Source organism: Sphaeramia orbicularis, chromosome 21, assembly GCF_902148855.1.
Source record: "Sphaeramia orbicularis chromosome 21, fSphaOr1.1, whole genome shotgun sequence".
NCBI lineage: Eukaryota > Metazoa > Chordata > Actinopteri > Kurtiformes > Apogonidae > Sphaeramia > Sphaeramia orbicularis.
In genome coordinates, this window is record NC_043977.1 from 11,912 (window position 1) to 84,000 (window position 72,089).

Here is a 72,089-nt window from a genome sequence, read left to right on the forward strand (position 1 = left end):
AATTCTTTTGGCTCTTGTGCTAAAGAAGACAGACAATAGAGCAAAGGCTGTTCAGTCACCGGCCGACAAGCCAAAAAAGATCCTTTTGGAATTTTTTGTGTTCCACAAAAAGCTGCCTGTGTATCAGCATGACATGCAGCGTGATACATAAAACTAAGGTCGTCCACCTCTGAGCTAATTTGAGACAACGGTAACCTCAGTGCCATGATTTCACTTCTGCCATCTGTACAGTGAAGCCTGTCAGTCAAAAACCTGGCATAATAATGTCCTTCTATGGAGCCTATTCTTTACACTATCAACCACTCTTAGAAAATGTCTCATCACTGCTGATTATTTAAGATAGATAAGATAGATAAGATAAGATAAGAGAAAGATAAGATAAGATAAGATAAGATAAGATTGATCCCACTGTGGGGTAATTGCAATATTAACAGCCGCCAAAATACAAAAAACAAAGTGCAAAAAGACAGGCAGAAACATTAAGAGTAAACAGGAAATATAAAAAGACTCTTCTATTATTATTTATTCTATTCTATATTTAATTTATAAATAACTCTTATCTATCTATCTATCTATCTATCTATCTATCTATATATCTATCTATCTATCTATATCTATCTATCTATCTATCTATATATATATTATTTATTTATTTATTTATTTAGACCTTTATTTGCCCAGGCAAGCAATTAAGAACAGATTCTTATTTACAAATGCAGCCTGATCAAAGAGCAATGGCTCCTTGAGGGGTAGGGGGGTCGGGTGTGTGTGTGTGGGGGGGGGGAGGGGGGGGGGGGGGGGCACAAGCAAAAACAAGGTATACAATTACAGAAACAGACAGTTAAAAAAATAAGTCCATTACAACAATAACAGTGAGACATGTGAGCAACAAACACTCAACGGGTGCAACAGTCAACTAAAATGTGTTGCAGGTTTTGCTTGAAAACAGTGTGAGATGTGAGGACAGTGAGTTTGAGGGGGTTTTCTACAGTGTTCTTATGACTTTACACTTCTGAATATAGCCTTGTTAGAAAAAAACCCTCATGTCTGACTGATACTGTATAAAATTTGCAGTTCTTTACCACGGCAGTGATCTGGAATTGATAATAGAGAGTAGAAGTTCTGCTTCCAATCATGGCCCATTGGAATTTTATTTCTGGGAAAAACAAAATAAAGTACAGTCAGTGGTAAGACACAAATGTGGATCCTGTTTGACTTATGCCATTTATCAGATAATAAGGCAAGTAAATAAAGTCACAGATTGTTTTTAAACTTTCAGTCTGTGAAAATATGCAAATATAAAAATACACAGTTAAAAGTCATGGAGGTGACATCATAACCGTCTTTGTCCATGATCTGTTTAGAGTCTGATGATGTCTTTGCAGCTTCAACATGACCAGACGTGTAGTGATTTTCATATCGCTGTTGTAGATAGAAGTTAAATATTCCAAGGAAGTGGCCATTGTGCTGTTCGTGATGTGTATAATGTGCAACAACAAATGCAGCCCATAAAGAAGTTTAACACAGGATGGTTCGTCACCACCTTTACCACAAACCATGACTTTCTTGGCTCTAAAATTATGTTTTACATGAACAAACATCATATGTGTAAAATAATAATTAAATGAATGAATGAATGAATAAATATTAATGCTGATTCAGTTTTGTAGCGGTAATAAATTCTCCATAATTCATGTAGACTACTGGTGTGTTGTTTACATGGTCTCAGTGTGGTTTATCCCCTTCCAAGACGGCGGCGTCTATTTAACAGGTCAGATTGTATCTTTGTTTCTGGAGGATTTTTTTGTTTTGTTTAAATAAATAAATAATACTGATAATTATGCTTCTATCACTGCAACCCTGTTCTGCCTTTATAGGCAACATTGTACTACTACTTATACTACACTACTACTAATAGTGATTGTGGTTAGAGCAAGAAATGGTCTTTTGCCTGCAAATTAGCAGAGATTATTTGTTTTAGTATCACAGGATGAAGAACATAGAAGGAGGTTTAATTTTAAACAGCAAAGGGTTCGGACTAATGTAAAGCAAATGTGTATTTTATGTTGTTAGTGTCAGAATGTGGAATTCTTTGGCAGTGGAAGAGAAGAGCTGTAAATATTTTTCAGTTTAAGAGGTCGTATAAGGAAAGAATAGAGAAGCTTTATAAAAGCATGTCATAAAATCATTTAACTTATGGATGTTGGATTATTTCATGTGCATTGACTATCATGTAAAGTGTTTACTGTAACAGCTGTAACGGCAACCTATCTGACGGAAGCAGATGTTTCAAGAAAGTGGCAGGTATTTAAGTTTTCTTCATCCTGCACCTTTCCAAGCATTTAGATTGGATGGAATGAATAAATAAAAATGAAATGAAAAAAAAAATGAAATAGTAAAACATTTTTAAATAAAAGAAGTCAGCAAATACATACATACATGAATAAATAAATGTCACATTGACTCAGTAGGTGTATCTGTAATACATTCTTCATAATTCTCTTTTTCCGGTGCACTCTGACTGTTGGGATTTACTTTTGTCTTAGTGAGGATTTATCCCCTTCCAAGATGGCGGCCCCTTTCTAACGCGTTCGTCTCCTCAGTGGAGAAACCCCGCCCCCTCTGACGTCACATCAGGGAGGAGCCAAGCCGCGGCTCGACTGACACGTAAGAATCCTGCGTAAATTTTTAAGGAAGAAGCACCAACTTTCCTGGAGTTGAGTGAGGACAGGAGCGGGTCCGTTCGGGCTCATGTGTCCTGTGACCGCCGCGGACTAGAGGCCCAGCTTTAGGAGGCGGAATGCGGCTGTCGGCGGTGGTTTCCGTGGTGGGCGGGGGTGGGCCCGGTGGTGATCGGGATCTCTCTGGGCTTCACGCTGAGTTTACTGAGCGTCAGCTGGACGGAGGAAGCCTGTTACCTGGGCGGCAGGGGCGGCCAGGAGGGAGCCGTGGGCCGGGAGGGGCTGCCCAAGGGAGCCCGGAAGCCCAGCTCCATCCTCACCGGCAACGATGCGGAGTCCGAGGAGGACTTCGAGCCCAGAATAGTCCCTTATAAACAGGTCAACAGAGTCCAGCCAAGAAGGTGTTCAGGTACAGAGGCTCCAATAGTTTGGGATTTTTCAGGATACTTTAGTTTTTACTTTGGACTTTTTTTCTGTCATTCAGTTCGTTTTTAGAATAGGTTTGATAGTTTATAGTTTTATTTTTTATTTTTTTTGTAGTGTAGTTCAGTTGTAGTACAGTGGTCTCTTTCTCTTCTTCTCTATCGTCGTATTCAAATAAATCCCAGACAGGACTCTGCTGCTTTCTCCCAACTTAGTCTCCATGTTTCCAGGTAGAGTGGGGATGATTTTTTTTTTTTTTTTTTAAGTGGTGCAGCATTTATTTATTTATTTACTTTATTGAAAATATTTGGGTATACAAGACATACAAATTTTGAACAAACAAACAAGAAGATGTCAAAAAGGAAGAAGCATTTGAACCAATAAGTTTAATAAAAATAATGCATAGATTTAAAGACACAAAGCAGAATAGACAAATAATAGTATAAAAATGAATAAATAAAAAATAAAACATCCAACAAAAATAAATAAATCAGAGAGTTCAGTCTATTTTAAAGAACTGTTTATAAATAGCCAGGGTGCTAGAACTTTTTTTGTTAAAGATAAATTCTAAAGATTTAATCTATTTTTCGGTAGAGTGGGGATGAGAAGACGACTGAACGACAAGTGACGAACCATTAAATGTCATATGGTGCCAGCAGCAAAAATTTCTTGAGGGAAATATATTGATTTCATATCAATCCGACGTTGACAAAGTCGAAAACGAAGGGAATTTTATCCATAATTTTTATACGTTTTAGTTTGTTTGTAAACACACAATACAGTTCCAGTTAGTTGGGTTTTTTTTCTTTTGTTTTGTTGTTGTTTTTATTTATTTCAGTTAACCAAAATTTTTAAAAGTCTAGCTTTCGTCATTTCATTAGTTTTCGTTTACGATAATAACCTTGTCAGGTAGGTGTGGACAGTGTGGGACACTGTGATCAGAAGGACACAAATAGACTGGAGTGTTTGTGTCTGTGGGTGAAAAGATGGAAAACTGTGTCAGTGTGGTATAAAGATTAAAAATAATGACAACTTCAAACTTTTAACAATATTCGGCCTGTTACTAAACAATGCAGATGAATAAATAAGTTGAGGCATAATGTTCAAATTGCACTTGTTTATCTTATTATCTATAGTAGGGATGCAATAATAGGAAAATTTCATATCAAGGTTAGTGTGACTAAAATTATCACGGTTATCATTATAATGGTATTGTTGAAATGTGCTCAAAATGTTCAAAAAGTACTGATACACAACCTGAAATAATTTAACCAAGTTGTATTTTGAAAAAAATACCCCAAACAAACAAACAAACAAACAAACAAACAAAAATAACCAAATACAATAATAGGCACAATGTACTTTCTGTTGCAGAAACATTCAAATATTAACATGTAAACATCAAACAAACAAATATGCATTAAAGATGGCACCTTATAGCCATTATTTGACCATTTTCCAGATCAAGTTTGAGTTGAAAGTGCAGTAATCAAACAACGGTTATCATGAGAATTAGAATTTAAACGGTAATACTAATCATCGGGAATTTTACCAGGGTTTATCGTTATAATCGTATCATAATCGTATATCGTAATCACTACATCCCTAATCTGTAGAATTGTCAGCTTGTCCATGTCATTCTCAAAGGATAATTTGTAATTGTAAACATTTTCCTAATGTAATTGAATGTGTTTGTGGGTGAAATTATGGAACATGAGAAAAGTTAAACCAATGTCCAAATATATTTCAGTTGAAACAGGTATAAAGAGATCATTTTGTTGGCATTTGATGACCAATATGTTTCTCCTGTTTATTTATTTTTTAGGTGTGAGCGGAAAAAAGTAATAACAAAAACAATATTGCTGTTGTTATTATTCAGGGTTTTTTTTGTTTTTTTTTTGTTTTTTTCTTTCTTTTTTTCTTCCTCTGGTGAGATGATCACCATTTTGGTCATGATTAATTATGTACTTGGATGTTACAATAACGGCAGGAGGTTGAAATATTGTAATGTATGATTTAGGGGAAAGGGGTGGGATTAAAGAAGTGTTCACTCTTCCCTCTCCACTGTATTAAGTGTGTCTTTTGTATGATAGTACAGTTTTTTTTGGGGTTATCTCATGTTGATCATTTGCTTCAGACATTTGCTTTTGTTGGTGGTTGTGTAGTGTTTTATACGTCTGAAATATAACATCCATTCATTCATAGTGGACTTAAATATAGATCAGCAGGCCACAGCTCATCCCAATAAATAATGACCTCTAATAAATCAATAGAAATCCACAGAAGATAGATGTACAGGTGTCAGCTGGTCACCGTGTGGGTATGGAAAGATGAAAACTCCAACAATTATCCACCATCATTGGCTGCCTGTAGATCTGTATTGCGTGTCATGTCTCTGCTATGTGTGTTTACATATTCTTAGAAACAGGCAAAGGCTTCCAACATTCCTTGGACAGTTCCCATGTGTGACAGTTTCTGTCTTTCATGTGGTGGCATCTCATTACTCCTCACCTCTGATGAATCACAAAACAAGTTTTTACAAGCATGTCTTTGTCAATAAGCACTTAACGCTGGCATTTTCCCGTTAGACTTGTGTCAATGTTATTTTAATGTCTATATTATTGCATATTGTCAGCAGAACAGAAGCAAAGAAATGTTGATTTTGGTTTAAACTCTGGGGTTGAATTTTCAGATGGATTCAAGTCAGTCAGCCAAACTTACAACTAAAAGCAGAATCAGGATTGGTAATAACTTTTGCCTTCTCTTCTTTTTCAGAGCAAAATACATAAGCACAGAGTTGGGAATGCGAGAGCGTCTGTTTGTTGGTGTCCTGACATCTAAAAACACCATCAGCACCCTGGGCGTGGCCGTCAATCGCACCATAAGCCATCATCTGGACACTGTGGTTTTCTTCACCGGCATGCGCAACCGCAAAGTCCCTCATGGCATGTTCGTAGTCTCTCACGGAGACGAGAGGCTGATTTGGAACATGTTTCAGACCATCCGGTACATTTTAGACCATTACATCAATGAGTATGACTGGTTTTACTTGGTCCAGGATGACGCCTACACGGAGGCCGACAGGATCAGGGCCCTGGTGGATCATCTGAGTATGGATCGAGAGCTGTACATGGGCAGCCCTGAGGAGTTCATCGGTGGAGAGATGGAAGGGAAGTACTGCTACGGTGGGTTCGGGTACCTCCTGTCCCGTACTTTACTCCTCCGACTCCAGCCTTTCCTAGAAAACTGCAGAGAAATGACATCCTGAGTGCAAGACCTGACGAGTGGCTCGGCAGATGCATCATTGATTACACCAGCGCAAACTGTGTCAGCGAGTACGAGGTAGGTTGAACTCATGAAGCAGCTCCTTTCATGTCAAAATGGATCAGGAGCCACAGTAGCCCCTTTCTACTGCACAACGGGCTCCAGGAACTTGTTGTGGTGTTTCCACTGAAATTTCTTGAGTAAAAAATCTTTCCATGAAAAAAACTTCTTAGAGCTACATAGAACTTTTCAGATTCCCCAGAATTCTTGAGGGGCGTGTGTGCCAAGGTTATTATCGTTAACGAAAACTAACAAAATGACGAAAACTAGAATTGAAAAAACATTTTCCTTAACTGAAATAAATAAAAACTATAATTAAAAGAAAAAAACCAAAAACTGAAACTGTATTGTGTGCTTACAAAACTAACTAAAACGTATAAAAATTGTGGATCAAATTCCCTTCGTTTTGTCTTTGTCAATGTCAGATTGATACAAAAGCGATTTATTTCACTCTAGCAGTTTTAGCTAGCGGCACCATACGGCACTTCACACTCCGTCACTCCTCGTCACTTGTCGTTTCGTCGTCTTCTGGTCCCCACTCTACCTGACAACATGGACACTACAGTTGGGAGAAAGCAGAGTTCTGTCTGGGATTTATTGAATATGACGGCAAAGAAGATAAAAGACATGACAAAACTAAAATTAATACTAAAACTAAACTAAACTAAAACTAAGCATTTAGAAAAAAATGAAAACAAATAAAACTATCAAATCTGCTCTAAAAACAAATTAAAACAAACTGAATTAGAGAAAAAAAAAGTCCAAACTAAATAACACTAAACTAGAATGAAAAATCCAAACTATTCGAACCTTGGTGTGTGCTGAAGGATACTGATTGGTAGAGCACACTTGCAGCGTTCCACACTTCCATTCACCCACAGTAGCCAGTGTGTGGCTGCAAAGTTCTTTATTCCATTTCTAGAAGCTTTCTTTTTGTTTTAATCATTTGCAAAATGGAGCCAAAGAAGGGAAGCTGCGAGAAGTGGACAGAAGACGACGTCCTTTTTGACAAATACACTATTTACCTAAAGCTGAGCTGAGCATAGTGCAATCGTCTGTCTGTCCGTGTGAATACATTAAACCTGCTCCAAACAGCCTGGACCTTGTGGAACACACGTTGAATAGCAGTCGGCGACTCAAAACCACTGACCTTCATTTGAATACATTTTCAGGGACTTTGAGATGTTGTGGAAACATAAAATAAAGCACGTTGATTAAGGGGAATTCTTATACCCAGGTAAAAAAGTTTCTGGAAATTTGATAGAATAGGGGCTTGTGTCATGAAAAAGCTGTGGGATGTACATTGAGGTTCCAACCATCTGTGTGATTGGCTCAGTGGGGGTTTCATTTGCGCTGCCTCTGGGACAGCGCTTTACACTGACGGACAGCTTTCTAAAACTGTAATTATGACGCTGGGACAGACATGGTATATTACAGAGCAGATTACTAATACCCCTTAGCTCTTTTATTATTTCCTTCTGCTCCTGCAGCTCGGTGGAATAGGTAAACAGGGAAGTAGAGCACAGGTTCAATGGTGTGAAAATCCCCTGTGGGTCAACATGCACCGCTCTTGTAATGTCATTAGCATTTAAGGTCAAACAAGCTCAGGCCTGATCTTTCCCAGTGCCCTCTCATGCAACAACCTTGCTGTTTGTTGCATCAGCATTCAGTTTGCTGCACACATGGTAAAGTTTATCATCTTTTTTAGCTCAGGAGATCATATAAATGCTACAAGTAGCCTTATAATACTATACTGGCTTAGATTTCTTGCTCGGCCTGCTTCAGAGCCGTCTTCTGCTTCCATTTCTCCTCTGTGGCCGTGACCCAGAGAAGGAAACCATCTTGTTATTCACTTGAGAGTGAGTTGCATGGCTAACTAAAGAGCCCTGAGCCCGAAGAGCTCCAGCAGAGAGAAGATAAGGAGGAGGCGGAGGAGGAGGAGGAGGGGAAGTTAGCAGGCCTGGTAAAGAGGAAGCAAACAGCTTGAACAACAAAGCCTGACATCAGTTTGGTTTAGGGGAGCATTGATGACAATGAGGCACAGACAATGCTTCACCAACTGTCCAAGTCTGAGCCTAAGCTGTGGGCAAACGTTGCCAAAGTGTGGCCTTAGCACAGCCTTGTTCTTTGTGTCTTTTAATAGTATGATCAGTTTTTTTAATCACTCAAGCTCCTATGTAGTTGTCTGTTTTTAGTAGAACCGTGCCAGTGTTATGCCAATTGGTACGTTAGTTTTCGTTTGACTTTTTTCCTTTTTTTTTGCTTGTCTTTTTACCTGTAGTTGTCTTTGATAGACTTTTTAAATGGATGAAATAAATGAAGGATGAAGTAACATCATGGTTGTTACCTCTGCTTGTAGAAAGCATATGTGTTCTGGTTGTTGTTTATGTCATTGTTTGACTAAAAACATTGATGAAGTTGACACAAACAAAATTTTTGCATATAACTAATGACCCCACTTTTAAAATGTTATTTGCAGACACACAGCATGTCCATATCACACCAAACTGGGTATTTTTTTTGCCCTCAAGTGGTGTAAGAGTATTTTACTGGATACACTTGATGACTTTTTTGAGCATTCAATGTCACAGGTGAATTTTCACTCTCAGAAATGAAATCATAAGTTTTGATGGGGTTCAGGCTCCCTACTGATGGATTGTTTGGGGTTGAGTGGTCATAAAACTTTGAAGTCTGCCTTCTTCCATCTTGATGTTCAGTCAAATCCAAAATGTTTGATATCTTGTAAATTTGAATCTGTGACTCATGCACACAGTGATGTGGACATATTAGGGCTCTCTCAGTTGCAAAACAAAGGGAAAATGTGATGAAAAAGTTGGATTTTTACAGCACAAGTAACAATATAATCGGTTTGAGTGGGGTTTTGTCTGTAGAAACATGAGGAGGATGAATAAACATTTACTCAGGGATGGATGTTTTTACCTCCGCCAGGAGGTATGTGATCACTTTGCTTCGTGTGTTTGCATGTTGTTTGTTAGCAAGATAACTCAAAAAGTTATGGATGGATTTTCAAGAAAACTTTCAGGAAATTTTGATACTGGCACAAGAACCAAGGATTAAATTTTAGTGGTGATCGGGGGGCACAGATCTGTCTTGGCGAAGGTCTATGCTCTCCGAGTGCTTTCTTGTTCTGAGTGTGTTTTGCTTCTGTTATGTTGTTCACCTGTCATAATACAAAGTAGTTTTAGCACCCCCTACAGGTAGGACTATTGGTCTTTAAATACCTTGGTAGGCCTCTTGTATTTTCTTTATTCTTTAATAAAAGTGGACTTAAGAATCCAAAGCTCAAATGAATATGGCACACACACGCACTGAGTTTTATTAAGAAAATCTTGGGTAGATTAAATTTTAATTACTCAAAAAACAAACATTAAGACTCATAAACGTAACTGGTAAAGAATTTAGTTGCCGTCTTGTAATTACTATCCTTACAAGATTTCTCATCCTTACAAAATCTTGCTAAAACTAACCTCCAACTTATTGTCTTATAATGTAAACTTCAGTCTTTTTACAAGTATTTACAAGACATTTCAAGGTCTTTCTGTTACGCTAGGCATTCAGCACTGTGCAAAAATACTTTGGTACTGCCACAAGTCTAATTATAGTAAGGAAAGCCCTGAATATGTTCCTAGACACAAATATGATTCCTGAAAATATCAAAACTCTGTAACAATAGAAACAAAATATATCTCAGACAGCACTTACTATGCAATTATGGTTGAAACCACAGTGTTTGCAGTGGAGATGAGCCCAGAATGCTGCTTAGATAGCGTGTAATGTTTGCTTGAATGTAAGCAACGCAGCCCTAACAACTAAGCTTGTAATAACATCAGACATGTTTCTGTCATGCTGGGTTGAAGACGTCTCATGAAAAGACCTCTTTGTGTACTCCCAGGGCCTTCAGTACCACCATTATGAGTTGGGGAAAAACTCGGATCCAAGTAAAGAACAGAGTGACGAGTTCAAGAAAGCTCTGACTGTCCATCCAGTGTCTGACCCCCGAACAGATGTACCGGCTGCACCGATACTTCACAGAGATTGAACTCCAGAAGACTTACGATGAGATCGCTAAGCTGCAGGCTAAGCTGATTCAAGAGCCACAATCACCTGTTGTTCACTCAGAAATAAAACTGGCTCCCCTTCGCATACCTCTGTTTCAGGCTCAAAATACAGCAGCTTTAGTGCAGTAGAAATGGTGTCAGCAGCAAGTTGGCACATTTATCGATTTCAACACTTTTTGTGTCTCCACAGGCAGAAATAAAGAATGTGAGTGCTGTTGCTTTTGAGGGAAACCGAAGCGCCAGTGGCCGGTTGGGATCAATCCACCTTTTGAGCCTAGATCTCGTTTTGAAGTCTGAAGTGGGAATACTTTACAGAGGAGGAGATTTACTCATGCACAGATGGCTCTCCCAAGTGTGAACTGGCGGCATTGACCGCATGGATGTGGCGGATGTTATCGATGTTGCAGTTGGAGAGCTGAACAAGAAGTACCTACCTGTCCTACACCTGAAGAATGCAGCAGCTGATTAATGGCTACAGGCGCTTTGACCCCATTAGGGGCATGGCGTACATCCTGGACTGCAGCTTGAAGTGGTCAACCAGAAAGGTCACAGTCGCTCCATCACAAAGCGGGTTCACCTGGTTGCGACCTTTGAGTCAGATAGAGATCATTCCGATGCCCTTATGTCACGAAGCTACCAGGGTTCACATCATTATACCGTTATGATGCAGGTCCGGAGCTACGTTGACCATTTCCTCGAAGTCTTTGCCGCGAATGCCTTTGAGACCCAGCGAAAAACGCAATCCTAACGTTCTTGTTCATTTACGATCCAGTCGAGGCCCAGCAGGTGAACCAGAATGATATTTGCAGGTGTGAAGGCTCAGATAAACACTTACGAACGCAAATATCCAGCAATAAAAATCCCATGGATAAGTGTAAAGACGGAAACGCCCATCCCAGATCACGTTCATGGACATTATTTCAAGAAGCATCCTGTCGACACGCTGTTCTTTCTGGCTAATGTCGACACAAGGGTCAATGCTGAATTTCTCAATCGCTGTCGCATGAATTCAATCAACAATTGGCAGGTGTTCTTCCCGATCCATTTCCAGGACTACAACCCTGACGTGGCTTATCACAACCAGCAGCGTCCCAGCTACAATTGATCTGGTCAAGGACGCAGGACATTTTGACCGCATGTCATTTGAAGAGGCATGTTTTTACAACTCTGACTACATGGCAACACGAACACGAATGGTGGCGGACGTCCAGGAGAATGAGGAGATTCTGGAGACCTGGATATCTACGAAATGTTTGTGAAGTCTTCAGGTCTTCATGTGTTCAGAGCGGTGGAGCCAGCGTTGCTCAGCAGTACCGCTACCAGATCTGCAACCCGCGACTTAGCGAAGACATCTACCACCGCTGTGTCCAAAGCAACTTGGAAGGACTGGGTTTCTCCGCTCGCAGCTCGCAATGCTACTGTTGAGCAAGAGCAAGGAAACAGCACCTGACACCGCCTAAGGGGAGTTTAATGCAATCCTGAATTTGGACTACGACCAAGAGCAACACATGTAGCACCACTGTTTGCTTGTTTTAGCTAAAATGAACCCATGAACAAGAAGTGGTTATGCACATGACTGAAACTCCATCTTCTAATGTGCATCAAAGGTTGAGGTTTTAGAAAGACGAACTCAGCACAGGCTATTTCAGAAAGTTCTCCTAAATGTTTACAGTTATTGTCCAATGTTTTTGCTACTTTGGGAAATCTGAAAGCGGCGTCAAGCAATTTTTGACCACTTGAGAGCAGAGACAGCAGCAGAGCCTTATCCAGTTTCTTGGTTAAGGCGTTCACCATACATGGGCAGCAAACACAGGACAACAAAGGAACAGGTGATCTTTCAGTCGCTTGGCCAGTGGAACAGTCACTGGGGTTTTATCCTTGTTTTGTTTCCAATTCCTGTAAAAGCGATCCTCCTTTCCACTGATACCCACATGGGGAGTTGGCATTAGACGTGTTTGTGTTGGGTTTGTTTGTTCATGGTTTTGTGTGAGGATGTTGAACCAAAACAGAAAAACAAGTGTAGGCTGAAGACGGTCGTAGCTTTTCTACAGGATCCAAAATCCTAGGATGTTATTTAATGTTAACCTATTGAATATATATTTAATACATAACATATAGAAACACCTTGGTACGTTGCTCCACAGTTTACCCTTTTATTAAGGGTGTTTCATTTTTTGATATTTACTGATGGGAGTCTTTTTATAAAAGGCATTGTTACATACGTACAGCGTGTGCCTTAAGAGTTTTCATGTGCTTCTAGTTGACCTGGTACCCGTTCACCTCAGTACGTGATGTGCAGCTGATGTTTTTCATTAGAATTTGGTCCAATTACTGTATAGTTACTGGTTTTGAGCGGCTCAGACATGTTCCACTGTGGCTAAACTCTGTTATGTTGTTGGGAGAGCTAAATGGGATGTCAGATAACCTTACGTTTTTTAAAGGTGGCATGGATTTATCATGATCCCATCCAACTACACGTACAAGTGCCTAAAAGCAGAGAATGGCAGTCCTATAGAAGTCCCACTGTTGGATTTTAGAGGTCATAGTGTAGATGATGTCTGTACCTGTGGACCTAGAGTGGATTAGTGCTGATGTTTTAAGAAATGTACATGCTGGAGGCCAAAGAGAACTGTGAGTAATGTCAGAAACACCTCTGTAAATATCTTTAATATGTGCTGGCCCATGCAGGTGTTTCAGTATTTTCAGGAGTCCTCCATGAAGTAAATGGTACTGTAAAACAGAATCTAATAACTTTAGAAATGAAATTAAGAATGTATGCAACATGTTCCTACATCACCAGTTGGTCCAGACGTTTTTATACTCAAAGATTTGTGTTTTTCCAAAGTGTTATGGACTGTATTGTTTAAGATGCTATAGTTATTGAACGGTTTCATTGTCCTCCATGTGCTGAGCTCAATGTACAAATGAAATCCAGCAGGAGTCCTTTACTACATGACTGAGTGGTGGCGGAGTTTAGCAGTACTAGACATAAGAAATGCATTAGATAAGTTACTTATGATGTGCAATATTACAGAAACACAACTGGAGATCTGTCCAGGAGAGGACAGAGCTTTTAATATGGGAGAACAGCTTCATGTACACGATAACACTGTTCAGATTTCATAATTTAAGACTCATGCTTTGTGTTTAACATTGAGTAAATACACTGTAATGTTTTTTGACAGTACTTTTTAATGTATTTTGCTGACACGAGACACTTTTCACCTATGTATTAACTTAGAAACACATGCGATTAAGGCAAATCTTTTTATTGAACTGAAATTGGACTTAAAGTGTATGTTGGAAAAGGTGATATTAACTGTGGTGGTCCTACGCAGTGTTTGCTGTACTTTGTTTTTGCCATGTAAACACGGACCTTGGAGGTCAGGTTGTCGGTGACTTTTTTGTCGTTCATTTTCTAACGCATCTCTGTCTTTACGAGATCAGTCTAATGAAAGTGCTCTATTGATATAATATGAATGTTATTATTATATATTACACTAATGATGTGTATTGCTAGAACAGAATAAACCCAAACCACTGTGAAAGATGGAGGGCGGAGGTTCCTATATGAAGGTGCTGCGGGGATCTGCATTCCCGTTGCCTCTTTAGAAACAAGAATCCAAAAAACTGAGGGCGCATGGCGGATGAATCACCCAATACTCTTAAACAAAGCCGCCGTCACTGTGCGAAGCCTCCCAAGTATTTTGTCCATGTTTTCCTGTCATTTCTCTGTGAATTATGCAGATTCCGAATACTTCCGCACTAACAGAGGCTTTCAAGACAGTTTAAGTATAAATATTTTATAGAAAGTCCATTTTTAAGCCTTTTTTAGCTTTTGAAATGTTGAGAAGTATGCTGTACCCCACTTTGTACTTTGTGTATGTTTGATCTTGAAACAATTGAAATTTATTTTCACATAGTAATGATTTTTTTTTTTTTAAACAGGTAAATGCATAGATTCACATGTAATTCTTCTAATGTTTGGACCATTTGGTTTACATTTTTATATTCTACATATGGGTATTAGTATAACCAAAGCAATGTTTGAATTATTGTCATCACATTCAATTATGTGCTGTAATTCCCAATGAACTGTGAATTGTAATTTTTAAATAAAGAGCTTTTTACAAAAACAAATAAATAAAAACAAATACTTTCTGCTTTTATTCTCTTTAATTGTAGCTTCAGATTCCATTTTGTCCTTTAGGTGTCAGCAGAAGAGCATGTTTGCCCTCATGCAGTGCAGATCCAGGAGCTGCAGCCGGTGTCGAGGTGCAGGAGCAGCGTTCCCAATTCCACAAATCACATTTCTATTAACAAACGTTGTAATGTTCACTTACTTCTTAACATAAGCTGCAGGACTGCTGCTAGGATTCCTCCTCATGTCAGACCTGAGGTATTTCTGATGTCTGGGTTGGGTAAAACAGGGAAAACGTTGCGACCTTAATTACAGCTTTAGTTATTTCAAGGGTCCGTATGCACTGCCCGGAGGCATGCTGTAAAACCACATAACTACAGAGCAGCTGGGAGTTAATTCTAAGTCATTATTTTGTACTTCATTTTACATACGATCCAGGACTTTCTCCTCCCACACAGCAACAGAGCTGTTCCATGTTGTCAAGAAAAGACTTCTAGAAACAACAACAATGTGGGTTCACCTGCCACTGAGTCTTTTAAGGAGCAGAGTAACACATTTTTCAGCCAGAAATGTCTTTATCGTCTGTGTTATGTAACAAGATAATGATACTTCTTCAATTACACTCCCACACGGTCTTCACAAAAGCCTGAGATGCTTTTAATTCTTATTATTTTGTATGAAATGTCTTTGTATTATACTGTATACGCCCAAGGGAGTGTGAAAAGGTTTGGATGTGGGTGTAGTAAGTGTAGTAAATACAACTAGGCAACACGGAGTTACAAAGGCTCTGGATTTAGGAGGCACTGGTTTTACCAATCTAAACTTTAATAGTCATTGTATTTACCATATTTAACATATATAAATGTGTTCTAACAGAGCAAATAATCACAAGATCACACTTCTGTACAAAATGTAAGCGTTCCTCGTTACTGCAGTGACGGTCCATTTCCATTCTGCCAGATGGGAGATGAAATTTGTTCATATGAAGTACTGACAGCAGCTTGCATCACCCTGCACTTACTATATTTTTCTCTTCTCAGATGACCTCTCAGACCTCAGCTAAAATATGCAGCTGAAAAAAAGGACAAAACAGTACATATTCAAAATGTAACATCAGTGGCGGTTGAGATCAATTGGATTTACATGGGTAATGTAATAAGCGCACCTAAACAGAATGTCATGGAGCTATAAAGGCGGGCCCAAAGAGCTGTGCAAGAGGGGAGCTGAGATTAGAGGCTGGAGAATCCCAGGAATGTCAGCTACATGTTGTCAAGCTGGGAAGATGTCCATCTGCTACAGAACAGACCTGCCGCTCGCCCACAGCCCCGTGACACCCTCCGACAAAGCGCACACGCCTCGAAAACCAACTGTGTTTGAGTCGCTACTGGTGGTATTACATATTTTTCTACAGAATTTCCAGGATCGATCTTTGAGTGTAGCTAAAGTACAGCATGAAGGGGATGAAAAAGCCTTGGAGCTCTGAGTAACATTCACATAAAACTCCAGGGTTAAACGTAGCCTTGTATTCATCCCAACACTCCAGTCCCCGGGTGACTTGTCTGAGGAAAGCTACAGTTATTGATGACAGAGGAGAAGATTGTTATGCATAGCCTGTCCAGGATGCCATCAGAGATTGTGATTGGGAACCTTTGAAAATGTCAAAGTGACACATGATTACGAATATTAAACAGCCATGTAAAGCCCATGATTACTTGACAAGAAGAGGGGATATGACAGATGGAAGACAGTGGAATCTCCCTGGGATGTAATACACAGTGATCAGAATGCACTGAACACACATGAAGCCCACATATGGAAACACCACATACCCTGAACAAACTTTAGGATTTAGTCGACTGTGTTTATTGCATTTATAGCGGTAGGATTATTTGTTAAAGAGGCATGTTCTGCACATTTGATCGGCCTATAACACTACAGGAACATGTAACATAAAGCTCACTCTGTACCGTTCCTCCTCAGTGAAGCTAAACTGGAACTGAATTCAGAAAAGTTGGATTGAGATCAAACAAATTAGCTCAAGTCATGCAGCATCATCCAGCTCGTCTTAGAAATTAAGGGTTATTGGACAATCTAATAAAGCCTTTCCATAGCAGGATCTTAACTAAACATAGTTTATAATTTGGGCAGACAAGGCCAGACCAAACTCAAACACGAGGCCAGGAGATTCCACAGTGACTGGAAAAAACAAAAAGCACAAAACAAGATTATAGAAAGTAAAATATCAAAATGCTTTCTGTGGAAGAAATGAAGCAACTGAAAAAAACAAAAAAAACAAAAAAACAACAGAAAAACAAAGTGGTTTAAGGAACTGGATGTGGTTTTGGGGCCCAAATCAGTTTGTGCTGGCCTCAGCAGTGCCCAGGGGCTGGTGAAAATGCAAACGGAAATCAATAGGAGCGGCACTACTTCCACTGTCTGTTCCCCAACTGCTTCTGCAAATGGAACAGCAGCATATGCAGCGGAACAACAACATACGTAGGAGTAGTTACGCCACAAAAGTGTAGTACAGTCGGTCTGATTTAAGCAGTGTAAATCCAAAACACCTTAGTATGTGCAATACAGCTGGAAAAGAGAAGAATGCGCCCTCCCCAGGTCTTTAAGGTTCAGGTTATGTGAAGGTCACAGGTTGTAAAGGATGTTCCTTCAGTGCAAAAGGTACTAGTGAGTGACCTGACCTGAAACAGTCGAGTTGAGCCCAGCGGCTCTACACCAGTCCATGTGTTTCACTTTTATTTGATAACTTGTGCTCTTAAACTGTGCTGCATTTGTCCCACCCTTTTAGCTTCAACAATATCCCGACCCTCCGGAGCAATGAGCCGAGTGCCGAGCCACAACAGCTGCACTTTTAACCGATTCTCCGACGCTTGTTTTGGTCATGGATCAGTCCAACTAAGCCGCATCAGTCTAACGTGCTCAGTCATGTGTGTAAAATGTTAAAGTGCACATGCGACACACAAACACGTTGGGTTTCCGTGTGTTTCAGACGTTACACTGACTTACATTCATTTCCCAGAGACGAACCCTAACCTTAAAATGAACGCTTACACCTTGAATTGAACAATCCGTCCCCATAATGCAGCCCAGTCCCCACAAGTGATACAGATTTATGTCCCCATAACTTAATAAATACTGTATCTCACACACATACACAGAGTCGACACTGTAAATAGCTGCAACACTTTTACAGTGGTGCTGGCTTAAAGCTGAAGAGATGACTTAGCAAAAATAAAATCCAGTCCCTTATTGCTTATGTCAGCATAAAGTCAAAATGCTAACCAAGTAAAGAGTGGTATGAGCAAACGGGAAGTCAAGAGGGATGACTACGAAGAGTCCTTTTTAGTACAACTGTAACACGACCAAGTGTGTGTGTTTATGCAGGGAGACAAAGATATGGAAATGGAAAATATAAAGTAGTCCATTTTCCTGAACTGGGACAAATGTATAGATGTTTGGCAGTCTAACATATCTGCAGATTGTAATTGTACAGTAATTGCTACAATCGTGATTGCTATTGTCATATAAAATCTCTTTTCTAAAATGTATAAATGGCTAAATTAATAATCTGTTAAGTTATATATTAACTGAATATAAACAACAAACATTAAAACAGAGCTTTCTCATTTTAAAGTTGGACTTTATGTACAATTACAATGCTACTCTCTAACACCTTAACCACAGACCAGACCAAGTGAACCAGTGGAAAGATGTCGCTAGATCTTCTAATGTCATACATTTCAGCCTAAATTATTCCCCTCTGGATGGATGGATGTGACACCAATAAGATTTGCTCACCAAAGTATTCTTGTATACAATAGAACATGTAGATAATAGCATATCTTTAAATAATTACATAATTTATGATGTGTGATGGCTTGATATGGTACAGTGTGGAGGAATAGTTGGAGAAGAGGTAAGTAAATCGGGGGATACAGATAGAAAAACTAAACAAAATCTAGCAGCTGAGATGCTAGTTGAATAAATAAATCATAGTTTTCCTTTTCTGGATCAAGGTGACATGCAGTCCTCCTCGTGTTCCCTTGTCATGATCACGTACCAAAAGCTGGTCCTGAATCACAAAGTGCCCGACTTAAAGCGGGGCGAAGTTGAGAGGGGTCCCATCCGGACAGAAGAAAAGGAAAAAGCGGTGTCCAATTTGTGCCTACGTACTGTATGTTTAAGTGGGTTTTTTTTAGCAGCACAAGTTATGTTCGACTTTGGCTGTAGCTTTTTCACTGGTGACAACAAAGGACTGACAAGAAACGCCGAGGCTCTGTTAGCGAGAACCACACACACACACTTTGATCTTTTGGTGTCACCAGGACTGGAGATGATGGTCGGCTCTAGCAGGCGAAGTCCTCAAACACTCCATGGTGCCCTGTGTGATGGTGGTGGGGGTGGGGGTGGTGGTTCATGGGCAGGATGGTGTTGGCGTACGCCCCCTCCGGATGACTCCGCGTCATGTCATTGGGCTCCTGTTGAAAACACAGCGACGATAAATCAGGTGAACAAACATCAGTACAGTTATATTATAGTAATGCTGCGTTCCAGGCCGTTTTTTGAGCCCGTAAGTCACGACTTCAAACCACGACTCACGACTTGTAACGTTCCAGGCCAGTCATGCCAAACTGCCTGAGCACAAGGAATTGTGGAAGCTAGATGTAAACAAACCAGCATGGTGGACGTGCTCATTTACAATCATTTCTATCGCAAAGGTGTTTGCTCTTTGCTTATCTGAGGGAAACAGAGGAGAAAAAACAGCGCATAAGGCAAGAGAAGCTGTTCTACCTTTGATGTTCTGTTATTTGTATATTTGAATACGTATTTGGAATTAATTTATTCTGTCACTCACTGGACTGAAAACTAGCTAACACTAGAGCAGCTGCTGATTATACAGAACATTTACAGATAAATAATATCAGAGCAATACCTTGTTTTAATAAACAATCTGCATAAACACCACATCCACGGGGGGGCACCATTGCTACATGATGTCAGAACTCAGAACTGGGAGAACATGGATCTAGTACGAGTTCACGAGTGGAAGTCCCAGGTTTGACTGAACATTCCAGAGCATTTACACTGGTAGAAGGTTGGACAAACACGAGTTACGGGTTGCCTGGAACACAGCATAATATATGGTTACAATATGACTGTTCTCTGTTTGCCCTTTTGTATTAACTCTGTATCTGTTTTTACCACGTTGTTGTGTGTTCGTCCCTTGGCTGCTTATTGTAAAGTGTCTCTGAGTACTTCGAAAAGTGCTATATAAAACCAATGTATTATTATTATCAATGCTATAATGAGACAAAGTCATTGAACAAAATATTCTGTTTTAGACCCTTGTTACAAAACAGACAGTATTCCTACTAATGGCAAATGAACATGAATATTCCACTAATATTCTGGCTTCCATTAAACAAGCTACAGCTATAAGTAGTAATTCTACTTTGAAATATTAAAAAAAATACATAAAATTATCATTAGTGTTTAGAATTTATAGTTCTGAAGTTCTGCCAAAAATGCCAATGGATTGGATTGTACATACAGGAAGTGAATATGACCACTACAGGTAGTAGTGAGTCAGTCTGCCGGTCTCCCATGGTGATGAAACAAACACCACAGGGCCTTTGAGCTAAGCATCAGAAAGTGATCCAATTGGCTGAGAACCATTAAGAAACAATCTTTACAGTCAAAGAAAGTGACAAGAATGGAGTTGGATGGAAATGTCAGTTTCTTCTACATGTGTGAGTTTGACTCTGAGGCTGATGAAGGTACACGGTAATTATGGGATGTCTTATCTTGCTAAGTTTCTGTTTGTTGATCCGTGGTTCAGACTAAACTGTGGACAGTTCTGACCCTGTTTGTTGGATTCAAACAGATCTTTAGTTCAGTATTGACAACACAAACCAACAGAAAACAGAGGATTAGTGGTTGTTTACTGTGGATGTTTGAGTCTAAAAACACAGCTAAGCTAACAGAGCTAAGCTAACAGAGCTATAATGTAACTATCAGCTGACGTAGCAGAAGATTATAAGGCTTATATAAGTGTTATTTTGACCAAATGTCAAAATATGTGACTGAGTTTACTTTGAAGAAGAACCCTGCGAACCCTGACCCTGTGAGCCCTGACCCCTGTGAACTCTGACCCTGTGACCCTGACCCTGTGAACCCTGACCTGTGAACCCTGATCCTGTGAACCCTGGCCCTGTGAGCCCTGACCCTGTGAACTCTGACCCTGTGAACCCTGACCCTGTGAACCCTGACCCTGTGAACCTCTGACCCTGTGAACCCTGACCCTGTGAACCCTGACCCTGTGAGCCCTGACCCTGTGAACTCTTACCCTGTGAACCCTGACCCTGTGAACCCTGATCCTGTGAACCCTAACCCTGTAAACCCTAACATTGTGAACCCTGACCCTAACCCTGTGACCCCTGACCCTGCGAACCCTGACCCTACCTGCGAACCCTGACCCTGCGAACCCTGGCCCTGTGAGCCCTGACCCTGTGAACTCTGACCCTGTGAACCCTGACCCTGTGAACCCTAACCCTGTGAACTCTGACCCTGTGAACCCTGACCCTGTGAACCCTAACCCTGTGAACCCTGACCCTGTGAACCCTGACCCTGTGAACCTTGACCCTAACCCTGTGAACCCTGACCCTGTGAACCCTGGCCCTGTGAGCCCTGACCCTGTGAACTCTGACCCTGTGAACCCTGACCCTGCGAACCCTAACCCTGTGAACCCTGACCCTGTGAACCCTAACCCTGTGAACCTGACCCTGTGAACCCTGACCCTGTGAACCTTGACCCTAACCCTGTGAACCCTGACCCTGCGAACCCTGGCCCTGTGAGCCCTGACCCTGTGAACTCTGACCCTGTGAACCCTGACCCTGTGAACCCTAACCCTGTGAACCCTGGCCCTGTGAACCCTGACCCTGTGAACTCTGACCTTGTGAACCCTGACCCTGTGAACCCTAACCCTGTGAACCCTGACCCTGTGAACCTTGACCCTGACCCTGTGAACCCTGATCCTGTGAACCCTAACCTTGTGAACCCTGACCCTAACCCTGTGACCCCTGACCCTGTGAACCTGACCCTAACCCTTTGAACCCTGACCCTGTGACCCCTGACCCTAACCCCTAACTCATAAAATAGGTAAGAGGCCGTACATCACAACCTGTGGAAACACCCCATTACAGCCTCCTCCATGTGGGACTGGTAGAACCTGGAAATGAACCCCGTTCTGTTGTTTCATGAGGTGAATTGGACAAGCAAGTCTGTTTTCACTTGGATGTACTGACATCATTCCCCAGTTCTGATGTCCAGGGCAGGCTCACCACTGACAGGAAACTGTTGAAAGATGGAAAAATGTTTCCTGACCGTAGCTGACGTACATGTCATCCATCTCATTATCTTTTGAGCTGTTGGTTTTTTGGAGGATTTAAGTTTGCTCTTTCAGTGAATATCCATGCTAGTTTATGACATGAACCTCCTGAATATGCACCAAAATACTTTTAAAACTTGAACTCATCATCTCCAGGACAGTCCTCATGGTTTCTGAGCAGGACATAAGTTGAATAAATGCACAGAGAATACAAAATAAATGGAATATCCCATCAAATTGCACAGATTACATAGGATTTGTGGTGGAATTTGTCCTTTACAAATTACAGACATGGACGATTTGCGTGGGATTAAGATCAAAGACAACTCCCGCAATTATTGCACATTACAAACATCTATAAGTAAAACTAGTTCTATACAAATAGGGCTTAAAATAAATAAACTGCACACATGTTGAAAGAACGTTCCTAAAACCTGAATGATATCAGCATATCCCCCATGTCTTACTGAGAAAATATTACATTTGGAACAAGCACTAATTAAATAAGTTATTTATATCAAATTCAGAATATTCTCATATTTTAAGTAATAGTTGAATATTATTGTGTAGATAAGGATAGTGAACAGGTACAGTTAAAACCCACGAGGCTTTTAACTCTCTGTTTATCTCCAAACTAAACAAACAGGATAAAACCGAATTAATGACTCAGAAAATCATATTTTCAGAAATATTAGAAGAAATCCTTGTGAGGCTCATTAATTAAAGCACATCTGGTCTTCTAAATCCATTTTGCACAATTTGCATTAACCAATATTTTTGCTATGGTTTGATTTGAAAGAGTAATCTGAAAGCCCAAATGCCTTGGGTAAATTTTCATTTTATACACTCTGGTTATTCCGCTGTTGTAGACGTATTTATACAGAGTGTGGTGTAAAAAAGCACCCACCTGGGTTTGACAGAGCACACACTTCTTTAACCCTTTTACTCAGAGTTTCCAACCGTTTTGAGCCATAGCACATATTTTACATTAGAAAAATCCCAAGGAACACCACCAAACAAAAATGTCACTAAAGGTCTATTTCTGTAAATATAATGCAAATCTGGTCTCAGTGTACTTCCTCAGTGTGAAACCTGGGCCTGTTTAGTTGAACACAAAGCTGATATTCTTGCAGGAATTGAACAAAGACACTCATGAATGTTCCTCGACAGCTCTGAGTCTGTTTTGTCTTTATATCAGTCATGTTTTTAGAGTCCACCTCACACACATACAGTAGGATGGTCAAAGGAAACACAAGCGCAGCAGCTTTGCTTTCCACAATGGGGAACTCCTTGGCAGCAGTCACTAGACACTCTCCTTGTGTGTGTGTGTGTGTGTGTGTGTGGGGGGGGGGGGGGGGGGGGGGGGGGGGCGGCACATCGGGGGTGCACACTGGGGGTGCACTGGCGTTTGGAACAAGAATGCTGATAGGGGTGCGTCTGTGACCCCTTGGACAGACCCCCAGCTTTGAGGTCCGTCGTATAATAGTATGGGAGGCATATCTCTCCCGCACCAACCCGATACCTGGGGTTTGTGAGTAACCTGCTAATCTGCGCATCACTAGTGAGGGGGGCTTTATCAACCGAACACACTGCATGGAGGTGGTTTACTTTCACTTTTATTTTTGCAAAGGGAAACAGGAGCGTGTTGTTGTGGTGGATCACTGGTGCGTGCTTGTCCTATGTACGCTGCTCTTACACCAGTCAGGTGAAATTCCACAACACACCTGATGATTTCTCATGGGCACAGTGGTTGGAAAACACTGCCTTTAACTGACGCACATTCCTTAAACATCCATCAGTTTGCATTAAGACTGGACTGTGTTTCAATGGAAAAACCTCATGTGGTCTGAGGAGTCCACGTTGACCCTGGTCCAGAGGGATGGAGAGAGGTGGATAAAGCGATTACCCATCATGCCTCTTGTCTACAGTCCAGTCTGTGGGTCAGTATTACCCATCATGCCTCTGGTCTACAGTCCAGTCTGTGGGTCAGTATTACCCATCATGCTTAGTGTCTACAGTCCAGTCTGTGGGTCAGTATTTACCCATCATGCCTCTGGTCTACAGTCCAGTCTGTGGGTCAGTATTACCCATCATGCCTCTGGTCTACAGTCCAGTCTGTGATCAGAGCCCTATAAAGAGAGTTACGACATTCTTTGATGTTCCGATGTTCCACTCCGGTGATCATGTGGTTCATGTAAGCCTGAATAGCTCCAAATGAACTGAGCACTGTCATGTTATTCAATGGAACAAACAACAGTGAGCATAGAAAATCTAAAACAAGCCCCACCCACCCATTGTGTCACTACGGTGTGTACTGTTGTGTGTGTTCTACTTCTGAGTAGTGGAGTTGACCAATGAAAGGACTGACTGTATTACTGTGAAAACTGACATTTAGGTTTAAAGGTTGGTGTTAGCTTGGATAGGCTACTTCCATGAGTGGTGCTAACCTTTATCAGTTTATTCATTCTGTAATTGGACTGGACTGGTACGGAGATAGATAATGGACCATTGGAGTTTTCCTATTGTAGGACTGTGGTCCAATCAGAAAACAGTGTTTATCTGTGAACACTGTGTGTCTGCCAAGCTCTGCTCTGAGAACACACACAATAAGGCATTAACCACAGGACAGCAGACAGGCTAACTTAGCATGTTAGTGTTAGCACACACACAATAAGGCATTTTAACCACAGGATAGCATACAGGCTAACTTCGCATGTTAGCGTTAGCACACACACAATAAGGCATTTTAACCACAGGATAGCATACAGGCTAACTTAGCATGTTAGTGTTAGCACACACACAATAAGGCATTTTAACCACAGGATAGCATACAGGCTAACTTCGCATGTTAGCGTTAGCACAGACCATGACCTCAGTAAAAACTCAACATTAACAAACTTAAAACTCAACAGAATTTTTATAGGATGAGTCAGATCTTCGAAACCCCACCATCCTCACTAAGAAACAGCTGTTAGCTCAGTGTTCAAATATCCGCACTAAAAAGTTTCTATCATAGCTATAGACTGATGAGGTACAGCGTTGGACCTCATCCACGGTACAAAGATGCTACGGCAAGGGGGACAACAAGTCAGCTTGGGGGTTGTTTCACCATAACCCCCAAATATGGAGATTGGGGACCAAGCCCTAAAGACAGACAGACTGAATACAAGGACAGCTGACCTGAGAGACGATCAGGAAGTCCTGGGGGACTCAACTAGTGCATAGTGTACAGGAACGCAACTACCTCCTGTTTGTCATGGCTAAACAACAAAGTACCAGACCTGGAGACAAGCAGGGTTTCAGCTGAAGTCCAGCATCCTGAGGCTGTACGCAAAACTGAGGACTAGTAAGTGTCAGAGCTACTGTCCAGGAGGAAACAGAAAACCTCCAGGAATATATCAAGAAAATGGCCCCCAATGACCAGACAAGACCCTCAAGTGTGTGTGTGTGTGTGTGTGTGTGTACATAATATATATTATATATATATATATATATATATATTTTTTTAATATATATATTCATTCACTGAGCAAAAATACACAAGTATAGGGACTTAGTGTGAATCCTCAGACACACACACACACACACACACACACACACTCACAGGCCACTTGGCTTTTATAATATAGATGTGTAATTCATAAATGACAGAGGTCTATTGTTGCGATATCAGCCACTTCACAATAAACTTGTGCAATAACCAAACCAGGCTCCAGGGTTGGGCTTAGGATGTTGTGTTGACAGTGGTCAGGACATTCCTTTGGAACATTACACTCGTTAATGTTTTAGAAGAGGCCAAATATTAATTTGCTTCCCTGTGAATGATGCCCTTGTGTTTCCCTGAGGCCCTCCCAGCTCTGCAGGAACATGGTGGAGTTTGTGGAAGGCGGTGCAGGTGCCGTTACTGTACCTTTGCTTTCATCTCCTCCAGACCCACTGTTGCTACAGTGCTGGTCTGCTGTTTGTTCTTCTTGTCGTCTTTCTGCGGCCTCAGCAGACGTTGTAGCCGGTGTTTGATCACCTAGTTCCATCCACCGTATGGCGGAGGGTGGGAGGGTGGGAGGAGATGAGGGTGGAGACAAGAGATGCAGCACAGTGAGGAGTTCATTGGTTATGATGTGTGCATTAGAAAACCTGCCTCTGATTGGGTTTATTCATGTGTTTTTGGCAGCAGCAGACGAGCTGCTTAGAAAGTTTAAAGTGGATGCAGCTGAGGCAGGAGATTGTTTCATGATCAGTGTTAGGAACATGTCTTGGGCTCCGTCCCCAGCGGATATTAGTTTCTCCAGCCTGGAAATCAAATAAAACCTCCTCACATGCATAATAAGTGATAACATTTGCACTGCCAGTCCTTAGATTGGCAAAAGTGTCTGTCTGAGGAAGAGCACACACAGATATCTGCCACAAATAACCTCCACGCTAAACAAAACAAAACAAAACAAAACAAAAAAACAAGGACTTTGACAAAATAAAAACAAAGACCTGATTAGGCACCAGCTGATGTGTTTGGATTGTTTGTGTGGCTTTCTGTGGTCAGAGTGAGTGACAGCGTACCTCATAGATGTAATCCAGTATTTCTAAGAATGTCAGGATACTGGCTCCAATGAACAAGCCCATCTGCCCACCGATGTCCCCTGGAATCAACACAGCATTTCAGAGCACAGTACAAGTACCTGTTGGCCCTGAAAACACACAGCATCCACCACAGCAGCACCGTTCATGTCCTACCAACACCCAGCACCCAACATCCAGCACCCAGCACCCAACACCCAGCACCCAACACCCTGCACCCAACACCCTGCACCCTGCACCCAGCACCCGACACCAGCACCCGACACCCAAAACCCAGCACCCAACACTCAGCACCCAACACCCAGCACCCAACACCCAACACTCAGCACCCAACACCCAACACCCAACACCTAGCACCCAACACCCAGCACCCAACACTCAGCACCCAACACCCAGCACCCAACACTCAGCACCCAACACCCAGCACCCAACACCCAACACTCAGCACCCAACACCCAACACCCAACACCCAGCACCCAACACTCAGCACCCAACACCCAGCATCCAACACCCAGCACCCAACACTCAGCACCCAACACCCAGCACCCAACACCCTGCACCCAGCACCCGACACCCAGCACCCAACACTCAGCACCCAACACCCAGCACCCAACGCCCAGCACCCAACATCCAACACCCAGCGCCCAGCACCCAACGCCCAGTACCCAACATCCAACACCCAGCGCCCAACACCCAGCACTCAACGCCCAGCACCCAACGCCCAGGACCCAACACCCAGCACCCAACACCCAGCACCCAACGCCCAGCACCCAGCACCCCTGTCCAAAAGGTTCAGAAAAAAGGGAGCAAAATGATCGTACCTAATAAACCGGCCACATCATAGGCTTTCTTCTGTTCGATGGTTTCATAGTTCAGAGCTTCAAAGAAGATATCCAACACCAGGAAGTTATCTCTGGAAAACACACCAAGGCACAGTGTTAAAAACTGACACACTACCACTACTATTACTACTACTAATACTAAAGGTTGACGTTAGGGTCCTTAAGGGTTAAGGGTGGACATTTGGGTCTGTAAGGGTTAAAGGTGGACGTTTGGGTCTTTATGGGTTAAAGGTGGACGTTTGGGTCTTGAAGGGTTAAAGGTGGACGTTTGGGTCTTGAAGGGTTAAAGGTGGACGTTTGGGTCTTTATGGGTTAAAGGTGGACGTTTGGGTCTTTATGGGTTAAAGGTGGACATTTGGGTCTTGAAGGGTTCAAGTTTGGGTCTTCATGGGTTAAAGGTGGACGTTTGGGTCGGTAACCTACCTGATGTAGTCCTCTGACTTGTCATATTTCCTGGAGAGGTAGCGAGCAGAGCCTTTGCTGGGGATTTTGACCATGGAGAGCTCTTTACCGTAGCGGGTGAGATTACAGGGCGTTTCGCATGGACAGGTATCCCCACTGTTCTTCTGTAGCTGAGCTGGAAGAACATGTAAACAGTGGCTGAATGGATATACACCGGCTCAGTTTCAATGCAGATCTGTTGACTATCATTTGCAGAGGAAGAGGACTAACTACCCAGGATCTGGAAGGAAAAGCAACACCGGAGCTATTCTGGATCAAAGGAATAAACACACTGTGTGCAGCATTCATTTGTTTTAGCGACTTTTTTAGGCATTGCAACAAGCTGGTGATACAACAGTGACATAACCAACTCATCAAGCTGTTAGGAAGAATGTTTTTGCAAAGGAATTGTCTATACATATGTAGAAGATACAGTGACAATTGCATTCATTAGCATTTATGTTTCTGGGTTTCTGTGCAATGTTAGCTCTGCTTTTACTGCCATTTTTGTTTCAATCATCCAGGAGGGAACAACATGGCAATAATATAAATGTGAAACAAAACAGTGGAGTTAGGTTAGACTGTAAAATCCAGTCAAGGCTACTGTGTAAACATGGTGAAAAAAAACTCCACTGTGTATTCATTATTTAATATAGTTTGCAAAAATGATACAGATACAAGATGATTTGTTTGTGTAATAATATCATTGAATTGCCAGCCACTGCAGTTATTGTATTTGCAAAGAGAATAAATGATGTACACTTGTGTAATTGTTACTTTGGGAGCAAAAAGCACCTGGATTCAGATTCAATTAACATGCAGGCATGAACTACACAATCCCAACTCCAAAAACAAGCCAACGAAGCAAACTGCAGAGTAAATAGCTTTTCCCAGTCTCTCCTTTGAAACACTAAATGCATTCAACCCAGACAAAAACAGGGAGATGGAGAACTGTAATTATAACCTGATGATTTATGTAGTTTATTACTCCAACAGTTAGGTTACTTGGATGCAGGAGCAGGACGGATGCTATTCTTTGTCTGAAGTGGCACAAAAAAACCTTTAATATCTAAATATATAAATGGTATTTTAATGTATTACTTTTGATAAAGGGAGCGGTTATTCACACAATTTGAGTCAGGAATATGACCAACCAATACGGTCCATTCTTGGTGGATATATCTAAGATTTCATTCATCCATGTTTAAATAGGGGGTGAATCCTGTGAAGAGACATAATTAAATTTCTCACTTATTTGCCAGAGAAATTGTAATTGTACTTCTATGTCGCTATGACTATAAAAGTGTCCTTTTTGACTGTGACGGCAGTAATGTGTCTGAAACCAAAGAGTCTTTGTTCAGTGGTGATGTGTGCTGGAGGTCAGAGTGGAGGCTGAAGGTGGTGGATTTAGATATGCAGGAAAAGACTTTAATAAGAACAGTTCAACAATGGAGACGGTGCAGCCACCCAACTCAAAGGACTCAATCACAATGAGGAAAAGTCATTTCAAATATCCACAGTACCTCTAGGTATTTGTATTACGAAGGGAAAAAAATCCTTATCATATTTACTGATTGTGTTTCCATTTCCCTTTGGGGGAATCTATTGTAATGAGAAAAGAAATGAAGGAAGATTGTTTCTTACCAAGTGCTTTGTCAACACAGTTGATTTTACTGGGAGGGCAGATATCTGCAGTTCCTGGAGAGGAGAACAGAAAATGAGTCTGATCAATCAGAAACAAAATGATCAGTGACCCGTGTCTGCTGCAATGAGGAACCACGGCTATGAACAACCCTCCACAGCTTATCATTCATCTCCAAATGAAGGCAGCCAGGCACACGACGGACACTTCCATCCACGGCGCCTGGGCCGTCGTGGACGTCTGTCCTTGATTGCACTGACAAATGGAGCATGTTGGCTCCACCCGTTAGGCATATTTAGAAAGTCTTTAAAAACCAATCAATGAGTCCCTTTGTGGCAGACAAACATACTGCCCAGGCCTCTGATGACAGGCATTCATCAGGGCTGCAATTAATTGGCAGAGGTGTGTTTGTCTGTCTGTGAAATGTTCGCAGGGTTAATGTTTTGTGGAAGTCGCTTTCCCAGTCACTTAGAGGTGTTAATTAACACGCAGTCAAATGAAGTTGGGAGGAGTGAATCTGTACGGATTAACAACACAAATAGACTTCTACTGCCTTCACCACAAGGCTGTGTATGCTTGGGTTTTTATTTGACTGCTTCATTTCCCTTCAGCCGTGAATCAAATGAATTTCAATCTCCATCTCAAAGTATTGATCTGACACCAGATAAATCTTGGCACATTATTTTGGGAGAAAAAGAACAGATCATACTCTCAAAATAGTTTGAGTGTGAAGTTAAAAGCTCCAACTCTGCAGTGTGTGCAACAGTCCAGACATCAAGAATAAAAATAACTTAATGTTTTTTCCAGGGATATCCAAATAGAGAAAGGGGCTGACAATGAAATATTCATACGGAAGCAAAGGATCTGGGAAAACACAGTTTTGCTTCTACAGTGTTAGAGGGTTAGGGTTAGGGATGGCCTTACCTTAACCCTCCAACACCAAGGTTAGGGTTAGGGCTAGGGCTAGGGCTAGGGCAGGGGTGGGCAATCCTGGTCCTCGAGGGCCGGTATCTTGCATGTTTGACATGTTTCCCTCTTCCAGCATACCTGAAGGTCATTATCAGGCTTCAGTAGAGCTTGAGGATAGACTTATCATGTGAACCAGGTGTGTTGGAAGAGGGAAACATCTAAAACATGCAGAATACCGGCCCTTGAGGACCATGATTGCCCACCCCTGGGCTAGGGCTAGCCTAACCCTAACCATGGGTCAGGAGTCCTGAGTGGAACACATAAAATACTTTAAAACAGACACATGGTGGCGCATTGCATATCTATGTGTCTTTGTGAGCACCAGATTTGATAGAAATCCCTCAAATACTGTCTTTTTTTGCAGTATCCTGCCAAGGGATACAGAAAGTCCATGTAATCAAAAGAGCAGGTCCATGAGAGCAGCAGGGACAAGAGTGTGATACAGTGGCTTACAAGGACAAACAACTTGGAGTCATTAGGATTAGAATTCATTCTCTCAGGACTGTCATTGTCTGTACATTCACAGGACTCCATCTAGTAAGTATTGCAATATTTTTTTCTGGAACAAAGTAGTGGACTGACCAGTGACTCACCAGCTAACTGGCATCCCAAGAGCCATGCTGCTGAGCTAGCATGCCAAAAAAAGGCAGTAGGATTGCAACAAGACTAATAAAACTAGTACAAAACACACTTATGGGATTATGTAGTCACATGCAGATAACAATAAGACTGCAAACACTATCTGGGTTAGTGTTCTGCTGCAAAAAACACACTAACATAATAAATCTGAACAACAAAAGCAGCAACAGCAAACTGCGACCCAGCTGCAGAGGCTACAGAGGACTGCTGGCAGAACAGACACATCCATTAGATACCGTACAAAGCACACTGCTGCTACTGCTCATTGATACTGGGTTGTCACATCGAGGCTGTAAAAGGATTTCCAATTCACAAGTTGGCCTCAAGCTCCCTTGGTGAGTTTTGAACCAGCTATTTTTGAAGGAATTTCATAACATTTAATATGCACCAATAAATTCTATTGATTATGGATAGGTGCAGGGAGCCAGTGGGGGCTACCCCTAGTTGACAGATGATCTCTTCTAAAGCCAAACTAGGCAACTGGCCCCGAAACGCTGCCACATTTATTATTATATCTGATGTAACGAATGTAATATCCAGTGTTATACATCATCACAAGGATCTAAGTGGTTGTGCTGCTCTCCAAGCCCCTCTCCAAGCCCTTATCGTCTATTCACATAACCCATTCACATTCTACAGGCCTGGTTCTAAGTCATTGGAGAAATTGTTGTAATAAAAATTATTCCTGAAACGGAGCAATTATCCAGACCTGATGTCCTGAACAAAGTTTGTGTAAATAACATGAAAAGTTAGATCATTAATGCACCTTTGTTTTGTGAAAAAAAAAACCAAACCTACCTTATGGTCCTGAGCTTATTCATAAAGAAAGTCATTATATCATTAGTCAGTATGTTCTTGCAACAACAGAACAGTATTTATTCCAATATTTATCAAACCATAAATGCACTATTTTTAACAGACTTGAGTTCATAAATATACATACTGTTAATATTGTTCATGAATATACATACTGTTACTGTTAGGGTTATTATCTTTGGGTATTATCTTTGGTTAGGGTTATCATCTTTGGTTTTATTATCTTTGGGTAAGGGTTATTATCTTTGGGTTTATTATCTTTGGGTTAGGGTTATTATCTTTGGGTTTATTATCTTTGGGTTAGGGTTATTATCTTTGGGTTTATTATCTTTGGGTTAGGGTTATTATCTTTGGGTTTATTATCTTTGGCTAGGGTTATTATCTTTGGGTTTATTATCTTTGGGTTAGGTCATTATCTTTGGGTTAGGTTATTATCTTTGGGTTAGGATATTATCTTTGGATTTATTATCTTTGGGTTAGGTTATTATCTTTGGGTTTATTATCTCTGGTTAGGGTTATTATCTTTGGGTTAGGTTATCATCTTTGGGTTTGTTATCTTTGGGTTTATTATCTTTGGGTTTATTATCTTTGGGTTAGGTTATTATCTTTGGCTTTACTATCTTTGGGTTAGGTTTTAATCTTTGGGTTTATTATCTTTGGGTTAGGTTATTATCTTTGGGTTTATTATCTTTGGGTTAGGTTATTATCTTCGGGTTATTATCTTTGGGTTAGGTTATTATCTTTGGGTTTATTATCTTTGGGTTAGGTTATTATTTTTGTTTTAGGTTATTATCTTCGGGTTTATTATCTTTGGGTTAGGTATAATCTTTGGTTTGTTATCTTTGGGTTAGGTTATTATCTTCGGGTTATTATCTTTGGGTTAGGTTATTATCTTTGGGTTTATTATCTTTGGGTTAGGTTATTATCTTTGGGTTAGGTTTTTATCTTTGGGTTTGGTTATTATCTTCGGGTTTATTATCTTTGGGTTCGGTTATTATCTTTGGTTTTATTATCTTTGGGTTAGGTTATAATCTTTGGGTTAGGTTATAATCTTTGGGTTAGGTTATTATCTTTGGGTTATTATCTTTTGGTTAGGTTATTATCTTTGGGTTAGGTTATCTTTGGGTTTATAATCTTTGGGTTAGGTTATTATTTTTGGGTTAGGTTTTTATCTTTGGGTTAGGTTATTATCTTCGGGTTATTATCTTTGGGTTAGGTTATTATCTTTGGGTTTATTATCTTTGGGTTAGGTTATTATCTTTGGGTTTATTATCTTTGGGTTAGGTTATAATCTTTGGGTTAGGTTATAATCTTTGGGTTTATTATCTTTGGGTTAGGTTATTATTTTTGGGTTAGGTTATTATCTTCGGGATTATTATGTTTGGGTTAGGTTATTATTTTTGGGTTAGGTTATTATCTTCGGGTTTATTATCTTTGGGTTAGGTTATTATTTTTGGGTTAGGTTATTATCTTCGGGTTTATTATATTTGGGTTAGGTTATTATTTTTGGGTTAGGTTATTATCTTCAGGTTTATTATCTTTGGGTTAGGTTATTATCTTCGGGTTTATTATCTTTGGGTTAGGTTATTGTTTTTGGGTTTATTATCTTTGGGTTAGGTTATTATCTTTGGGTTTTTTATCTTTGGGTTAGGTTATTATCTTTGGGTTTCTTATCTTTGGGTTAGATTATTATCTTTGGGTTAGGTTATTATCTTTGGGTTTCTTATCTTTGGGTTAAGTTATTATCTTTGGGTTAGGTTATTATCTTTGGGTTTATTATCTTTGGGTTAGGTTATTATCTTTGGGTGTCTTATCTTTGGGTTAGGTTATTATCTTTGGGTTCGGTTATTATCTTTGGGTTTCTTATCTTTGGGTTAGGTTATTATCTTTGGGTTTCTTATCTTTGGGTTAGGTTATTATCCTTGGGTTTCTTATCTTTGGGTTAGGTTATTATCTTTGGGTTTCTTATCTTTGGGTTAGGTTATTATCTTTGGGTTGCTTATCTTTGGGTTAGGTTATTATCTTTGGGTTTCTTATCTTTGGGTTAGGTTATTAACTTTGGGTTAGGTTATTATCTTTGGGTTGCTTATCTTTGGGTTAGGTTATTATCTTTGGGTTTATTATTTTTGGGTTAGGTTATTATCTTTGGGTTATTATCTTTTGGTTAGGTTATTATCTTTGGGTTAGGTTATTATCTTTGGGTTTATAATCTTTGGGTTAGGTTATTATCTTTGGGTTAGGTTATTATCTTCAGGTTTATTATCTTTGGGTTAGGTTATTATCTTTGGGTTTATTATCTTTGGGTTAGGTTATTATCTTTGGGTTAGGTTATTATCTTTGGGTTTATTATTTTTGGGTTAGGTTATAATCTTTGGGTTAGGTTATTATCTTTGGGTTTATTATCTTTGGGTTAGGTTATAATCTTTGGGTTAGGTTATAATCTTTGGGTTTATTATCTTTGGGTTAGGTTATTATTTTTGGGTTAGGTTATTATCTTCGGGATTATTATGTTTGGGTTAGGTTATTATTTTTGGGTTAGGTTATTATCTTCGGGTTTATTATCTTTGGGTTAGGTTATTATTTTTGGGTTAGGTTATTATCTTCGGGTTTATTATATTTGGGTTAGGTTATTATTTTTGGGTTAGGTTATTATCTTCGGGTGTATTATCTTTGGGTTAGGTTATTGTTTTTGGGTTTATTATCTTGGGTTAGGTTATTATCTTTGGGTGTCTTATCTTTGGGTTAGGTTCTATCTTTGGGTTTAGGTATTATCTTTGGGTGTCTTATCTTTGGGTTAGGTTATTATCTTTGGGTTTTCTTATCTTTGGGTTAGGTATTATCTTTGGGTTTCTTATCTTTGGGTTAGGTTATTATCCTGGTGTTTCTTATCTTTGGGTTAGGTTATTATCTTTGGGTTTCTTATCTTTGGGTTCGGTTATTATCTTTGGGTTGCTTATCTTTGGGTTAGGTTATTATCTTTGGGTTTCTCATCTTTGGGCTAGGTTATTAACTTTGGGTTAGGTTATTATCTTTGGGTTGCTTATCTTTGGGTTAGGTTATTATCTTTGGGTTTATTATTTTTGGGTTAGGTTATTATCTTTCGGGTTTATTATCTTTGGGTTAGGTTATTATCTTTGGGTTTATTATCTTTGGGTTAGGTCATTATCTTTGGGTTAGGTTATTATCTTTGGGTTTATTATCTTTGGGTTAGGTTATTATCTTTGGGTTTATTATTTTTGGGTTAGGTTATTATCTTCGGGTTTATTATCTTTGGGTTAGGTTATTATCTTTGGGTTTATTATTTTTGGGTTAGGTTATTATCTTTGGGATTATTATCTTTGGGTTAGGTTATTATTTTTGGGTTTCTTATCTTTGGGTTAGGTTATTATCTTCGGGTTTATTATCTTTGGGTTAGGTTATTATCTTTGGGTTTATTATCTTTGGGTTAGGTTATTATCTTTGGGTTTATTATCTTTGGGTTAGGTTATTATCTTTGGGTTTATTATTTTTGGGTTAGGTTATTATCTTCGGGTTATTATCTTTGGGTTAGGTTATTATCTTTGGGTTTATTATCTTTGGGTTAGGTTATTATCTTTGGGTTAGGTTTTTATCTTCGGGTTTATTATCTTTGGGTTAGGTTATTATCTTTGGGTTTATTATCTTTGGGTTAGGTTATTATCTTTGGGTTTATTATCTTTGGGTTAGGTTATTATCTTTGGGTTTATTATCTTTGGGTTAGGTTATTATCTTTGGGTTAGGTTATTATCTTCGGGTTTATTATCTTTGGGTTAGGTTATTATCTTTGGGTTTATTATCTTTGGGTTAGGTTATTATCTTTGGGTTTATTATTTTTGGGTTAGGTTATTATCTTCGGGTTTATTATCTTTGGGTTAGGTTATTATCTTCGGGTTTATTATCTTTGGGTTAGGTTATTATCTTTGGGTTAGGTTATTATCTTCGGGTTTATTATCTTTGGGTTAGGTTATTATCTTTGGGTTTATTATCTTTGGGTTAGGTTATTATCTTTGGGTTTATTATTTTTGGGTTAGGTTATTATCTTCGGGTTTATTATCTTTGGGTTAGGTTATTATCTTTGGGTTTATTATCTTTGGGTTAGGTTATTATCTTTGGGTTTATTATTTTTGGGTTAGGTTATTATCTTCGGGTTTATTATCTTTGGGTTAGGTTATTATCTTTGGGTTAGGTTATTATCTTTGGGTTTGTTATCTTTGAGTGTCTAAACTGAGTACATACGTGACCACTTCACCGTCTCCACAGTCACACTCATATGATCAGCCTTTTTTGTTCAGAACCGCCCTTTGGTCCGCCCATTACAGCTTGTAAATGGATGTTTAAAGTGTCTGACTGATATGTAAATGTGTAAGCGGAGAACCACTTATATTCCAGACCATGATGAAGGGATTTTCTCCAAATATATCCAAATGCTGAATGCATCAGTGCTTTTCCATCACAGTGTGCTCAAATGACTTTTTAGTTCAATGTTTGCTTCCAGTTAAATGTGGTTTATTCATGTTAATCCCTGGTTTTTCCTACTAATTGTGCTCCGTAAGGCTGTGAATGACAGCTGCACTGTGGAAAACTGGCAGAAAACTGATGAGTTCCCTGCCTTCATTTACAACGCTGCCGTCTCAAACATGGCCGCTTCAGACGCATCAGTCCAACAGTTTGGATTCAGGAACTCAGTCCAACAGTTTGGATTCAGGAACTCAGTCCAACAGTTTGGATTCAGTGACTCAGACAACAGTTTGGATTCAGTGAATCAGTCCAACAGTTTGGATTCAGTGACTCAGACAACAGTTTGGATTCAGTGAATCAGTCCAACAGTTTGGATTCAGTGAATCAGTCCAACAGTTTGGATTCAGGAACTCAGTCCAACAGTTTGGATTCAGGAACTCAGTCCAACAGTTTGGATTCAGGAACTCAGTCCAACAGTTTGGATTCAGTGACTCAGTCCAACAGTTTGGATTCAGTGACTCAGACAACAGTTTGGATTCAGTGAATCAGTCCAACAGTTTGGATTCAGTGAATCAGTCCAACAGTTTGGATTCAGTGACTCAGACAACAGTTTGGATTCAGTGAATCAGTCCAACAGTTTGGATTCAGTGAATCAGTCCAACAGTTTGGATTCAGTGAATCAGTCCAACAGTTTGGATTCAGTGAATCAGTCCAACAGTTTGGATTCAGTGACTCAGACAACAGTTTTGATTCAGTGAATCAGTCCAACAGTTTGGATTCAGTGAATCAGTCCAACAGTTTGGATTCAGTGACTCAGACAACAGTTTGGATTCAGTGACTCAGTCCAACAGTTTGGATTCAGTGACTCAGTCCAACAGTTTGGATTCAGTGAATCAGTCCAACAGTTTGGATTCAGTGAATCAGTCCAACAGTTTGGATTCAGTGACTCAGACAACAGTTTGGATTCAGTGACTCAGTCCAACAGTTTGGATTCAGTGACTCAGTCCAACAGTTTGGATTCAGTGAATCAGTCCAACAGTTTGGATTCAGTGAATCAGTCCAACAGTTTGGATTCAGTGAATCAGTCCAACAGTTTGGATTCAGTGACTCAGACAACAGTTTGGATTCAGTGAATCAGTCCAACAGTTTGGATTCAGTGAATCAGTCCAACAGTTTGGATTCAGTGAATCAGTCCAACAGTTTGGATTCAGTGACTCAGTCCAACAGTTTGGATTCAATGACTCAGTCCAACAGTTTGGATTCAGTGAATCAGTCCAACAGTTTGGATTCAGTGAATCAGTCCAACAGTTTGGATTCAGTGAATCAGTCCAACAGTTTGGATTCAGTGAATCAGTCCAACAGTTTGGATTCAGTGAATCAGTCCAACAGTTTGGATTCAGTGACTCAGTCCAACAGTTTGGATTCAATGACTCAGTCCAACAGTTTGGATTCAATGACTCAGTCCAACAGTTTGGATTCAGTGACTCAGTCCAAGAACTCCTTGATGACACATCCTGTCTTTAACAGGATGGGACTGTAGTGACAGGGGTCCCCATAAAAGACCATCCACACTAGTCTAGCTTCTGTCATTATGTCTTTATGCCGCCCTGATAAACTTTAGTCTTTATTAATTAGTCTTAACAGTCCTGTCCTCATATTATTACCACTCTACTGCTGCTTATTCACCTATAACCATGTTTATGCTCGTTACACTCTCATTAACTAAGCGCTTTTACTACCAAATACAAAAACATCTACACAGGTCATGAAAGAGCATTAACACATTTACACAAACACTAACATTTCCAAGCTGTTATCGAGACTCACATGGTCCGCAGAGTCAGTGGACAGTGAGTGGACAGTCCAGTCCACATACAGGCTGAAGGTCAGGCATGAGGGATAGGGTTAGGGTTAACCCTAACACCACTCAAACACACTAAGACCACTTAAATAGGCTAACAGCACTTAAATACACTAAGACCACTTAAATAGGCTAACAGCACTTAAATACACTAAGACCACTTAAATACACTAGCACCACTTAAATACACTAAGACCACTTAAATAGGCTAACAGCACTTAAATACACAAAGACCACTTAAATACACTAACACCACTTAAATACACTAAGACCACTTAAATACACTAAGACCAATTAAATACACTAAGACCAATTAAATACACTAAGACCACTTAAATACACTAACACCACTTAAATACACTAAGACCAATTAAATACACTAAGACCACTTAAAAAGGCTAACAGCACTTAAATACACTAAGACCACTTAAATAGGCTAACAGCACTTAAATACACTAAGACCACTTAACAAGGCTAACAGCACTTAAATACACTAAGACCACTTAAATACACTAACAGCACTTAAATACACTAAGACCACTTAAATACACTAGCACCACTTAAATAAACTAACACCACTTAAATACACTAAGACCAATTAAATACACTAAGACCACTTAAATAGGCTAACAGCACTTAAATACACAAAGACCACTTAAATACACTAGCACCACTTAAATACACTAACACCACTTAAATACACTAAGACCACTTAAATACACTAACACCACTTAAATACACTAACGCCACTTAAATACACTAACGCCACTTAAATACACTAATAGCACTTAAATACACTAACACCACTTAAATACACTAAGACCACTTAAATACACTAACAGCACTTAAATACACAAAGACCACTTAAATACACTAACACCACTCAAATACACTAAGACCACTTAAATACGCTAACAGCACTTAAATACACTAATGCCACTTAAATACACAAAGACCACTTAAATACACTAACAGCACTTAAACACACAAAGACCACTTAAATACACTAACAGCACTTAAATACACAAAGACCACTTAAATACACTAACAGCACTTAAATACACAAGACCACTTAAATACACTAACACCACCTAAATACACTAAGACCACTTAAATACACTAACACCACTTAATACACTAACAGCAGTTAAATACACTAACATCACTTAAATACGCTAATGCCACTTAAATACACTAACATCACTTAAATACACCAACACCACTTAAATACACTAACACCACTTAAATACACTAAGACCAATAAAATACACTAACAGCACTTAAATACACTAAGGCCACTTAAATACACTAGCACCACTTAAATACACTAACAGCACTTAAATACACCAACACCACTTAAATACACGAAGACCAATTAAATACACTAACAGGACTTAAATACACTAAGACCAATTAAATACACTAACAGCACTTAAATACACTAACACCACTTAAATGCACTAACATCACTTTAATACACCAACACCACTTAAATACACTAACACCACTTAAATACACGAAGACCAATTAAATACACTAACAGCACTTAAATACACTAAGACCAATTAAATACACTAACAGCACTTAAATACACTAACAGCACTTAAACACACTAACTCCACTTAAATACGCTAAGACCACTTAAATACACTAACAGCACTTAAATACACTAAGACCACTTAAATACACTAGCACCACTTAAATACACTAACACAACTTAAATACCCTAAGACCAATTAAATACACTAAGACCACTTAAATACACTAATGCCACTTAAATACACTAAGACCACTTAAATACACTAATGCCACTTAAATACACTAACAGCACTTAAATACTCTAACGCCACTTAAATACACTAACAGCACTTAAATACACTAATGCCACTTAAATACACTAAGACCACTTAAATACACTAATGCCACTTAAATACACTAAGACCACTTAAATACACTAGCACCACTTAAATACACTAACAGCACTTAAATACACTAATGCCACTTAAATACACTAAGACCACTTAAATACACTAGCACCACTTAAATACACTAATGCCACTTAAATACACTAAGACCACTTAAATACACTAGCACCACTTAAATACACTAAGACCACTTAAATACACTAACGCCACTTAAATACACTAACACCACTTAAATACACTAACGTCACTTAAATACACTAACAGCACTTAAATACTCTAACGCCACTTAAATACACTAACAGCACTTCAATACACTAACAGCACTTAAATACACTAACAGCACTTAAATACATCGTGGAATCCCTGTAGTTGTTTTTTGTTTTTTTTTCACTGGACTCAGTTTTAAATGAAGAGATGCAGTTGGATGGAAAATGACAGAGTTTCTAATACACACAGCTAAGCTAACAGAGCTAACCTAACAGAGGGATTAGGGGTTTTACTGTGGCTATTTTAGTCTAAAAACACAGCTAAGCTAACAGAGCTAAGGTAACAGAACTAAACTAACCGAGGGATTAGGGGTTTTACTGTGGCTATTTTAGTCTAAAAACACAGCTAAGCTAACAGAGCTAAGGTAACAGAACTAAACTAACCGAGGGATTAGGGGTTTTACTGTGGCTGTTTAGTCTAAAAAACACAGCTAAACTAACAGAGCTAAGGTAACAGAACTAAACTAACCGAGGGATTAGGGGTTTTACTGTGGCTGTTTTACTCTAAAAATCAGACCAGTGTCCCTGTATCTTAGCGGCCAGATTCAAAGCTTAGGTAAATGTATCCAGATCCATTTATTCTCCCCCAGTTCTGTGTATTTATTCTATTACAGAAATAGCCCATGTTTTGGTCATATTCAATCAGATCTGTAAAAAACTCAAATTCACACTTGATATCATTGATACTTATTTATTGGATCAATCCACTTCCTATCTGTTACAATGGGAACATTTTTCAAAGTGGCACCAAATCCAGAATCAGATCCAGATGGAAATAATTTCAATCCCTTGTGTTGACATCATCATACAGAAGCTGTATACCAGGTTTGAAGTCAATCAGAACTGGAGTTTCAGAGAAGAAGACGACTGAAATGTTTTCCCCATTAGAGCCCATGTTAAATTTTGCGTCAGTTCCAGATCCAGAAGAAGATCCTGATCAGCATGTGGACATTCTGTTTGGGTCATCTCCCCATCAGGGCTGGACTGGAGACATTTACACTGGAGATCATTTAGATTTACTGAGTTTACATCCATCCACTTCCTGTCTCTGATAATGGGGACATTTTTCAAAGTGGCACCAAATCCAGAATCAGATCCAGATCCAAATAATTTCACTAACTTTTGCTGACATCATCATACATAAGCTGTATACCAAGTTTGACGTCAATCGGAACTGTAGTTTCAGAGAAGACGACGATTGAAAGTTTTGTAACGGTCTACAGACGACGACAACGACAGACGCCGCATGACAACAACAGCTTACAGCCTGTCGGCCGTTAAACTAAAATCACAGCTAAGCTAGCAGAGTTAAGCTAACAGAGGGGATTAGTGGTTTTACTGTGGCTGTTTTAGTCTAAAAACACAGCTAAGCTAACAGAGCTAAGCGAACGGAGCTAAGCTAATGGAGCTATGATATAAACTATCAGCTGACGCAGCACATGACGATAAGTGTTATTTTGACTGACTGAGTTTTAGTCTAAAGAATAAAACCTGAGATGAAACCATAAAACAGATGTGTGTAAACTATGACTTCTATATTTTATTCAGTGACTGATGCGGTCTGTGGACACATAAGGTGGATTCGTACATGAGTTTAGAATATCACTACTACATCTAACCCCTTTAACTCAGGAGAGTTCCTAATATATGTGATGTTATTTGGTGTGACTCCATTTTTCCCTTGTACCACCTGGTAGCTTGGCTGTAAATATGACATGTATGCAGCGCTCTTACCAGGCATGTGCACCATCCTGCAGCTACACACTCGCAGCACCTCGTTGGTCTCACAAAGCAGACGACAGGCGCTGATGCTGTATGTGTCGTACCCTGGGAACTTCTCTTTGCCGGTGGAACGGCAGTTCCCCCAGGGCTGGGGCAGGTAGGTCAGCTAAGCACACAAAGATTTATTAGAGCTCAGCCGGAGCCACCGGGGGCCGACGGGTGGAAGGAGCGTGATGAAGAAGACCTACCCTCTGCTCCTGACATGAAACAAAGGTCTGGAAGCCCGGAGAGACTCCGAAACCCAGCTGGTGGATGTAGGGAGGCTCGTCCTGACTGTGGATCTGAACTCGAATGCCGGCCTCCAGGGACGTCTCATCTTGAGGATGAAACAGAGCACAAGCACCGAGTGTTACAAAGGGGGAGTACAAAGGAATTCCACATGGCTGCCTCAGCTGACAGCTTGGTCTCACTTTGATGCTAAGTGCAAACCATATTTCAGTCATGTTTGAAAAATAAGCCAGTAGGGACTAATACTCAGTGACAACTACAATACAAGCACAAATCTGACATCTCAGTGTGTTTTGATTTGGAATGTCCTTTTACAAATCACATTTTCAGGCTCTGGAAGTGTAATGTTAGTCTGTTCTGTGCAGGTCCTTTATGATTTAAGCCCAAACATGTATGTTGTGGTGTAACCGATCGGATGGGACTCCATTGGACAAATATTTGGAGACTCACTTGTCTCTCTCCATATGGGCAGATACTCATCTTGCTGAATATCCAACATGATCTCCAGTCCGTTTCCCATTCCGCCCTGCTTGGTTTTCCTGGATGTGGTCTTGTTGCCATTAAAAGTGTAACATTTCCCATATCTGGTGTACACCTAGAAGAGAAGAGATTCATATCAGAACCGTCACCACAAACATGACTGAGTCCACACGCTGCCTGTGACAGGCTCATACTAGTGGTAAATTGAAATGAAGGCAGAGATAGGGGGCAAAAATAAATACACAAACGCAGTCTCCGTGTTACTGAATATTACCCACAAACCCCTGGGTGCAGTCCCTTGTGGACTTTGATAAGCTGTGTTTGAATGGATTCCCAACACCCACCCCACAAATCTCGCACAATGCTGCTCAACAGTACGACCGTCCTGTGGAAATATCAAATGGCACTAGATATCCTTTAATCTTCCTTCAAAAAGAAACAAAAGACAGTAACAGAGAGGCTGCTTTAAATGAGCTATCACGTCACCACCTATCAGAGGAGCTGTCTCTGCAGGGAACACATCATGTCTTTGTTTAGGCCTCTCATTTAAACTGCTGCGCTGCAGAAAATTCATCTTACAAGTCATTTATCTGTTATCTCCTCAGAGTTTTAAAGGCACGATTCGTGATCCACATACATATAAACGTAAGTCCCACCAACACATTCAAAGACGACCCACTCTGCACATTTCCAGCTCCATATATTTATTTATTTATTTCCTGGGACTCTACTGGAATAGCTTTGCATGATTTGTAGTTGCGGCCCAAAAAGCTTGCTCTGTTCTGATTGGCCACCGTTACTGACGTCTGCCTAGCAACAGCACACAGAGCAGTGAGCAACGGCCTGATTTTCTCCCCTATCTTCACAAAACAGCAGTAGAGGAGTTTAATTTCTTATTTATATTCTTTGGCTAAAATGGGAATGGAAAGTTTGAGCATAATACACACCAGTAGAAACACAACCAGCAACAAATGTGTCTGTTTGGCATGTTTGTGTGTCATATAACATTAGATTGAGCGTTTTCAGAGGCTGTGACTACAGGACATTTGCCTTTGAGGTCCATGTGCAGAGGTACTCGTACTACACTTTGGTTTAGTTGAAATCATTTGTTCACTCAGAATTTATTGTCATTCTGTACATGACATTAGGTTCCAGTGAAAAAACATAATGGCAAGAAAAGAAAGTCTAAACAGAAAAGAAAAGGATTTATTTAATAACACATAAAAACAAGTAGGAAATGGACCTGCTTTTCTGACTAAAATACACCGACTGATCTGCATTCATCATAGATTTTGCAACTGTTGAAAAGAATCAATACATATGCTGGGTTTTTTTAGAGAAAAAAAACATGTTTTGTGGCTGAAATGTTGATCATTGTAAATAATACCCGAGATGTAAGCAGTGCCTCATTTTTACTTTATATGAAACATTTTGGGCATATTTTTATGCTCACAGACAAACTAACGCACTGGATTCATTTTGTCCAAACATCAAATAAAAGCGGAGAGGAACACAGAGGAAATCATAGAGCAGAAGAGGTCAACCAACAAGGCAGTGGAGAAATGACAGCGGAATAACAATGGGTGTGAATAGAAGGCAGACGTATGATTAAAGAGAGACTGTGACGGATGGACAACCCCAGCCTTCCACCAAACACTGACGTCTGTGTTGGCACTTTGATATCAGCTTGATCCACCTAATGAGCGCTGTGATGTCTAAATAAGGGAGGCGAGTGCAACAACACAAGTCCTCATTTACAGACCACAGGGTGGATTCGCATCAGAGATGTCTGAACAAAAAAAGAAGAAAAAAAAAAAAAGAGATGTCTGAACAAAAAAAAAAGAAAAAAAAAAGGAGATGTCTGAACAAAAAAAAAGGAAAAAAAAAAAGGAGATGTCTGAACAACAAATCAAAGCTGGCGGGGTTCAGTCCAGTGATTTGGTGAAAACATACAATATCCACAACAGTGATTAGAGCCACAAATGAGTAGTGTTTACAATGGAAGGACAGCTGTGTGTGTGTGTGTGTACATTTATGCTGAACATGTGCCCTCAAACGCATTAACATCAGAAACCTTCAAAGTCTGTCTTAGTTGAGGATTCAGGGATATAACTAGGGGTGTGTATTGGCACACATCTGGCAATATGATACAAATCACAATATTAGGACCACGATACTATATATTGCGATATATCACAATACTGTTAACAAGGTAATATTTACCTCTGCCAAGGAGGTTACGTTTTTGTCGGCGTTGGTTTGTCTGTCTGTTTGTCCGTGTGCAAGATAACTCAAAAAGTTATGGATGGATTTGGATGAAAATTTCAGGAAATGTTGATACTGGCACAAGGAAGAAATGATGAAATTTTGGTGGTGATTGGGTTTGGGGGAGACACGGGAGTTCACTGATCTGCCTTGGCGGAGGTCTGCACTCCCCGAGTGCTTCTCTTGTTTCTTTTGTTTCTTCTTCTAAGATATAATTTCCTGGGAAAATGTAATTATACCGGAAACATGCACAAATACTACACCAATTTTTATTTGATCAGAACAGGATTTAATACTATATTGCAAAACTTTCCTGTGTAAAATTTATTTTTTTACAGATAAATAAAAATAACATTACAAGTACAAAAAACACACATTCACACAAATACATAAATAAACACAATTATGTTTAACAGATAACAAAACATGAACCTCCACCATATCTATATTTGAATAAATACCTAAAAATATCAATACAGTACTTTTTAATATCGATACAGTATCATGAAATAAAATATCATGATATATTGCGTAACCAATAATTTCTTACACTCCTAGATAGATAAAATTACAAATGTCAGTTCAAGTACTGATGAGGTCCAACAAGGTCTTAATGGTGTCAAATTAGTTCTTATGTCACTTGTTTTTGTGATAAACACGGTGGGATTTTGGCCGTCAGTGTGATTGGAAAATGGGAAGGAGAATTCAAGTATTCAGGTGTGACTTTTGACTGACATACTATTAGGTTGAAATGGTTTAATCTGGATTTGGCTGGTGTGGAGCAGTTGAGGAGGTAAGCTGCACTTATCATTGATCCCCCCCCCGTTCATTGACACACTTAAGCCTCGGCAGCCTCGACTTTATCTGATGGAGTAGGAAACAGAGGCGAAGAAGGCTTTGACTTTAGAAAAGCTCCAAACACCCAGACCGAGCACCTGGTCCTGCTGGAACTCTGGGCTCCGGAGGACGCCGCTGTGTTCACAAATGACATCTCCAGAGACCACGCAGACGTTTTCCCATCAACTCACCCAGGAAATGGTTGTTGGCGAAGCTTCTACTGTTTTTTTCTCAGCTTCTACCCCCCCACCCCCCCCCCCCCACACACATACACCCCTTCCTTCTTTCTGCATCTGCATTGTGACTATCGGAGCACTTTTCTTTTGTTACATCTTGCACCAAATTTAGCGCAGTAACAGGACTGACTTGGACTATTCCCAAGTGGGGACTTGGCAGCGCCGCTGACAAGTTGAAACAGAGCAGCAACATGGCAGTTACAAACCAAATGAAAAGCGCTATTGTATTCCTCTGAGGGACTCAAGTTGCACACGAGAGCTAATTATTGCCACATTTAATCCCGCTTCGTTCACTCTGATGTCATCGTAAAGTTGGCGACACAACTAATAGGTGGGAATGGAAAACACTACGCATCCAAAACTGTTGATCCAAGTCTTTTTGTCCTTTTCTTCAGCTGCTAAATGTTCCACTGTATTTACCAGCACGACGTTAAGCCACAGATGTCAAACATACAGCCCGTGGACCAAAACAGGCCCACCAAAGGGTTCAGTCTGGCCCCTGGGATGAATGAGTGAATGACTCAGGAATGTCCAAATCGCACACAGAACAACGTGATCTCATCTGGATTGAACCAGTAAAATAATAACTTATAAATAATGACAACTCCAGATTATTATATTTTGTGTAAAAAAAGCAAAGATACATGAAAATGTTTACATTTACAAATGATCCTTTCAGAAATAATGTGAAAGAACTAGGGCTGTGTGTTGGCAAGAATCTGGCGATACAATACAAATCACAACACTAGGATCATGATATATCATGATATTTTTAAAAAGGCTTTTTTGTTTCTTTTTTTTAATGATTATTTCCTTGAAGAATTGAATTTCAGCAGAAATCTGCACAAATACTAAACACATTTTATTTGATCCCAACAGGATCTAATGTTCTATCAGCAAATGTTTCAACTGTGTTCAAACTGAAATTCTGTTTTACACACATTCCAGTTTCAGATCCTGTTCAAATGTTCAGCTTCTATTAGTTCACAACAAACATCAGAACAGGATTTGAGCTCAATCCCAACAAAGGAACCAACATTATTGAATAAAAGAGTGGTAAATGAGAATAAATAAGATATAAACAAAAAAACTAGGCCTGTAACGGTCCACATACTGAACTGAACTGTTTCGGTTCGGTACACAGCTGTACCCAAATGGCACAGTATGTTGAGAAAAAGAAAAAGGAAGGAAAGACGTTCGATGCGGAACTTTAAATCTGTGCAAGTTCAACAAGGACATATTTTATTGAAGGAGCGTACATTGACCCAAAATACGAAATAGCAGCTGATATAAGGTAAAAAAAACAAAAAACAAATATGACGTCAGCCTGGAAGGAAGAGACTGAAGATCCTCTGCCATCATTACAGTCCAGTTTGGGATCAGTTCAGGTTCAGGTGGCAGACGACAGCCTGTGCCCGATAGTTCTCAAACACTTACACTAAAGGCGTCCATACACTGTGCCATTATTTCAATTGCTGCACACAGCTCCATCTCAAACTGCACGAATCAATGGTGAAGTCAGGACAATTCATGTTCTCACACTGTAGGACCATACACCAGAGGACACACCACACTGTAGGACCATACACCAGAGGACACACCACACCGTAGGACCATACACCAGAGGACACACCACACTGTAGGACCATACACCAGAGGACACACCACACCGTAGGACCATACACCAGAGGACACACCACACTGTAGGACCATACACCAGAGGACACACCACACTGTAGGACCATACACCAGAGGACACACCACACTGTAGGACCACACACCAGAGGATACACCACACTGTAGGACCATACACCAGAGGACACACCACACTGTAGGACCACACACCAGAGGATACACCACACCGTAGGACCATACACCAGAGGACACACCACACTGTAGGACCATACACCAGAGGACACACCACACTGTAGGACCACACACCAGAGGATACACCACACCGTAGGACCATACACCAGAGGACACACCACACTGTAGGACCATACACCAGAGGATACACCACACTGTAGGACCACACACCAGAGGATACACCACACCGTAGGACCACACACCAGAGGATACACCACACCGTAGGACCATACACCAGAGGACACACCACACCGTAGGACCATACACCAGAGGATACACCACACCGTAGGACCACACACCAGAGGACACACCACACCGTAGGACCATACACCAGAGGATACACCACACCGTAGGACCCTACATCAGAGGACACACCACACCGTAGGACCATACACCAGAGGACACACCACACCGTAGGACCATACACCAGAGGACACACCACACTGTAGGACCATACACCAGAGGACACACCACACCGTAGGACCATACACCAGAGGACACACCACACCGTAGGACCATACACCAGAGGATACACCACACAGTAGGACCATACACCAGAGGACACACCACACTGTAGGACCATACACCAGAGGACACACCACACTGTAGGACCATACACCAGAGGACACACCACACTGTAGGACCATACACCAGAGGACACACCACACTGTAGGACCATACACCAGAGGACACATTACATGTTCCAGTGTTGGATCTGGAAGTACGTTAAAATACCAAGGAATCCACAAGTGCATAGACGATTGTGTATTGGTGTGAGTCACCAAATGGTAGTGCTAAACAAAAACCAACGAGCTGCTTTGGTAACATGTGCCATTATCTGTGAGGAATCAAAAAAGAAGAAAAGACGACCATGTGTTTGGTACAGGAACTGGTGGTGGTGAGGTGTTCATGTCTTCTCCTTAGCCCATGTCCACTGCACCAAGCAGCACACACCATTAGAGGAACATCTGGACCCATCCACAAACAGAAGCACCAGCGACAAATCATCTCTAAAATCACACAGTGTGTGTTACTAACCCTAACCCAGTGTATATTACTAACCCTAACCCAGTGTGTGTTACTAACCCTAACCCAGTGTGTGTTACTAACCCTAACCCAGTGTGTTACTAACCCTAACCCAGTGTATGTTACTAACCCTAACCCAGTGTGTGTTACTAACCCTAACCCAGTGTGTGTTACTAACCCTAACCCAGTGTGTTACTAACCCTAACCCAGTGTGTGTTACTAACCCTAACTCAGTGTGTGTTACTAACCCTAACCCAGTGTGTTACTAACCCTAACCCAGTGTGTGTTACTAACCCTAACTCAGTGTGTGTTACTAACCCTAACCCAGTGTGTGTTACTAACACTAACCCAGTGTGTTACTAACACTAACCCAGTGTGTTACTAACCCTAACCCAGTGTGTTACTAACCCTAACCCAGTGTGTTACTAACCCTAACCCAGTGTGTGTTACTAACCCTAACTCAGTGTGTGTTACTAACCCTAACCCAGTGTGTGTTACTAACCCTAACCCAGTGTTACTCTCTCTGTCTTTCTCTCTCTCTCATACACACACACACACACACACACACACACACACATACAGACACAGAAACAGACAGACACACACACACATGCTGTATATTAGAGGAATAGAACCGGGGAGTTGGACATAAAGTTTCACTTTCGTTTCACACCAGCGTTAGTTATGGACCACATCCCCACTAAATTAATAAATTAATTTTTTTCTCTGTTCTTCTGTTCCTGGTCCTGGATCATTTTGGGCTAAATGTGGAACCTGAACTAAATGAGTTGGACCTGCATGAGCTGCTTTCAGAAACACAGAGGGTGAACTCAAACAGAAAAGTCAAACTAAAAGACCAAGAGCTGAGGTTAACCGGTGTCATAACTTGCTGCGATAGTAAAAGTCTTTGAGGCCGATCTGTAATTGTGCTTAATAGCGACAGCAGATGATGGTATAAATGCAGAAATGTGCGGGGACACGCTTTGGAAAGAACCAAATAAAAGCTAACAGGCTGAAATGTCAGTCAATTATTTCTCCTCCGCCTGCGTTGTTTTTCTGTCTGTCATTCCGTCTTACATGCATCTTTCAAAGCCTGGTTGGGTAAAGGCTTCAAAACCCTCTTTATGACCATCGTCTGACACTTTTCCTTCTAAAGAACCTTCAGGAGTCACTTCAGCGCTTCTGCAGAGGACATCCAGCATGTCATCTGGAACCTCTGGACGTCTACGGCAGGAGGATGGGAGTTGATGAACAGAGGCTGGTAGATTCCACCAGAGCCACTGACTGGCAGCTGAAAACCATTAACACTGGCTCATGCAGGTTTAAGGTTGACACACAATGGTCCTGGATGTAATGGCTTCATAAGCAAAAGACTGGAATGGAAATGTGTAGTGAATATTCACACCATATTCTGAGTGGTTTCCAAACACTGTGGGTGGATCTACTAAAGCAGGGGCGTCAAACTCATTTTAGTTCAGTTCCACATTCACCCCAGTAAGATCTGCAGTGGGCCGGACCAATAAAATAATAACAGTGACAAAAGTAAAATTAAATGATGTCAATGTTTACATCTATAAAGTTTCCTTAAAAATCTGAATAACATGGACAACTTGAAATGTCTTCAGAAAAACAAGTGCAATTTTAACAATATTCTGCCTCAGTTTATCATTTACACATGTGCATTACAACTTACTTTATAATTACAAAAACACCAAATATTTACTAACAGGCAAAATATTGGTAAAATTGCACTTAAATTTCTTAAGACATTTCAGATTATTCATATTTATTCAGGTTATTCACATTTTTGAAAAAGGAAAGTTTGTCGATGTTAACATTTTTAAGTAATTTTACTTTTTTTCCACTAAAACAATGAGAAAATTTGCGGTTGTCATTATTTATAGGTTACTATGATAGTATTTTACTGGACTGACCCACTTGAGATTATATGTTTCTGTATGTGGAACCTGAATTAAAATGATTTTGACACAAGTGATTGTTAATATCTTCAGTGTAATTTTTGCATTTCACAAATTCATCCCAGGGCCGGACTGGACCCTTTGGCAGGCCAGATTTGGCCCCTGGGACACATGTTTGACACCTGCGCACTAAAGGTTTACATGTAAAAAAAATGTGCACACACAAAGGAAGTGTCCAAACTGATTTACTGACGGTTGTGTCTTTCAAAGGTGCAAAGCTGCGTCCAGTTCGTATGTTCACCACAATGAATATGTAATATGGGGCGTTTACATGCAATTGTGCATGTGCTGGGAGGAGCAAATGGAAATATATTAATATATATAATTATTATTTAGCTCACACAAAGTGATTTATCAAACCTGAAAGCAATTCTGATGATAGACACTGTTTCTATATTTAACAGGTATTAAAGGGAGGAGCCAACGGTTTGGATGTGCAATTAAACACACACATGGAAAAGTTTACTGTCACAAGGAGGAGACATGGAAATGACCAAAGCAGACGCAGAGAATGCACTTTTCACCCTCGTGAACATTTTTGGAATGACGGAAGAAAAATATTTGAGATGTATGCCCCCCCACTTGCGCACGAAAATTAGTACAAATTAGTACCAATTAGTACAAATGAGTAGAAATTAGTACCAATTAGTGCACACAAATTGGGCTCTTAGTAGATGTGGCCCTGTGTTAATTAGACTGACCGCCTGTTAATGATCAATGCTGCAAAATCGACCTCTTTGTCACAAAAAAATGTAAAGAATTCTGTAGATTTCTTAATTGTAGTGCAGCGGTTATAGAGCCTGACACTCAATGAGACTGTAGTGGATTTGACACATGTTCAATTTAAAAAAACAATGACATATGAACACTAAGGTACAAAAAGAGTGAGTGTTTTCGTGGATTTAAATCCTTTAACCCTTTTAAGACTGCATGTAACATTATAACAGGACACCTAGGGTTTCTTTGCAATAAAAGTGTCAGAAAATGTGTTTTTGGTCATTTCTTTTGCCTTTGTTTTCAGGAAGAACTTAACTTTCAATATCTGGACATTAATTATGATTATTATAAATACTAAATGCCTAAAACTGTGTTTTAGTAAAAAAGAAAAAAAAACAGACTTCAAGTACTTAGCATATTTATTATCAGAAACCATTGTCAATGTCCATAATGAAAGGTTTTGAGGTTGCACAAATAAACTTTCAACTATTATCCATCTGCTCCAACATGCTTTTTGGTCTTGAACATTCAGTGTCCATATGATGGCTTCAGATGTTCGGTTCTTTCCAGGCACTTTTTCGCCTGTGTGGAAGAAACAGTTCCTTTCTATTTGTAATAAAATCCCACACTGCTGCCGTAAAGTGTTGCATAGTGTTGGAAAGTGCAGGATCTCTGCTTTCTGATGCTGTTTGAATTCTGTGGATAGCTCAAACCCTAACCCTAACTTTAACCCTAAGCTTAAACCTAACCCTAAGCCTAACCCTAACCCTAACCCTAAAACTAAGCTTAACCCTAACCCTAACCTTAACCCTAAGCCTAACCTTAACCTTAACCCTAACCTTAACCCTAACACCCTAACCCTCAGTGCTTGGTATTTTGGTATTTGATGCATCGGTTCAGGTTGGACGGGGCTAATAACAGTGTGAATAAACATGTGGAAAGCTTGTACATACAGATACCAGGCCTGTTCAAAGTGGCGTGTATATTTATTGGAGTCAGTGTGCTGACAGGACTGTGGGCGCTCAACTCCCCAAACAGATGAAGGTAAAGTGGACTAGCTCCCACTTGACCTCCTCAGATCATCAGCTCCAGAAAAACCAAAGTGTTTAAGCTGCGAGTCGGTGTTGAGTCCTGCCCCCCCCCCCCATGTAACTGGATGTACCTCCTGTTAATACAGTCGAGTACAAGACTGAGGCACAGACGCAGAAGCCTATTTACAATGAAACAATGGACTTCATAACCTTCGCACAGATCAGACAGGAGCTCCCATGGGCTTCATTTGGACACATAGGACTGAGCTCATCTAACAGCTGTTCTATTTGGACCAAACTTTGTGGAGGTTCACGAGTTAAAGACATGGATAACAGCGAGGCTGCAGACAAGCATTTCTGAGTTCACGATAAGGAAAGAAACATGAAAGTATGTGTTAACTCACAAAGTGACAAGAGCTGATAAGAATTCATGGCTAAATCTGTGTTCCCCTCATGCACTTTATAAAGCTGCATACATAATCCACAATCAAATGTCAGGTGGGTTCCTTTGATTCTTTGTCAGCACTGTGACATCTTGATGTACAGTACAGGGAACAAAAACAAATCCTAATCCCATAATCAGCCACAGTATCAACATCCCAAAGAGTAACAGTTTAGCCAAAGAGTTGAAACAGTCCACAGTGGAATGGGACCTCCAAAAATACAAACCATTAACCTCCAAGTCTACATCAGCCTAGGGTTAGGGTTAGGGTTAAGGTCAGGGTTAGGGTTAGGGTTAAGGTCAGGGTTAGGGTTAAGGTCAGGGTTAGGGTTAGGGTAGCTCTGTTACCATTCAGCGCATTACACTGACTTTGTGTCTCAATTCCAGCCTTCATTACACAACTGAGTGGTCCATGTGAATACGTTCATTAGTGTGATGGAAAAACAGAGCAATCACAGCGTTGGTGTCATGGTTTGGTGATGTCATTTTGTTAAGGTTATGCACAATTTACATGGATCATTAAAATGATACTCCTCTAATTAACCCTAAAGACCCAAACGTCCTCCTTTAACCCTTACAGACCCAAACGTCCACCTTTAACCCTTAAAGACCCAAACGTCCGCCTTTAACCCTTAAACACCCAAACGTCCACCTTTAACCCTTAAAGACCCAAACGTCCGCCTTTAACCCCTAAAGACCCAAACGTCCACCTTTAACCCTTAAAGGCCCAAACGTCCGCCTTTAACCCCTAAAGACCCAAACGTCCACCTTTAACCCTTAAAGGCCCAAACGTCCGCCTTTACCTCTTAAAGACCCAAACGTCCACCTTTAACCCCTAAAGACCCAAACGTCCGCCTTTACCTCTTAAAGACCCAAACGTCCACCTTTAACCCTTAAAGGCCCAAACGTCCGCCTTTAACCCCTAAAGACCCAAACGTCCACCTTTAACCCTTAAAGACCCAAACGTCCGCCTTTAACCCCTAAAGACCCAAACGTCCACCTTTAACCCTTAAAGGCCCAAACGTCCGCCTTTAACCCCTAAAGACCCAAACGTCCACCTTTAACCCTTAAAGGCCCAAACGTCTACCTTTAACCCTTACAGACCCAAACGTCCGCCTTTACCTCTTAAAGACCCAAACGTCCACCTTTAACCCCTAAAGACCCAAACGTCCGCCTTTACCTCTTAAAGACCCAAACGTCCACCTTTAACCTTTAAAGGCCCAAACGTCCGCCTTTAACCCCTAAAGACCCAAACGTCCACCTTTAACCCTTAAACACCCAAACGTCCACCTTTAACCCTTAAAGGCCCAAACATCCGCCTTTAACCCCTAAAGACCCAAACGTCCGCCTTTAATCCTTACAGACCCAAACGTCCGCCTTTAACCCTTAAAGACCCAAACGTCTACCTTTAACCCTTACAGACCCAAACGTCCGCCTTTACCTCTTAAAGACCCAAACGTCCACCTTTAACCCCTAAAGACCCAAACGTCCGCCTTTACCTCTTAAAGACCCAAACGTCCACCTTTAACCCTTAAAGGCCCAAACGTCCGCCTTTAACCCCTAAAGACCCAAACGTCCACCTTTAACCCTTAAAGGCCCAAACGTCCGCCTTTAACCCCTAAAGACCCAAATGTCCACCTGTAACCCTTAAACACCCAAACGTCCACCTTTAACCCTTAAAGGCCCAAACGTCCTCCTTTAACCTAATCCATCTACTGATCTAAACTGTTTAATCCTATTAATCCATGTCAATAATTGGTGTCAAATGCAGTTCTTCATCTTTTCATGGTCATCAGATATGACCATATTTGGACGTTCAGAGGCTCCGTAGTTACCGTGGAAACACCGTCATCTTCTCCAACATTGATTCTCCAGTCAAACCCATGCAGCTGGATCAGTGCCAGTGGATGGACACACTGGGTTTATGTTCAGTTCAGGACAGACTGGACTGAAAAAGACACTGTTTATTCAGTTGGATCTGTTTTTATAGAAGAACCATCAACTTTAATCTGAGCTTTAATGAACATCTACAGGATCAGTGAATTAAATATAGAAAATACAGGATTTTCACTGACCCCCCCCCCCCCCCCCCCCCCCCACACACACACACACACACACACACAAAATACAGAGGATAATAATATAATAAACAGTGATACATTGTTTAAGAAAGGTTAAATACTGAGAAAAATTGATTTGGGAAGTCCCATAAAAGCAGGCCTGGGTCTTTAAGGGTTAATATGTTCACCATCAGACTGGAGCAGAAAATGATGATGAAGGTGATGATGAATTGGCTGCCTGTGTCTTTTGCTCTCCACTTTGGCTAAACCCCATCCAAACGTTTGACAGTGGCATAAAGCTGCTTGGCTGGGTCCAGTCATTAGTGGAGGAGTTGGGACTCATCTCTCCTCTACTGCCCTCTTTCTGCTTGAGTCCGACAAAACATCCAAAATAAGTGGAGCAGCCAGTCAGAACAGTGCACTCAGCAAACCTCTCTCTCTTCAAATGTTAGTATTCGCTGTCTTTTTTTTTTCTCTTCTCTCTGCCCCCCACCCCCCCCACCCCATCCACGCTGCTATTCCCCAAATATCCGAGCATACTCAGCTAATGGAGCCGTGAGAGATGCTCTTGAAAAAAGAGGTTGGAAATGGACAGGCTCTCCAGCACAATATCGCGCCTCACACCCAGAACAGTCCAGTACAGGCAGCACTCACACACCTGAAAGCTTCCTTTGAGGACAGTCTGCACTAACAACATGGCCATGGGCCCATAAAGGCACCGTTTTATAAATGTGATTAGGAACCAGTGTCATAATGGGGATCATTCATCTGGATCACTACAGTGAGGCAGGTCCCTAATCAGTCTTTATGCGTAATGGAGATGAATCATTTCCTGCAGTTACAGCTTGTATCTGGGTCCAACTCAAATGCTAAGTAATTCTTGACCATAATGGCTGAGCAGAACTGCACCTATTAATTTCACTCCCTGTAGAACACAAAAGTTGTCTTAATCCATTTATTGCCTTTAAAATGAGCCGGTGAATCATTTTCATGTCAAAGTACGTTTGACACTGTGACTCCAGGTCTGATAAGAGTTAAAAGGAACAGCTCTGATAAAAACAAAAATGAACTGTCTGACTCTGTGCTTGTTTCAGGGGTTCCTGTCAAGCTCCGCCCCCTCAAATCCCAGCAGCGCCGCTGGTTAAGCCGTGGTTATTTTTTGGCCGACAGTGGTTGGGTCCGAGTTTAGGCTCTTTATTCCACTCCAGAGCTCCAGGGTACGGATCAGATGAGACAAGTACAGTGGAGTGGTGGTAAATGTTGGAGCTAATGGGCCACTCCAGATGGATCCACAGAGCACGTTCACTCCACACATGAGCAGAGTGGGCTTTACTCCACCACTTCACCTCCATTTGCACCGCCGTCCGCTCAGCTAATCTGTACGGCAGACTTTAGCCGACACGGCCCCGAGCTCAGCATGGGACTCCAACAGTCCAGCCTCAGGCATTTGTCCAACTGTTGACTTTGTTTCTCTGCATCCATTTAGATATTCTGCTTTCATTACAGTACCTCAGTTATTAACACAGGATTTCATTTCCTAAGCGCTCAATCTCTAACCACTCTCCACATCTCTGGCACCTTCTCCAAAATACAAACACTCCCACCCAACTGAAGAAACGCCGTCACAGTTCCCTGGCCAACCTTTTATTTAGTATGCATCATAACCCAGACACCTGCTTGGCTGTTTTTCTTTTCCAGGGAACTCTGGGGAAATGATATCTGTTGGACTGGAGCCACATGTTCGGGTTGATGAAACTTCTAGAGGAAAAGCAGGATCTCCTATCTTGTGACATGAACCATCAATATAAAATATGGTGTCCCTTCAGGGATATGAGAGAGATACAGCTACAAATAAATATCGTCTGCAACCTCATGTCATTTTCTGACAAGTTATTTGTAGCCGAGTGCATGTATCAATAAAAACAAATGCTTTTTGACTGTGTTCAAGTGTTGCATTAAATATGGCTGATGCAGGAGATAAAAATAAATAATAGTGTTTTCTCCTTTGTTTCCCCACTGTCAGACTCTAATGTCCTGGGACTCCTAATGACATGCAACACTAGCTTTATTCACAAGATGGTGCAATAAGTGCACTTACTCGTCCACTTACTGGTTTAGTTTCCACAGCCCTTCTTCTGTGAGTGCAACACTGAAACAATATCGGGCTCTCAACCGTGTAACATTTATGAGCATGGGGATTCGTGTTTTTCATGCTACATAAATCATCCAAGTAAACAAGTCTGATTAGGGTTTTCGCTCAAGCAGAAGAGCTTGTTTTGAGTCAAAAGCAGATCTCACAGTCCATTAGACTAAGCTGGATCTAAAGCCAGAGCCCAAGGAAGTTTAGCAGGCAGCAGAGGCTTGGAGTGCACACCTATACACTCCAGTTTAATTTGGTCTCTAATCACAGTCCTCTCAAACGGCTGAGTTAAAAGAGGAGATAATGGAGTGATGGAACAAAGGGCCGGGAGATGGAACAGGAACTGAAAACCTTGGACTGCTGCTCCTGTCCTTGACCGACTCTCATCAAAGTCAAAGAATTTTTACTGGACAAAATGACCACATGAGCAGCGAATCTGCTCGCCACTGACAGATGTGATGATTCATTTCCAAGAGTTAAGGATTATAATTTGGGTGGTGACATTTCTGGCATTGAAAACTCATTTTCAAGTGCTTATTCACTTCTGGAACAGTAACTCCAGCAGCTCCTTCAACTAAACACACACACTGTGTTGAAGTATTGTCCGATAAACCAGTGAGTGCCTTCCTGCACACCCACTGACAAAAGGCACACAGTGGAATGAGTCCACTATTAGGCATCCAGCCGATCATTTCTTCACCAGTCATAGACCACTACTTGTCTTCCATGTTGCCTATGCCTGAGGCTCATCCATCAATGTGTTGCAGCTCCTCCTGTTGGCCAATGGAGGCAGATAAAGATCATAGATGATTTGATGCTCCTTTAATACCAGGTTATTAAGAGTGAGAGCAGAGGAGCAGTGTAATCCCAGTCTGCAAATCAAAGAGCAGCCAGATATGTGGCCTGCTATTAGCAGAGTGGCTGGATGCCACCTGCCCAGATGTTTGGCATGTGGACACCAGTTCTGCCAAATGGGGATCATGAGACCACAGGATGTCTTCCAGGAAGCCTGTGAAGCTCCAAACTTCAAGGGCAAGAAACAAATACATATTTTATCAGTCTTTTTATGAATGTTTACCATATACTCACTGTCCATGAAACAGAGTTTGGAGAGCATTGTTAAAAAAAAATTGGTCTTATTATTGATAAAAATAAAATGTATTGCTGACTCTTCTACGGATGGAACCATATGAAAATTTCATATCATGGTTATTGTGACCAAAATCATCACAGTTCTCATTATTATCAAGGTATTGTTGAAATTGTGCTCAAAATGTTCAAAAAGTACTAATACACACTGAAAAAAATGAACCAAGTTGTTTAAAAAAAAAACAACAACAACAAAATAAAATAAAATAATAGTCCCAATGTCCCTTCTGTGTCAGAAACATTCCAATATTAACCCTTAGTGGTCTGAGCCTATTTTGTCCGTTTTTCAGTCCTTTTGATTTGGCCTTTATATACTATAGAAACAAATGTTTACTATACCCATGTTTGGGATCTGTTTTTTCAGCACAACTTCATCTGTCTCATCTGTCTATTATTTTTTCACTTTTACCTACTTTAAAAACACAAAAGGACAGAAAACACAAAAATATATATGAAATCCGATTAGAAAAATGTATACAATTTATTGCATAAATAACACAGATTCTTAACGAACCTTTTCAAAGACTTTAAAAGTGAATATTGGTTCCAAATATTAGGTATAGAAAATTAAAATTGTAATAAATTAGAACTATACTCAAATATTTGACATACAAGCAGATCTTTACATTGGGTTTTTCCCCTAAAAGTGCGCTAATCAAACACGGTTATCATGAGAATTAGAATTTAAACGGTAATACTAACCATCTGCAATTGTACTGCCATTTATTGTTATACCGGTAATCATTACATCCTTAGACTCTTCCAACTTAAAGATACAGCGACCTGATTTTTAATGTTGCATTTTCAGTGAACATTTCATCACTCTGGAAATGCTGTGTGAGTATATGTGTGTATGTTCCATGGCTGTGTAGCCTGGGCTCTGACTGTCACTTAAAGAAGTGGCTTGTGATCGGGTCTCCAAATATTGGAAGGCTTCCTGTGGTTCCACCCCGACTGTCAATGTGCATTTGGTCTCCTTGAAGTTGACTCACAGTGAAGCTGTTTGTTGTTATTTCGAGTCAAAGCCTCAGAGTCACTGTACACTAAACTGCTGCAGAGGTCGTAATGATCGTGGCCATTGTGCTTTTTACTATACAGTTGAATTCACTCATATTTAGGCCAAAATCATAAATCAGAGTTTTGCCTCGAAAGGTCTAACTGTTTGTACAAAACACAAAATAGTCCCTCCTTTAATCTGGGGCTTGAGTGATATAAAAAATGGAAGAGATCTCAGGAAGAGGCACAGAGGAGGGTGATAGATGTGTGTGTACAGAATGTTGGACAGAAAATTTACACACATTACATACAAGCCACGGAACAAAAGAAAATGACAGGAAACGGAGCCCGTTATCCACTGCTGAAATTACTGTCAAACAATATTTACTCCAGGCTATTAATGAAAGGGACTTTTTCTGCTTTTCCTTTTAATATACAGTTTGTGTGATATTCTTCTGCATGTATTTGACTTAGAAATAATGATGATATTATATAATATCTGATGTGACAGAAACAGAAATAGGTGCAACACTATGATACAATATAAAGCAGAAGGGATCACATGTTTTTTGACTGTAACCCTGAAGTTAACGTCATCCAAAAGTAGCACGATGAGGCTGACAAGTGGGTTACTTTTAGATTTTATTTTATGTAACGACATATAAAACAAGTGTTCAGAAAACGCAAACCTCCACCAAGCACCCAGAACGCTGTGCATGTGTGGATCCACTCTTTCTGTGTAAATTCCAAAGTTTCCAGGTTGTTCCATACAGCAGAAACAGTTGAATCTGGTCCCAGTCATGTGTCTGTCCAATTAGATTCAATTCACATCAATATTAGTTGAGTTCTCATTTTAAATGTGTGGGAAATGGGATTTTCAGTGTTCAGTGTAAATGTCCACAGAGTCCACATTCCACAGTGGATGTGGACAATTTAGGTCCAGATACAAGAGACTGTTCTAAGCTAAAGGTGGATCCAATGGGCTCCATGCTCCGCCCCACTACTTCCTGGAGTTAAGGCAGCTACTTTATTTCCTGTCTTTCATTATTGGACACACTAATTAATCCAGGTGTGTCTGACCACAGTAATCCCAACAAGAAGCAGCAGACACACCTGGATTAATCAGTGTGTCCAATAATGAAAGACAGGAAATAAAGGCGCTGCCTTAACTCCAGGAAGTAGTGGGGCGGGGCTTACAGTCCATTGGAGGCTAATCGGAGTCGTTTTGAATTTTTTCTGAATTTTAGAAAATGTCTCAATGATGACAGATGGAAAACTGTAGATGTTGTGACCTTGCTGTGACCTTGAACTTTGGCCTACTTGGCCCAAAATTTAATGGGCTGGTCTCAGGGCCTAGGCCTATCTGTGGGGAAGATTTGGGAAAGATGGGTGGAAGAGTTTCCCATAAAGTTGCTAACAAACAAACAAACAAACAAACAAACAAACAAACAAACAAACACACACAAAGCAAAGTGATCACAATACCTCCTGGCAGAGGTACAAACCCATGAAAATCTAACCAGAACCTGAATGTCAAACTGTGGCACCACTGCGATGTCAGACGGGGATTTTTGAGCTATGGTTCTAAAGCCTAGAGTTTGCAGCTTGTGATCACATTAGGAAAAGAGGGTGGATAAGGGGATGTGAAAGGGTGACGGGTGAAAGCTGGATGCTAACATTAGACATGTACCACACTGAAAACACAACCACGCTGCTAATGAGGAAATGCTGAAAGACGCTAAATATTAACCCGTAAAAGTGATGCATCATGGGGCATGGAGTCATTCACCAACATGGTAACACTGACTGAAGTGAGCTGTGAATGCGCAGGGTAAGTGTACAGCTCTGAAGAAAACTACAACGTTCCATTTAGAGCAGGGGTCATCCACTCCATTTGTCCAGGGGCCGGAGTGTTAGCATGCACACTGGCTCGGACTTAAATATTTAATGATTAAAAACGCTGCAGGAAAACAACTACGAAGACCCAGGAATGACTGATGCACTGATGAAGAAAAAACATCAACTATCCCATTTTTAACAACTTTTCTGGCTGTATGATGATAGATTTCTGGATTTATGATCTTCACTTGAATGCACCACAATTCCAGTTTATAAACCGTACTTGAAGGCACCGTACAAATCCATGTATGTGTAAGTCGGTCAAAAAGGACAGAAACAGAGGACACCAGGCGGCTTACTGAGGAGTGACGGTTGAAATCTGTCATTTCAAAAGATCATTAAAAAATACATCAGATTGGCAGGAAGTATTAATCAAATTTAACTGGTTTTGACATTATTATTAAATGTCTGCGATTGGTAAAACTGATAATAAGCTGCCAGATGATGGATTTATGGCTTTAGAAGCTGCAGGTGGAGTACACAGACTCTGAAAAAGACTCCCAATTATTTCCACCTGACACAGGAAGTGAGTTTTCCACCCTTTCATTTTCTGACCTGCGTCGTCCTCATGAGGGTTAGAGTTAAGACAACGGGGTTAGGGTTAGGACACAGGGTTAGGACACAGGGTTAGGACACAGGGTTAGGGTTAGGACACAGGGTTAAGGTTAGGACACAGGGTTAGGGTTAGGACACAGGGTTAGGGTTAGGACACAGGGTAAGGGTTAGGGTTAGGACACAGGGTAAGGGTTAGGACACAGGGTTAGGACACAGGGTTAGGACACAGGGTTAGGGTTAGGACACAGGTTTAGGGTTAGGACACAGGGTTAGGGTTAGGACACAGGGTTAGGACACAGGGTTAGGGTTAGGACACAGGGTTAGGGTTAGAACACAGGGTTAGGGTTAGGACACAGGGTTAGGGTTGGGTTAGGGTTAGGACACAGGTTTAGGGTTAGGACACAGGGTTAGGACACAGGGTAAGGGTTAGGACACAGGGTTAGGACACAGGGTTAGAACACAGGGTTAGGGTTAGGACACAGGGTTAGGGTTAGAACACAGGTTTAGGGTTAGGACCCAGGGTTAGGGTTAGGACACAGGGTTAGGACACAGGGTTAGGGTTAGGACACAGGGTTAGGGTTAGGATAGAGGGTTAGGGTTAGGACACAGGTTTAGGGTTAGGACACAGGGTTAGGGTTAGGACACAGGGTTAGGGTTAGGACACAGGGTTAGGACACAGGGTTAGGATAGAGGGTTAGGGTTAGGACACAGGTTTAGGGTTAGGACACAGGGTTAGGGTTAGGACACAGGGTTAGGACACAGGGTTAGAACACAGGGTTAGGGTTAGGACACAGGGTTAGGGTTAGGACACAGGTTTAGGGTTAGGACACAGGGTTAGAACACAGGGTTCGAGTTAGGGTTAGGACACAGGGTTAGGGTTAGGACACAGGGTAAGAGTTAGGGTTAGGGGTAGGACACAGGGTTAGGACACAGGGTTAGAGTTAGGGTTAGGACACAGGGTTAGAGTTAGGGTTAGGACACAGGGTTAGAGTTAGGGTTAGGACACAGGGTTAGGACACAGGGTTAGAGTTAGGGTTAGGACACAGGGTTAGGACACAGGGTTAGAGTTAGGGTTAGGACACAGGGTTAGAGTTAGGGTTAGGACACAGGGTTAGGGTTCTGGATGCGTTGCCAGTTGATCGCAGGGCTGACACATAGACATACTCAGATTTCTCTTATATTAATTGATTCATGATCTGTGATCTTGAAGGGGAAACTCTGGTGGATTACTTACATTTTTTTTATTATAGAAATTTAAAAAATGGTTCCTGTGAAAAAACAAACCAACCCAAAACCTATGCATGAAAGCTTTACGAAGAGGCGTGTGCAACAGTCACAGTCCTTGTAGGCAAATCCTCTTCCACTGAAGCTCCAGCTCCATTCACACCACTTTACTACTTCGAAGAAGGTGGAGGTTCTCTGCAGTCACATCCACAGTCCTGCACCGCTCCACTTTTCCAAACCTGTACCCGCCCATAACCCTAACCCTAACCCGCCCGTACCCGTGTACATTAGACCTGCAACCCAACCCGACCCGTGATTAAACATCTGGTCTACACAGTAACTCACTTTTAAGGGCTTTATTTTTGGCTAAAACGAACGCCATCAATAAATCTCTAATATATTACATATATGTCGCTCACAAACAGGAGTACGCGCGCACTTGGCCATGAAAACATTTTTTTAAAAAAGTGGTGATACACATTTTAAAAGTGCAACAATAACGGAAAAGAAAAAATGGCGGTCTCCATCAACACATTGAGTTACAGAACAGTGTGTTAATTATAGAGGGAACACTGTCACTGTGGGTAGGATCTGCTAAAGGTTTGTGTCAGATCTGCTAAAGGTTTGTGTGTCAGATCTACTGAAGGTTTGTGTCAGATCTACTAAAGGTTTGTGTCAGATCTACTAAAGGCTTGTGTCAGATCTACTAAAGGTTTGTGTCAGATCTACTAAAGGTTTGTGTCAGATCTACTAAAGGTTTGCGTCAGATCTACTAAAGGTTTGTGTGTCAGATCTACTAAAGGTTTGTGTCAGATCTACTAAAGGTTTGTGTCAGATCTACTAAAGGTTTGTGTGTCAGATCTACTAAAGGTTTGTGTGTCAGATCTACTAAAGGTTTGTGTCAGATATACTAAAGGTTTGTCAGATCTACTAAAGGTTTGTGTGTCAGATCTACTAAAGGTTTGTGTGTCAGATCTTCTAAAGGTTTCTGTCAGATCTACTAAAGGTTTGTGTCAGATCTACTAAAGGTTTGTGTCAGATCTACTAAAGGTTTGCCTCAGATCTACTAAAGGTTTGTGTCAGATCTACTAAAGGTTTGTGTCAGATCTACTAAAGGTTTGTGTGTCAGATCTACTAAAGGTTTGTGTCAGATCTACTAAAGGTTTGTGTGTCAGATCTACTAAAGGTTTGTGTGTCAGATCTACTAAAGGTTTGTGTGTCCGATCTACTAAAGGTTTGTGTCAGATCTACTAAAGGTTTGCATCAGATCTACTAAAGGTTTGTGTCAGATCTACTAAAGGTTTGTGTGTCAGATCTACTAAAGGTTTGTGTGTCCGATCTACTAAAGGTTTGTGTCGGATCTACTAAAGGTTTGTGTGTCAGATCTACTAAAGGTTTGTGTGTCAGATCTACTAAAGGTTTGTGTCAGATCTACTAAAGGTTTGTGTCAGATCTACTAAAGGTTTGCGTCAGATCTACTAAAGGTTTGTGTGTCCAATCTACTAAAGGTTTGTGTGTCCGATCTACTAAAGGTTTGTGTGTCCGATCTACTAAAGGTTTGTGTCAGATCTACTAAAGGTTTGCATCAGATCTACTAAAGGTTTGTGTCAGATCTACTAAAGGTTTGTGTGTCAGATCTACTAAAGGTTTGTGTGTCCGATCTACTAAAGGTTTGTGTCGGATCTACTAAAGGTTTGTGTGTCAGATCTACTAAAGGTTTGTGTGTCAGATCTACTAAAGGTTTGTGTCAGATCTACTAAAGGTTTGTGTCAGATCTACTAAAGGTTTGCGTCAGATCTACTAAAGGTTTGTGTGTCCGATCTACTAAAGGTTTGTGTGTCCGATCTACTAAAGGTTTGCGTCAGATCTACTAAAGGTTTGTGTCAGATCTACTAAAGGTTTGTGTGTCAGATCTACTAAAGGTTTGTGTCAGATCTACTAAAGGTTTGTGTCAGATCTACTAAAGGTTTGTGTGTCCGATCTACTAAAGGTTTGCATCAGATCTACTAAAGGTTTGCGTCAGATCTACTAAAGGTTTGTGTGTCAGATCTACTAAAGGTTTGTGTGTCCGATCTACTAAAGGTTTGTGTGTCAGATCTACTAAAGGTTTGTGTCAGATCTACTAAAGGTTTGTGTCAGATCTACTAAAGGTTTGTGTGTCCGATCTACTAAAGGTTTGTGTGTCCGATCTACTAAAGGTTTGTGTGTCAGATCTACTAAAGGTTTGTGTGTCAGATCTACTAAAGGTTTGTGTCAGATCTACTAAAGGTTTGTGTCAGATCTACTAAAGGTTTGTGTGTCCGATCTACTAAAGGTTTGTGTCAGATCTACTAAAGGTTTGTGTCAGATCTACTAAAGGTTTGCGTCAGATCTACTAAAGGTTTGTGTGTCCGATCTACTAAAGGTTTGTGTGTCCGATCTACTAAAGGTTTGCGTCAGATCTACTAAAGGTTTGTGTCAGATCTACTAAAGGTTTGTGTGTCAGATCTACTAAAGTTTTGTGTCCGATCTACTAAAGGTTTGTGTCCGATCTACTAAAGGTTTGCGTCAGATCTACTAAAGGTTTGTGTCAGATCTACTAAAGGTTTGTGTGTCAGATCTACTAAAGGTTTGTGTCAGATCTACTAAAGGTTTGTGTCAGATCTACTAAAGGTTTGTGTGTCCGATCTACTAAAGGTTTACATCAGATCTACTAAAGGTTTGTGTGTCCGATCTACTAAAGGTTTGCATCAGATCTACTAAAGGTTTGTGTCAGATCTACTAAAGGTTTGTGTGTCAGATCTACTAAAGGTTTACATCAGATCTACTAAAGGTTTGTGTGTCAGATCTACTAAAGGTTTGTGTGTCAGATCTACTAAAGGTTTGTGTCAGATCTACTAAAGGTTTGTGTGTCCGATCTACTAAAGGTTTGTGTCAGATCTACTAAAGGTTTGTGTCAGATCTACTAAAGGTTTGCGTCAGATCTACTAAAGGTTTGTGTGTCCGATCTACTAAAGGTTTGCGTCAGATCTACTAAAGGTTTGTGTCAGATCTACTAAAGGTTTGTGTGTCAGATCTACTAAAGTTTTGTGTCAGATCTACTAAAGGTTTGTGTGTCCGATCTACTAAAGGTTTGTGTGTCAGATCTACTAAAGGTTTGTGTGTCCGATCTACTAAAGGTTTGTGTGTCAGATCTACTAAAGGTTTGTGTGTCCGATCTACTAAAGGTTTGCGTCAGATCTACTAAAGGTTTGCGTGTGTCATACCTGCAGCCAGACGATAGTCTGGTTTTGTCTGTCTTTTATGTTTTGTGTGTCACTTCCTGTTTTATTTTGTTAAGTTTTCCCTCATGTTTCTTGTCTGTCGTCTTTACTTCCTGTTCCCCGTTCATCCTGACCTCTGTCCTGATTACCTGTCTCCACCCTGATTTGCTCCACCTGTGTCAAGTTGTCTTCCCTCCCTTTTGTGTATTTAAACCCTGTCTTTTCCTTTTGTCAATCGCCAGTTTGTAACTCCAGTAGTTCAGACCAGCGTTCTTGACCTCGTTTGTTCGTTAGCCTGCCTGTTTTTTGACCTGTTTTGGATTCCTCGGTTTCTTGTCTTCTGCCTGATCCCTGTCGGTTTTTGTCTGCCTCATCTGATCTGGTTTTGACCTTCTCGCCCTGACTACCGGTACGTGAGTTTGCCTTGTCCTTATGTCCTGTTGCTCGATTGTTAGCCTGCCTGTGTATGACCTGTTTCCGTCCCTGACCTCCCTTTGCTTTTCCCCAGTCGGGGAAAAGACTCCTAACACCGCTCGGGGAGTCGGGCTGCTGCCCTCGATCCGGAGGACGAATCAGAGGAGGAAATCTCCCACCATTATCCTCAAGATTCTGTCTCTCATAATATTTTTTCACCTGTGTGTGAATAATAAATCTTTTGGAACTAATTTTTGTTGTCTGAGTTCTGCATTTGGATTCTGTGGTTGTACTAACGTTATCACAGTGTGTCAGATCTACTAAAGGATTGTGTGTCGGATCTACTAAAGGTTTGTGTCGGATCTACTAAAGCTTTGTGTCGAATCTACTAAAGGTTTGTGTGTCCGATCTACTAAAGGTTTGCGTCAGATCTACTAAAGGTTTGTGTCAGATCTACTAAAGGTTTGTGTGTCAGATCTACTAAAAGTTTGTGTCAGATCTACTAAAGGTTTGTGTGTCCGATCTAGTAAAGGTTTGCGTCAGATCTAGTAAAGGTTTGTGTCAGATCTAGTAAAGGTTTGTGTCAGATCTACTAAGGGTTTGCGTCAGATCTACTAAAGGTTTGTGTCAGATCTACTAAAGGTTTGTGTGTCAGATCTACTAAAGGTTTGTGTCAGATCTACTAAAGGTTTGTGTGTCAGATCTACTAAAGGTTTGTGTGTCCGATCTACTAAAGGTTTGTGTGTCCGATCTACTAAAGGTTTGCGTCAGATCTACTAAAGGTTTGTGTCAGATCTACTAAAGGTTTGTGTGTCAGATCTACTAAAGGTTTGTGTCAGATCTACTAAAGGTTTGTGTCAGATCTACTAAAGGTTTGTGTGTCAGATCTACTAAAGGTTTGTGTCAGATCTACTAAAGTTTTGTGTGTCAGTTCTACTAAAGGTTTGTGTGTCAGATCTACTAAAGGTTTGTGTGTCAGATGTACAAAAGGTTTGTGTCCGATCTACTAAAGGTTTGTGTCAGATCTACTAAAGGTTTGTGTGTCAGATCTACTAAAGGTTTGTGTGTCAGATCTACTAAAGGTCTGTGTCAGATCTACTAAAGGTTTGTGTGTCAGATCTACTAAAGGTTTGTGTGTCAGATCTACTAAAGGTCTGTGTCAGATCTACTAAAGGTCTGTGTCAGATCTACTAAAGGTTTGTGTGTCCGATCTACTAAAGGTTTGTGTGTCCGATCTACTAAAGGTTTGTGTGTCCGATCTACTAAAGGTTTGCGTGTCAGATCTACTAAAGGTTTGCGTGTCAGATCTACTAAAGGTTTGTGTCAGATCTACTAAAGGTTTGCGTGTATTAAAACGTGTGCAAACTCATTGCACTCGCAAAAAACTGTCCAAACTGATTTACTACCAGAGACACTAAGTGTTGCATCTTTCAAAGGTGCAAAATAGCGCGACTGCATCAGTTTGTACATTTGACACAATGAATATGAAATATGAGGTGTTTACATGAAACTGTGCATGTGATGGGAAGAGAAAATGAAAATATATTAATTTAAGGCATGCTAAGTGAGTCATCAAACCCAACAGTAATTTTACTGATAAAAACTGAGTCTGTATTTAACAGGCGTCAAAGGGAGGAGCAAACGGGTTGGATTGTTAATTACACACAGAAGTGGATAGGAGACACAGAACTGATGAAACCAGATGCACAGAACACATTGAAGACCTTCGTGTGAACATTTTTGGAATGACAGACCCCACACACACACACACACGCACACACACACACACACACACATATATACACACTGACATTAGAGGACAGTGGGACTAAATTATGTGTCTGACAGTCATTCAATCCAAACCCCCCCCCCCCCCCCCCCCAACTCTAACCCTCTGATGCTCTGGGTCTGAGTCAAAACCTCTTCCGTGCGTCTATTTTTCACCTCCAGTTCATTCTACCTGTCTGTTCCACTCAGTGGCGTCGTTGGCCGGATGTAAACAGAGGTGAAGCTCACTTCTAAATAAACCAAACCGGATCAGATGACCATCATCATTAAATGTCCGGCAGATTATTTTCAGCCGTGAATCTTCTTTTATTTTTTTGGTTCCTTTCCCGCTACCCGCCTGCATTTTGTTTAATTTTACCCGAGCCTGTACCCGCGAAAATACTTTTTTTTTTACCCGCCCCTGCATGTTTTTGTGGGTACCCGTGGGGTATCCGCAGGTACCCGACCCGGTGCAGGACTCTGGTCACATCTTGACACAGAACATGAGACTAAATGGAAATATGTGACAGAAGAACAGGTTCCCAACACTAGTTACTTGAGTATTTTTCAGAGTGTATTTGGTGTTTTTAGGCCTGAGTGAGTGCTGCTGTGTGCATGTGCACACACACTGAACCCACTGTGCTCCTGTTGGTATTATGTAGGTATTATGGGATGGAAGGTATGATTATGTTGCACTTTGAGAGGCTGGACCAGAATTCCACTTACATTCAACCACGTTCCTTTTAATATCTCCACTACAATAACATACATATAAAACAACAAAATGCAACAGTTTTTTCAGATACATGTTGTTTGTTTTTCATATGGAATGTTCTTTACAGTGGACAGTTATTTATTTCTGTAGTAAAGCTGTGAAACTCTAATCCCCTACAGATTCCAAACATGGATTGCTGGGTCTTAGGTGGATATGCGACACAAGTCAAATGACTAAATCAATCTGTAATGTCCAAATTTGTACTTACACACAGTAGATGTGTGTTTCCACAAGTTATTTCATTTGTTCAAAAATGGAATTCTAATTTTTCAGCTTCAGGGCCCAACCTTTTATCACAGCATTCCAGCACAGATGAGTCTGTATTCTTGTATTCTGCCGACAGCTGAGAATGTTCTGCACATTTGGGTGTGAAACACATGAATATCAGCTGATCTGAAGAGTCTACAACCCTAACCCTGTCCTAACCCAGTCCTAACCCTAACCCCGTCCTAACCCTGTCCTAACCCTAACCCCGTCCTAACCCTAACCCTGTCCTAATCCTAACCCCGTCCTAACCCTGTCCTAACCCTAACCCCGTCCTAACCCTAACCCTGTCCTAATCCTGTCCTAACCCTAACCCTGTCCTAACCCTGTCCTAACCCTAACCCCGTCCTAACCCTAACCCAGTCCTAACCCAGTCCTAACCCTGTCCTAACCCCGTCCTAACCCTAACCCTGTCCTAACCCTGTCCTAACCCTAACCCTGTCCTAACCCTGTCCTAACCCTAACCCCGTCCTAACCCTAACCCAGTCCTAACCCCGTCCTAACCCTGTCCTAACCCTGTCCTAACCCTAACCCCGTCCTAACCCTAACCCTGTCCTAATCCTGTCCTAACCCTAACCCTAACCCTGTCCTAACCCTGTCCTAACCCGGTCCTAACCCTAACCCTGTCCTAACCCTGTCCTAACCCTAACCCTGTCCTAACCCTAACCCCGTCCTAACCCTAACCCTGTCCTAATCCTGTCCTAACCCTAACCCTGTCCTAACCCTAACCCCGTCCTAACCCTAACCCAGTCCTAACCCTGTCCTAACCCTAACCCAGTCCTAACCCTAACCCCGTCCTAACCCTGTCCTAATCCTGTCCTAACCCTAACCCTGTCCTAACCCTGTCCTAACCCCGTCCTGACCCCGTCCTAACCCTGTCCTAACCCTAACCCCGTCCTAACCCTGTCCTAACCCTAACCCCGTCCTAACCCTAACCCTGTCCTAACCCTAACCCTGTCCTAACCCTGTCCTAACCCTAACCCTGTCCTAACCCTAACCCCGTCCTAACCCTAACCCTGTCCTAACCCAGTCCTAACCCTAACCCTGTCCTAACCCTGTCCTAACCCTAACCCTGTCCTAACCCTAACCCCATCCTAACCCTAACCTTGTCCTAACCCTGTCCTAACCCTAACCCCATCCTAACCCTAACCCTGTCCTAACCCTAACCCACTGGCATCATCCTAGGCAGTGCAGGTGTTAACTTGTCAGCTGTCATTTCTGTCTCCATCTCTCTCTCTGGTGATTCACTGGCTCAAAGGGAGGGTTAGGGTTAGGATCTCCGTCTCTCTCTGGGTTAGGGTTAGGGTCTCCGTCTCTCTCTGGGTTAGGGTCTCCGTCTCTCTCTGGGTTAGGGTCTCTGTCTCTCTCTGGGTTAGGGTCTCCATCTCTCTCTGGGTTAGGGTTAGGGTCTCCGTCTCTCTCTGGGTTAGGGTCTCCGTCTCTTCTGGGTTAGGGTTAGGGTCTCCGTCTCTCTCTGGGTTAGGGTCTCCGTCTCTTCTGGGTTAAGGTTAGGGTCTCCGTCTCTCTCTGGGTTAGGGTCTCCGTCTCTCTCTGGGTTAGGGTCTCCGTCTCTTCTGGGTTAGGGTTAGGGTCTCCGTCTCTCTCTGGGTTAGGGTCTCCGTCTCTCTCTGGGTTAGGGTTAGGGTCTCTGCCTCTCTCTGGGTTAGGGTCTCCGTCTCTTCTGGGTTAGGGTTAGGGTCTCCGTCTCTCTCTGGGTTAGGGTCTCCGTCTCTTCTGGGTTAAGGTTAGGGTCTCCGTCTCTCTCTGGGTTAGGGTCTCCGTCTCTCTCTGGGTTAGGGTCTCCGTCTCTTCTGGGTTAGGGTCTCCGTCTCTCTCTGGGTTAGGGTCTCCGTCTCTCTCTGGGTTAGGGTCTCCGTCTCTCTCTGGGTTAGGGTTAGGGTCTCTGTCTCCCTCTGGGTTAGGGTTAGGGTCTCCGTCTCTCTCTCTGGGGTGATTCGCTGGCTCAAAGGGAGGTTTTGAAGGGAAATCCACTTCTGTGACATTGCCAGCCTAATTTGACCCAAATTGCCAGCTAACCAGATCAAGTCGTGCACACATCAACAGCTGTAATAGTTTATCGCTCCTGACAATCCTATCAGCAGGCTATGAACGCATTTATTATTTATGTAACGAGGGAAAAAACACAGAAATTAAAGACAAAATGTATAATATTGTTAAATATTAACATAAACAGATTATAGACATTTTTATTGGCA

General features: G+C 41.0%; 1 protein-coding gene and 2 pseudogenes across 1 annotated transcript; 2 read left to right on the plus strand and 1 right to left on the minus strand.

The window, feature by feature from the left end:
- Positions 1 to 2,800: 2,800 nt before the first annotated feature.
- LOC115412818 (chondroitin sulfate synthase 2-like) lies at positions 2,801 to 12,298 on the plus strand (annotated as a pseudogene).
- Positions 12,299 to 18,881: 6,583 nt separating this feature from the next.
- Positions 18,882 to 43,110, minus strand: LOC115412987 (acid-sensing ion channel 4-A-like). The gene is made up of 9 exons (XM_030125693.1): positions 42,960 to 43,110; positions 42,470 to 42,597; positions 42,234 to 42,387; positions 29,550 to 29,603; positions 27,888 to 28,041; positions 27,444 to 27,535; positions 26,605 to 26,684; positions 25,961 to 26,071; positions 18,882 to 19,141 (listed from the first exon to the last, which is right to left on the minus strand). The coding sequence occupies exons 1-9, from the start codon at positions 43,027 to 43,029 to the stop codon at positions 19,010 to 19,012; spliced, it is 975 nt and encodes a 324-aa protein (XP_029981553.1). The 5' UTR covers positions 43,030 to 43,110; the 3' UTR covers positions 18,882 to 19,009.
- An 18,398-nt stretch (positions 43,111 to 61,508) lies between these two features.
- The window catches only part of LOC115412218 (chondroitin sulfate synthase 2-like), a 66,196-nt pseudogene continuing 55,615 nt past the window's right edge, over positions 61,509 to 72,089 (plus strand).

What these genes read in the sequence shown, in the direction of transcription:
- LOC115412987 (XM_030125693.1), bottom strand. Translation starts at nt 43,029, where the DNA reads ATGGGAAACGGACTGGAGATCATGTTGGATATTCAGCAAGATGAGTAT. An exon ending in AAGTCAGAGGACTACATCAG is followed by an intron (nt 27,536 to 27,887) that starts GTAGGTTACCGA and finishes TGTGTTTTCCAG; the next exon opens with AGATAACTTCCTGGTGTTGG. An exon ending in TGGAGGAGATGAAAGCAAAG is followed by an intron (nt 19,142 to 25,960) that starts GTACAGTAACGG and finishes TGTTTTCAACAG; the next exon opens with GAGCCCAATGACATGACGCG.